The sequence below is a fragment of the Chanodichthys erythropterus genome, chromosome 22 (assembly GCF_024489055.1).
Source record: "Chanodichthys erythropterus isolate Z2021 chromosome 22, ASM2448905v1, whole genome shotgun sequence".
In the NCBI taxonomy this organism is placed as follows: domain Eukaryota; kingdom Metazoa; phylum Chordata; class Actinopteri; order Cypriniformes; family Xenocyprididae; genus Chanodichthys; species Chanodichthys erythropterus.
This window is the reverse complement of record NC_090242.1, coordinates 35,194,204-35,266,292: the sequence shown is the minus strand read 5'-3', so window position 1 is coordinate 35,266,292 and position 72,089 is coordinate 35,194,204. Positions and strand designations below refer to the sequence as shown.

At 35.3% G+C, this 72,089-nt stretch overlaps 4 protein-coding genes across 5 annotated transcripts in view; 2 read left to right on the top strand and 2 right to left on the bottom strand.

Annotated features, from left to right (window-relative positions):
- Positions 1 to 14,371: 14,371 nt before the first annotated feature.
- txnl1 (thioredoxin-like 1) lies at positions 14,372 to 21,502 on the bottom strand. 2 transcript variants are annotated; one of them, XM_067375719.1, is made up of 9 exons: positions 21,277 to 21,415; positions 20,235 to 20,412; positions 20,057 to 20,153; positions 17,615 to 17,788; positions 17,383 to 17,505; positions 17,013 to 17,082; positions 15,748 to 15,920; positions 14,823 to 14,927; positions 14,372 to 14,671 (listed from the first exon to the last, which is right to left on the bottom strand). In XM_067375719.1, exons 3-9 carry the CDS (start codon positions 20,114 to 20,116, stop codon positions 14,642 to 14,644), a joined length of 735 nt encoding a protein of 244 aa, XP_067231820.1. In that variant the 5' UTR covers positions 20,117 to 20,153; positions 20,235 to 20,412; positions 21,277 to 21,415; the 3' UTR covers positions 14,372 to 14,641. The 2 variants fall into 2 exon arrangements, with proteins under 2 accessions (XP_067231820.1, XP_067231819.1); XM_067375718.1 differs by lacking the exon at positions 20,235 to 20,412 and having other exon boundaries at positions 21,277 to 21,502.
- A 4,035-nt stretch (positions 21,503 to 25,537) lies between these two features.
- Positions 25,538 to 36,227, top strand: nars1 (asparaginyl-tRNA synthetase 1). The gene is made up of 15 exons (XM_067375585.1): positions 25,538 to 25,712; positions 27,890 to 27,972; positions 28,063 to 28,128; positions 28,228 to 28,320; positions 28,415 to 28,504; positions 30,795 to 30,873; positions 31,072 to 31,142; positions 31,742 to 31,828; positions 32,029 to 32,250; positions 33,228 to 33,427; positions 33,506 to 33,641; positions 33,818 to 33,931; positions 34,042 to 34,173; positions 34,694 to 34,825; positions 35,884 to 36,227. Exons 1-15 carry the CDS (start codon positions 25,679 to 25,681, stop codon positions 36,013 to 36,015), a joined length of 1,671 nt encoding a protein of 556 aa, XP_067231686.1. The 5' UTR covers positions 25,538 to 25,678; the 3' UTR covers positions 36,016 to 36,227.
- Positions 36,228 to 38,211: 1,984 nt separating this feature from the next.
- On the top strand, positions 38,212 to 55,332 carry fech (ferrochelatase). Its single transcript, XM_067376101.1, has 11 exons — positions 38,212 to 38,419; positions 40,528 to 40,642; positions 40,820 to 40,939; positions 41,020 to 41,168; positions 43,640 to 43,774; positions 44,885 to 44,991; positions 47,220 to 47,318; positions 47,393 to 47,500; positions 48,706 to 48,870; positions 51,925 to 51,984; positions 52,086 to 55,332. The coding sequence occupies exons 1-11, from the start codon at positions 38,383 to 38,385 to the stop codon at positions 52,218 to 52,220; spliced, it is 1,230 nt and encodes a 409-aa protein (XP_067232202.1). The 5' UTR covers positions 38,212 to 38,382; the 3' UTR covers positions 52,221 to 55,332.
- Positions 55,333 to 69,180: 13,848 nt separating this feature from the next.
- Positions 69,181 to 72,089, bottom strand: part of onecut2 (one cut homeobox 2) — a 23,851-nt gene continuing 20,942 nt past the window's right edge. Inside the window, exon 2 of the mRNA XM_067376849.1 lies at positions 69,181 to 69,468. Coding sequence (XP_067232950.1) covers positions 69,182 to 69,468 — 287 coding nt within the window. The 3' untranslated portion in view covers position 69,181. The remainder of the gene's footprint in view (positions 69,469 to 72,089) is intronic.

Sequence of the window (72,089 nt, the reverse complement as noted above, 5' to 3'; positions counted from 1 at the left end):
ATATCTAGCTAGCTATCAGAAGGACAATCAAATACTTTATATTTAGTACAAGTTTTTAAAATATTACATTTTCCATGTTTTATAGCGGTTGCACCGAATGACCTGATGTTTCTGGACGTGCGTATGAGCGAAAGTGAAAACATGAATTTATCAAATAGTTAAGAGAGAGTTAGTTACTTTGCTTCATGACCATGTGGTCCTTTGCAGGTGTCTGAATGATATCACATCCTGTCACATGATATTGATCCAGAATGGTCCCTTTATATCGGTTACTCCGAATGACATCAATGAAATTCTTTCTTAACAAAGCAACGACTTCTACACATAATTTTAATACCATTTTGCATTATGTTGATATATGATGTTATAAAATCATGCCAGAATAAAAAATATATATATTTATTACATTTTAAGACATTTTAATCACAAATGAAATGGCTGTGTTGGATGGTTAAACCAAATGACCAAAGTCTTTAAAATACCTTATATGTAGGAAAACATAATTAAAACCTTTCAGATTCAATAAAAGAGATCTAGTTGTACTACCTTACATACTTTGGATGTCATATCTTTGCTTTTTATTATTATTAAGGCCTTTGGACAAAAAAATGACCCGTTACGTCATTGACCCACCAAAAGAGTAACTTCTGACGTGACGAATTGTAAGCTCTTGTGCTTCAAACAAAAAGGGCTGTGCAACAAACTCAAGCGCTTATATCAAAATCCTCTGACATTTCTCTTTAAAAATTCTTGTTTTAGACTTATAATTCATGATTTTAAATACTTACAATAAACAAGAACAAGACTATTAAGCAAAACAAAGACTACAATCTAAAACAACCCAAGTTAAAAACAAAGTTGGGTTGAAAATGGACAAACCCAACAAATGTTTTAACTCAGCGGCAGGGTTAAATGTTTGCCCAACCTGCTGGGTAGTTTTATTTAACTCCACTATTGTTTAAACCCAAAGTATGTTGGAAATGAACATTTATTAATGTTCAATGAATAATTATTAAACAATAAACATTTATTAAATTGCTTATTAATACATTTATATTAATAAACTATTAAACTATTAAATTTATATGAATAAAATATTAAAGCTTATTAATAAACATTCACCTTTTGTCTATTATTGTTGCCTCTAATTGCATCTGGTTTTTAATTTCCCAACTATTTTGGGTTCATTTTAAGCTAGCCATATAGCAATTTTTAAACAATAGTTGGTTTAAATAAAACTACCCAGCAGGTTGGGCAAACATTTAACCCAACCGCTGGGCTAAAACAACCCAATCGCTGGGTTTGTCCATTTTCAACCCAACTTAGGTTGTTTTTAACCCAGCATTTTTTAGAGTGTAATCAACATAATTCAGTCATAACACAAGATTCCCAAATAATAATCAGTTCAAATTTCTCCAAGTTGAAATAGTGGTAATTAGTCTTTGTTATCACTTTACACCTGTTCAAATACACAAGGTATGCAATTTCAAAGCTCGCAGATAGAAATAAATCAGAAGAATGCCTATAGTCCCACAGTGTGTTAAATTCCCAGCGCCGGTGTTTGATTCTCCGTCGAGTCTGTGCTAAACTCTGTGTTTCCCTGTAATGTGAGCAGCGCTTGGATGTGAAAGTTGGAAGGCTGAATTCCTGCAGGTCTGTGGCACAGTGTTGATGTTACTGTTTATCCTATAAAACTTTGATATGACACATATAAATCATTCACTAAGGAAATGATTGCCTCAAACAGAATGCGCCGCCTCTCGCTGCATGCTGAAACATTAATGCTTTTTAAGTCATAAATTATGACATGGCAATTTCTGTGCCACAGGGGTAGAACTCCTCTTCCTCTACACACACACACACACTACAGCTGGGACGAACGGTCCTGCAAACACAACAAAGATCTTTTTTTATTGTGACCTAAATGTCTCTCCACATGAGAGAATCTCTCACTAAATAACTTTCTAGTTTTACAGAACAGAAACACGGCTCTTGGTCAAACATATCAGAGAACATATTACACTCAGAAATACAGAATGATTCAGATAAAAAAAAACACAGCTATATACTTTGATATAATAAATCTAGATGAGGACCGTGCAGCTCTAGACCATCAAACCTGACATTAAAGGATTAGTTTACTTTCAAATAAAATTTTCCTGGTAATTTACTCACCCCCATGTCATCCAAGATGTTCATGTCTTTCTTTCTTCAGTGGAAAAGAAATGAAGGTTTTTGATGAAATCATTCCAGGATTATTCTCCTTATAGTGGACTTCAATGGACTCCAAACGGTTGAAGGTCAAAATTACAGTTTCAGTGCAGCTTCAAAGAGCTTTAAATGATACCAGACGAGGAATAAGAGTCTTATCTAGAGAAACCATTGGTCATTTCGAAAAAACACAACTGTATATGCTTTATAAACACAAAGCATCGCTTATGGATCGAACTTATGAACATGATTCCACTTACGGAATGAACGCGGCGCCAGTTCCGTTTTTTCCGTAAGTAGAATAGGAAAGTCGTAGGATATACAATGTAAGCGTTTTGAAGAATACAGAAAACGGAAGCATGTGCACGGCGATCATTTGTGTTTATAAAGCATATGCAGTTGCATTTTTTTCAAAAATGACCAATGGTTTCTCTAGATAAGACACATATTCCTGGTTTGGTATCGTTTAAAGCTCTTTGAAGCTGCACTAAAACTGTGATTTTGACCTTCAACCGTTTGGAGTCCATTGAAATCCATTATAAGGAGAAAAATCCTGGAATGTTTTCATCAAAAACCTTAATTTCTTTTCGACTGACGAAAGAAAGACATGAACATCTTGGATGACATGGGGGTAAGTAAATTATCAGGAAAAGTTTATTTGGAAAGTGAACTAATCCTTTCATTACGACTTAAATTTTGTCCGTTTCTTGCACAAAACTATCATATGTAGGGCCCAATGATTTTTGAAATGTGGAAAACGCAGACAGAATCGCAGAATCCAGTCATAAAAATGGAATTTACTACACGGAATGTCACAGAACTTGGCAAATTAATTAATAAATCAAATGTAGGACTTAATCAAATCGCGATTTGGACAAGCGTCAGTGAATATTAAAAGGGATCTAACGGCCCTTATGTGTCTGTGAAGTTTCACCTCAAAACCCCCACAGATCATTTATTATAGCTCGTCAAATTTGCCCATATTTGGGTGTGAGCAAAAACACGCCGTTTTTGTGTGTGTCCCTTTAAATGCAAATGAGCTGCTGCTCCCGCCCCCTTTCCAGAAGAGGGCGGAGCTTTAACAGCTCAGCAACAACAAAGCTGGAGAATCTCACGCAGCCAAAATGAGGAAAGTGTTCAGCCTTACATTGTTCAAACCGGAGTCGACACTGATGGAGAGACTCAGGAAGAAGTTACAACTTTTAGACGTTTCTGAATGGTTAGTGGATAAATTGATGTAGTTGCTGTGGAGTTGATTCAACTCATCCACTAGCATGTGCCGTCATGTTCATCTTTTGTGTTGAATTGACCCTCATTTGTGAAGCAGTCCGGCGTAAAATGACGGCATGACAACAACACTCTACTACAACAACTCTTCCTCTTCTCTAAAGCAGCCCAACATGACCCCGCCGCCTTTGTTGAGTGTTCTCGGGGGCGGGATTTATGTAAATGTTAGGGTTTGTGATGTCACTAACCCAGGAAGAAGCTTGTTGTAGTTCCTACCAGCCGTTTGTTGTAGTCCTTAAACAGAGAATTATTTAAAAGAAAATATCTCCCTGAAAAAGTGAATTGAGTGAAAAAAGTGAAAAAGAGATTTAGTGACTACAGATGTGTGATTATCAGCCAATACCAATCTGCAGCCGACCGATCTGAGATTCCCTAGTAAATTATATATAATTTTGCATTACGTTTATTTATAATTGTAAATCCTTTTATCCATCTTACATATGAGGACAAATTTTTAAAGCAAACAATTGCACTAAAAACATTGTAAAAAATAAATACTTCGAATAAGAATTAGACAAGCGAGAGTCAATTTAAAGAGTTTTAAAGCTCTTAAACATGAGTTAGTCAGAGAGATGCCTTTTGAAAAACTTAATATTTTCTGTAGCACAGATTGTCAAGTTCCACGCTCTTGTCTGTGTGTTTTTTTAGTTCAGGTGTGATGTGTCTTAAGATGCTGTAACATATGTGAAGAGAGCGCACAGAATCCATATGAAAGACACACAAAAGCTCAGCGTCAAAGCGTCTGCCATATGCCAGCGCTGACAGCCTTAATAACACACGCCGCTGATATCCCAGATCTCTGTGTTTCTCTTCATATCCACTAGTTTAAAATGACATGTTCTGTCCTCTTCCACTTCACTAGACATAACTAACGCTCTACGTGAGACTGGGTTCATTGTAGACGTCACAACAACAGATTTAAAAGCAGAACTGACCACACTGAAGAGCAGATGTATTGTAACACACAGCAATGAATCAATGAATGAGCAAATAAATGACAAATTCAGACTGAAAGAGAAACAAAGACAAAGAAAACTGCTTATTAAACATCCCATATGATAGTATAAACCTGAAAAAATACCATTTTATTTCAATGAAACCCTCAGACAAACCTGTTGATGTACTCATGATTCTCACAAGTGTATATATTCTATATTAATATTATATAAAGCGCTATAAAAAATAAAGGTGACTTGATTATATATAGCTATAGCAGTAAAGACACTAATGCATGATCATCCCTCAATATCAACAACCTTATGCATATTATACAAGCTTTTTGGACGTTCTGTAAAATTATTAGTGATTTGTGCTCATCCAATTCTTTAGCCAATCACAAGCTTTCTTCAGATTTAACCTGCTAACTGTCACCCACACTTTTTTTAATAGACATGAAAATGCATTATCCAAACTTAAATGGTTGTATATAGACATAATACTTAGGAATATAGACATAAGGCTGGTTTTAAAGATGCAATTTGGCAGATTATTGTAGAAGTGAAATAACTTACGTAAGTGAAACAGAAAAAAAGTGATAGAAGTTTATGAAAATGTAAAAAGTAAAAATATAAAATATATATTTTACAAAACAAGTTTTACTTTAAAACTGCAAGGAAATCAAAGCCACATGTCTGAAGAAGTTGTGTTCCAAATTTCAGGTTGATATCTCAAAAAAATGAGCTTTCAGTAAGATTTTGTTTGGGAGCAGTACCACACTTTTTCACTAGATGACACCAAAGACTATAGAATAAAGGGGGTCGCACACCAGACGCGTAGCTCGGCGCGGCGCTGACACATTGTTTTCTATGAGAGTACGCACACCGGCGGCGCGTTCGGCGCCTGTCCGCGGCGCCCAGCTACGCCTCAGGAAGTTGTTCAAAATCCTGCCGCGCCACAGAGCGCCATTTCAAGGTTTTATATTAAATTTATATTATATTTCCCTCAAATCGTCAATGTACATACTGATTTCACCCTGTGCTACAAGATACACTTGTTTTACATTCTGAGTTCAACAGCTTGAGTAAGGTCTAAACATATTTGGGGAAAATGTATAATAAACGTAGCCCTTTCTAATATATTATTTTGCTCTTTTGTGCCATTTTCCCATACACTAACCTCAGTGATGCGAAATAACAAAGCACAGGCAAATTCGATTGCCTCTATTTTTCAGTCTTCAACGTAAAAGTAGCAGTGCAGGAGTTTATTTTGTTGTCCGTCAATATTTGATCTTTTTGAGGAGGACATAAAAACAGGGCATTCAAAAACCTTCATAGTCTACATTGGATAAATATATAATATAATGTAATTATGTCTGTTGAATACTGCATAATTTAGAAGTTAATATTCTTTAGTACTGTGAAATCCCCACAAAATACGAAATATTAAATATATTATATATTATTATACATTAGTTATCATAATAATGAACTGCACTTATACATCCTTTATCAATCTTTGTTTAAGTTAATTACAACATTTACTAATACATTATTAAAATCAAAGTTGTATTTAACATTAGTTACACTGAACTAACATGAACAAAGAAGAACTGTTTTTTTAACTAACATTAAGTTAACAAAGCTTAATAAATACTGTAACAAATGCTCATAGTTCATGTTAGTTAATCTAATACATTAACTATGATAACAAATGAAACTTTATTGTAAAGTGTTACCGAAATAACTTGTTTTGCTAACGTTTTTACTCGGACTAGCTAGTTAACGTTAGTTAAATAATATTGCTACAATGTAACATAGTTGCCTAGACAACCGATACAACAAAACAATAACAGACATAATGTGATCTTCATTAATGAACCTTCAAAAGTCAGCTATTATTCAATACAAATAAAAAAATAAAAAATAAATAAAGTAAGCTTTCATCGTGCAGCTCTTCTGTCAGAAGCCTATTCAAAATTGAGCTCGCGCGTATAGAATGTGCGCGTCCGGTGTGAGATACCTGAGACGCGGCGTGGCGCATTTAGGTCTGCGCATGCACATTAGCTTGATCCAGCCTGGAAAAAAGAGTTTTTTTGTCATGATTTGAGCGTTTACAAACTAAATTTATGAGTCGGTTGTTGTTAGATTTCATTGGTGATTTCAAATATCAAATTTAATCGTAAGGTTGACGAACAGTTTTGGAGAATTTGATGTTTTTCCATTCAAAAAGGTAGGAGCTGCATGATGCCCAGGATGCCCGAGAGGCGTTTCAAAGATGGCCGCCGAGTGAAATGACTTGTCTTAAAGGGACTTTGATGACACCCAAGCTCCATTACTGACCATATAAGGGCGTATTCATTTCCATATATGGTTTGATTGATCTGAACCATTATTTTCATACAATTCATGAAGTAGACATCCAATAAAGAAGTAGTATGGTAAGTTTGGCAGAATTTGATATGAATTCAGCCCTTAATAAACATAAAAACAACATGTATGTGGGTTAAAGATCGCCTCCACAATCATAAATGTATCTTTTTGTCTATTAAAAACATTTTCAGACCTTTTTCTCTCAAAAAATTTTATCTTTTGTACTCTTGGCATGAAAACAAACATGTTTCAACCAATCTTTAATGATTTTTCATGTTCATCGCCATTTCAAAATAAAGGTCTGAACATGCCTTACTGAGTATGAAAATATTCTTGTTGCAAATTGATAAATTACTTCTCCTCTGTAATTTATTGTGAAAATCAGTCACCAAATATGAAAACTAGAGATTGTATGATATATAGTTTGTCAAGATTAGTTTAGGTTTAGTATAGGATATTACCATTTTAAATATATGTAATGGCTGACAGTTAACAGGTTAAACATCCCACAAATTAAGAGTGGACATTGAGCGAGCAGATCATCTGGTCAAAACAAAGTACATACTTACTTTACATATGCTGCGTCCCAATTCGCCTACTTATACTACGTCCTAAAAGTATGTACTGTTTTTGTAAAGAAAGAGTACATACTTTTGAGTGTGTAGTAGAAGAGTATGCAAGTTTTGGGACATACTACCTCGTCATAACTGCGTCTTTAACGGACGTTCTGTTGCTTAGTTACTCAACCTGTAACTGTTTAAACTACCCTGTCAATCATCTTGTCACAGTTAAAATCCTCCACATTGAATTAAATTTATTTTCTTCCGTTTCGGAGAGAAATGTAGTCGCACGTTGATCTGCCAGTCATGGGTCTTTCATGCAGAGAACTCTCCTCATCTTTGCATAATGATGCATTTAAAAGTTAATGACCAAACACATCGTTATAAAAGTTCACAATGCTGTTGCAGATGAAATATAATATGGATAACATTTAATAAATATCTTTTTGTCAGGTTAGAAACTGCTTATTAATCATTCAAGCCCCTTTATCTTAACCGTCATACCTCGCACGTCCGTCATGTTTGTAGTTTTTAAACACTTTTTATTCGTATTTGTAGTTCTAATCGAATCCTCGTCCACAGCGCGATGTGTTATGGGCAATATTAGCCGTTAGAAGTGTGCACGGATCTGCACTTCGAATTCTAACCGGAAAAAGTACACCATCCGGGTATCTTTGGAATACTCATTTCAACATACTACGATTTGGGACATACTAATTATTTTTTCGAATACTATTTAGGACGCATAGTATGCGAATTGGGACGCAGCAACACTGTAAAACTCAATATTCATTAGGGATCCGCTGATAGACGCCATGCTCCCGCTTAGTGAAGAGCATCAAAGATGTTTATTTACAACATGTTTTTGCATACATACATCATTGCAGCCAATCACAGACACAGCCTATCTTTTGAGGGTCTGAACTCAGTAGCCAATCAGAAACTTGGTACCGAAGTCAGTACTTTTGACAATGCTAATATATTGTCACATGATCAAAACACTTTTTTTTTCCTTTTAAATGTGTGTGTGTGTGAATATAAACACAAACAGAATTTACGTTGCATTAACACCCCCGTCACACACACGCACAAACAAAGAAATGAGAGAGAATGTGCAAACATACATGATTAAAAACATGCCGTAAGACATCTGGCTTTCTGTAAAACTTCTGCTACGCATGATGACAACGTGTTTGCGAGGTCAGGCTGAGACGCAGGACATGAGACCCTGTTAGAATGATCACATGAGGCTGAACTGAGATCAGCGTATGCGGTTGAAATGAGCAGTCACCTGCTGCGAGCGGTAATGAGCACCTGAGACTCGTTCACGATCTGCAGCGCCGTCCTTCCAGATGACCTGACTGACTGACAGCTGAATCTCAACGGCCTGTAAAGATGCACGACGGCTAGAATAACATCAGATCTAATCGACAGAGACGCTATGGACTGTTCTGAAGTCCTAAATGACGAACTTATACACTATGTACTTATGCACTATGTACTCAGCCGCGTAGTGTATTATTTTACCAGTCTGGTAGCCCCTCCCCCTCCGCTACGTGATTAAAGTGCGACAGTCGAGTGCATGAAGTGTCCATGAAGTGTTTACGGTCAATTAAGTGCATTTTTTCTTTTTGAAATTTTCAGTGAACACACTACTCACACTATTTACTGTATAACACAAAACGTCATAGAATAGTGCATAAGTATGTGAAATGGGACGCACCTAATGTGTATTTAACATACAATACAATACAAATGTGTGCACCTGAATTTAAACGCATCTGTGCAACACATTTAAAGTCCAATGCAATCCATATTGTGATGTACATCCAAGACAGTGAGTGATGTCCAGGGTTATTATCATTAACCAAAACTATATTAAAAAAAAAATCTGTCAACTGAAATAAAACTGAAAATAAAATAAAATAAAATATAAATATTAGTTGAAAAACTTGTTGCATTGGCAATACACTAAAATAAGTTCAAGTTGAAAAACTAAAATTAGTAAATGTAAATAAATAACTAAACAACAACACAACTAAAATTACGTATATAAAATAAAAGCTAATTCAAAATATGAATAAAACTATAATAAAATAATCATGATCAAAGCGTAATGAATAATACATTTATAAAAAGTGGTGAATTTCCATTTAATGCTGATTTTAAATTAATTTATGTGTATATTGTAATGTTTATATATAACAGATATGATATAGAACATATCTATTTCTAAACAAAAAAATACACGCTTTGTACGTTGCTTTGTTAAAAAAAAGTTTGTAAAGAATATACAGTAAATTGCACATTTAAATAAAAACATTACAGGATTTATCATCTTTCTGAACAGGTGCATACAAAGACATTATTATTAAACTGACGGTTTGATGGTTGATGAGCTGCTGTTGTTTTTCTTAATAATTTATATAAATTAATGGACATTAGGAAATTTAAGTTGCATGAACATCCAAACATGCATGCATGCACAAAAGAGACAAAGAAATGCTGTGCATTGTACGCATGCAATATGCAGATGATATATTATGTTTGACCAAATATGCAACCAGAGAACACACTGCAAATAAATAAATATACTGCATTTAACTTTTCCATTTACAGACAAATTAAGTAATATCAATCCATTTTTTTAATCTCCTTCTTGATTTAATTTTTATCAGAAACTACCAAAAGTTGAGACATTTTAGAAAAATCTCAAAATGCAATGCATTCAGCTTCTCAATCTTGCAGACAAATTAATATCAATTCGAATATTTACCATCTACTTTGGCTGGGATTAAGGCTGAGATATTTTTACAAAGAAAAAAAAAAAACGATGAAACATGCAAAATAAGACAAAACTGGACATCACAGTATTATACTAAACTGTTTAAAATGACTACCATTATCATGGGCATTATATATATTTATCAGAGCACACTGAAAATACTGGATCCCGCAATGCAATGCATTTGGCTTTTCCATTTACAGACAAAATAATATCAATCCAAATCTTAATATCTCCTTCTTGACTCATTATTTGACCAGACTGCCAAAGTTTGAGACATTTTTACAAAAAATAATGGATGAAAACTGCAAAATAACTCAGTGAGGTCATGATGCGACAACAGCTACCCTTTAAAATGATTATCATTATATTAGATTATCAGTGTATTTAAATAAAATGCAGTGCAGTAGTAGCAGAACACACAGGCCTAACTGGCACAATCCGCTCCAGTATTCCAGCTCATGCGGGGGCATGCGGGTGCTGGCGGGCGGTCTGATGTCTGGTGGAATGATGCCAGTTGACTCCAGGGCATCGGGGGGAGGAGGGTTGTGAAAGGAGAGCAACTCTGTGCCAGGATCAGCCTGTTCTCTGGGCAACAAAAGGCGGCACACATTCAGCTAGTGCCGTGCCAACCGTAGGCCAGCGTCAGTGCCATCGAGGAGGAACTCAAGGGGAGGTGGTGTTTCTGAACAATGTGCCAGGCAGAGAGACGACAGCCAACCAGAGATCAGTGCCTGACAGAAACATGGACAGACGACAGGAGAGAGAGAGAGAGATGGAGGCTCATGTCTGCGATGTATTTTTAAGTGAGGAATGAATGAAAGACATGAAGAGACTCTCTCCTGACACGAGGAGATGGCGTGTTGAAAGATGAGGTCAGTGACCAGGGAAAGAGAGAAAGTAAAATGACAAAATAAATACAAATTTTGCTCTTTTTTTGACTTGGTCCAATGAGCAGCCACCTAGCAACGCTTTGGCAACCATGCAGAAAACCTTAGCAACGCAGTAAAACAGTTCAGAACGACACAGTAACTGCATAGCAATGCCCTGGCAACCACCCAAAACACAACAATAGTGACTGTAGCAATGCGCTGAAAACCAAACAGAACACCATAGCAACAAAATCCACTCAGGAGGACACCATAGCAACGGGTTAGAAACGTGCTAAAACCACTGAGAACACCATATCAACGCTTTAGAAACACGCTAAAAACACCATAGTTTAAATCCAGCTAAACACAACAGAAACAGTCTGCTAAAACCCACTCATAAGTCCATGTTTAGCAACTCCGAACACCTTAGCAACGGCACTTCAAGTATTTGGTGCAGGTACAAACATAATTTATTCAGAACAAGAATCCAGTTCTCCATACAATTTTACTTGTTTTTAACATGAATACTACTTATATTTATGTATAATATGCTAAATATAAATTATATGTTATGTACCGCGTTGCCAACTGCTTTGAATTGAAAGTAGCTAAAAAAAAATGAATTTAAAGTAGCTAAATCTGATTGCTAAATGTTGCCAAATGACGTCAAAATGGCTTTTTCACTTATTTATATAAACATACTGATCAAAGTATGAGATAAGAATCTAGATAAGGTTTGTGCAAGATGTTGCTAGATTTAAAAAAAAAAAAAAAAAAGTCTCAAAAGGGGCAAGGGAGTCGCTAAATCTAGTGACAAAATAGTTAAAGGGTTAGTTCACCCAAAAATGAAAATAATGTCATTAATTACTCACGCTCATGTCATTCCACATCCTTCGTTCATCTTCAGAACACAAATTAAGATCTTTTTTGTTGAAATCCGATGGCTCAGTGAGGCCTTCATAGCCAGCAATGACATTTTCTCTCTCAAGATCCATAAAGGTACTAAAAACATATTTAAATCAGTTCATGTGAGTACAGTGGTTCAATATTAATATTATAAAGCGAAAAGAATATTTTTGGAGCGCCAAAAAAAACAAAATAACGACGTGTTTAGTGATGGTCGATTTCAAAACACTGCTTCAGGAAGCTTCTGAGCGTTATGAATCAGTATCGAATCATGATTCGGATCGCGTGTCAAACGGCCAAACTGCTGACATCACGTGACTTTGGCGCTCCGAACCGCTGATTCAATATATAACATTATTATTATACCACTGTGCTCACATGAACTGATTTAAATACGTTTTTAGTACATTAATGGATCTTGAGAGAGGAAATGTCATTGCTGGCTATGCAGGCCTCAATATTTTCATTTGTGGGTGAACTAACCCTTTAAAATATGTATGTAACTTTAAACTTAGAAAACATTGCTGACCTGTAGGTGCTGTTCTGGGGACCGCCACCATTTTGTTGTTTAAATTCAAACAGAAACTCCCGCCTGTTCCAACGTCACTTCATCAATCGCGAGCGCGCAAAATGATTGATGCTTTTGATTGGTTTAAAATTGGCGGGTCGCTCCCGTGACTTCTTTTCTTTTTTTTAGGGTGTGTCAGTTTTTTTTAAACAGATTGTGAGATTTCACACGACGACACCTGCTTGACGGATATCTGTCAGCTATAGTAGTGACTTTTCATCCGAATTCCTAAAAACCTCTTCAAATGAAAAACATGAGGAACATCGCGTCTGATGTCGACTCCAGGGTAATGTGGTTTGAAAGCCGTTCGTTCATTTTGTTGACTCAGTGTTCCCATTTTTACTGAACTACCGTCCGGATCCAGAGAGCAGCTCTCCGCTGACCGCTAACGCAGTACTGAACCCTCTTTCATGCACTTATTACATTACTGAACATGTTTCATTGCCGTCCAACATCCTGTTTAACCACATCTGACCCGAAATCGAGTCTGTTAAAGCGCTCAACATCTTCAACACAATCTCAGTTCTGCTTCAAATCATCAGGCCTGTGAGTTCAGTCTCTTTTACAGAACATTATAGAGCAAAATGGCAGCATAACACCTCAGAGTTTATTATACTGAGAAATGAACCTCAGATGGACCGGCGAGTCTCGAAGGTTTCACTGTGAATATGCTGAACTGGCCGTATTTAATACATTTAGCCTATATTAAAATATATGACTGCTTTAATTATAGAACTACAATTGTAAAAATGTGTGAAACACATCTTGAATAAAAAGACATACTTTTTTTTTTTTAACATTTAACAAAAATAATGTCCGTTATTAAATTATTTATTTTTATGAAACGTATCATCGATTTCATTTAGCATATAATTCGTTTTTTTAAGTGTCTCATTTATGCTCAATCATAATCTGATAATCTTCCAAAGAAAACATCGCGTATTATGAAAACAAATATTCACAAATTAACCCAAAAACAATACCCGACAGAATTAAATTAGAATTAAAAAATATTTTACTTGTGACTTGTGCATGGTATAAGGAGCATTATTACATTGATCATTTAATAATAACCAAATGTGAAATAAAGCGTAATTTAAATACAGCGAGTTTACACGCGACTTTTTCAATTATTCATCTCGATCGATTTAAGATTTACAATCGGAGATTAAACAAATTTATCAATAATGGTTTTATTCTTTTGTTTTTTAATTAATAGCTTATGTATATGGACGTTTCTTGTTAATAAGCTAATTGAACAATGACGAATAGTAAATAAGTCACATGCGTTAGATATTTAATTTTTCTATAAATGGCTAATTATCAATATGTCCTCAAATATATATTTAGCAGAAATACTGATTTAAAACACGTTTGCCTTTGTAGTTCAAAAACCACATCTATATTTCCTCCAAAAATAGTTTATTATATTTAAAACGCAATGTTTACAAATGTGTTTTATACAAGGAAATGTTATTCTTTAATGAAATACGTTATTCAAATTATTTTATTAACCTATATGAATAATCATTTTAATTTTAATGATTGTAAATGGTCCCCATTTCGTGTTTCTTTCAAATTATAGGATTTAAACAAATGTAAGGATAATATTCCAAACAAACGCTAATGTTTTTATGTATAAACCTGTTATACATTTTCATTTCGTTTTTAAATAGCGGAGCTCCTCACAGGAACGCGCTCCCGCGGACACGCGCTGATTACATGGCGTCTGCTGCCACCCAGCGGCTAGATCACGAACACCACCACATAATTTTTTCAAGAAAAAAGCATTTTGATGCATTAATTTTATATTAAAGGTGTTTAAAATGATGAAAAGGCAACAGTTTCAGCTCTGAAGTGTTAGGACAGACAGACAGTAGCCACATGCCTTTGAAAAAGGATCGACTTTATTTACAGGAACATTTTCAGGAGGTTTTCAGATAAAAATGATGCGTGATACACGGCCTCATTGAGACAAAGCTGTGTCTTCTCTCGCTCTCTCCCCCTCTGATGGCGAGCTGAGGGACGTATGCAGCGCTCCGCTGTGTGTGAGTGTGTGTGTGTGTTGATTTTGCCCAGTCATGTTGGCGGAGAGAGACGCCCGTGGAGAGATTGCAGCAATATGTCGTGTCTTCTTTTCCTCTTCAGTGACTTTCTCCCTTCTTACCCACAACCTGCATTTGACACGCAAAAACATCGAGCGCACCACATTTTACTTCCATGATGCTAAGTAATAAAATTTTCACCTGAAAATAATGTCTGACAGACTGGATTCATCAGGATTTGATTGAAAGGTGATACTATAGGTTAACAATATTGACTAACCCGTTTGAAGTCGTTCATGTTTGTCGCCTGGACCGGAGTTCCGATAAACGTCAAGTAGTTCACTTTTGTCGTCTCCTCATCTCCTTGGTTTGACTTAATAAATAACTGAAAACAAAAACAGGTGGAGAATGAGAAACCTTTGATTAGAAGATTAGAAATCAAGTACTACGGAAAATGGTTCAGATTCCCAAAATGTTTTTAAAACACAAGGGGGCCAAAATACCGTAATATTCACTCAAATATAAAAATTCATCAACTTTTTCATACTATGGAACTCAATGGGGACCAACCACTACAATTTTTCATACTAGGAAGTCAATGGGGACCAGCAATTTTTTAAAAAAAATTCATACTATGGAAGTCAATGGGGACAAACCACTATTTTTTATTTATTTTATATTTTTCATACTATGGAAGTCAATGGGGACCAGCAACTGTTTTTTACTCATTTTTATTTATTTATTTTTTTCATACTACTGACGTCAATGGGAACCATCAACTATATTTTTTTCATACTATGGAAGTCAATGGGGACCAACTCTTTGGTTACCAACATTCTTCAAATTATATAATCTTAACTCATACAAGTTTAGAAAAACTAGAGGGTGTGTAAATGATGACACATTTTGTTTTTGGGTGATCTTTCCCTTTAAATAAGGTGGACATTTAAAGATTGACTATTTTTACAAAAGTAAAAAAAAAAAAGACATTTGGATTTTATTGATGGGTAATTTTTACACTAAGGAATGCCAAGTGCATTTTAATATGCTGAAGTGAGATCTTGTGGTTTCTGTTTTTTATTATTTGTTTATATTTTATTCTTTTTGTTTATTTTTATGTTTTTTTTTAATGTAGTTTAAGAAAAATATATTGTTAAAAAATACTTTAAATTTTGTATTGTCATTAAGAGTGTAATTTAACGTACAGTCACACTATTGACGTTCTGAAACTTGACGTATCTGAGCGGGATGAGTCCGTCGTCTTTGTAGTCTTCCTCTGACAGATCCAGTGCCTGCGTCGCTTCGCTTCTCTCCGCATCATCGAAACCCATGGAACGAGGAAGATTAATGAAGATCTTCACACTCTTTGGGGCTTGAGCTGAAAACACATGAAAGGACAATGGGAACACTGTCAACATCAGAGATCAATAGCACTTTTGTACCAGGGCTGAAGGGCTAAATTTAACAGACATAAGCACGTCTTGGTCAAAATGCCGGTTTTGCCAACTTATTAATGTTTAAACAGTCAGTTTGTCTCTATGTAAACAGACATGTATTATAATATCAGATCATTTTGCACAGTGAATGCAGCTGTTGTTGCCTATCTTTGTTCTTTTAAATCAAACAACATTCCTGATTCTTCTTGATTTATTTATTTTATATATAGGTAACTCAATCTGCAGCCGCGCACGTCTCACACAAGGAACGTCACGGCAGTGATTGACAAGCCAGAGGGATGATGTTTTTAAGGCCCTACCTCGTGCACAGATGATGTATATTGATATTATTCCTTTCAGTGCACCTAATAAATAGTCTTTTATCAGTTAGTAAAGACAGTTTCAAGTAATATTGCAAAAATATATAAAACAAAACATCCTTTATAGCACCTTTAACTAGCTAAAATAAAATAAGTTTTTTTTTTTTTTTTGCATTTTATTTAGCTGCATGATTCTGAATTTACAAAACAACATGCAATAGTAAATAGAGGTTCTGACAAAATGTTAATTGCTGCAGTCTATTTAAAAAATAATTAATTTGAATACATTTTTAAAAAGTTTGAGGGAATGATCCAATGACTCACTCAAAGACTTCACTTGTTTCATTACTGGATGAATCAGTGTTTCTAAACAAATCTCTTGAATGAATCATTTAATGACAAATACATATTTTAACAGTCACTTGTCGCCACCCACTGGTGTAACAATGTAACTTACAATCATTATTTGAAGCACCATGTTACTTTCAAAAGGTGATTTGCTCTATTTTGATCACTACTGTTAGACATCAGTGTTTATATCTGAATTATAAACTTTTATCCAGTACTTCTGTGATCATCTGAATGATTGTGAGACAGAAATAATAATACTATGTGTTTAAAAAAAGACTCATATCGATACATGACAATGTCTCTCTTTGGATCAGAACACTGATATTCGCTGTGATCGTACTCATCAGAAAAGACGTCTCTTACCGAGTTCAGCAGACAGCAGTTTCAGGGAGAAGAGTTTGACAGGTTGATTGAAGGCGATTGTGATCAGAAGCTGCAAACAAACGCAGATCGTTCAACACTACAGATCATATTTACACACGGTCTGTGTACTTGAGAAACTCACACTGACAGTAACTTGTGATCTGATCTCATATAAGATCAACATTACAGTTTCACTTTCAGATTAGCGGCCATTAGATACAGCTCATGCTGTGCAACAAAATACAGAAAATTACAATACCATCTTTAAATCTAAGACAGACTTCAAGCTTGTGAATCTGTGCGACCAAACACTGTCAGTTCCTTTGCATGTAAACATGACATTTAAAAGGTACAGCATTAAGATTTCCACCTGTTCATCACAGTCTGACTCCAGGTAAGACGAGTCCTTGATTAAACAGTTGTCAAAGCCACAGTCGTCACTCTCATTGAGACATTCACAGCCCGCCTTATTCACGAACGGCATCAGGTCCATCTGAACACAACAAATGACACTCACACTACAGATGTGGCACTTCTCAAAGTTCATGAGTGAAAGGAACCCAGTAAAACCCAGTGTACAGGAGCAGACTGCATGTACTTACGTAGCCTTTGGGAATATCCGAGTCTTCGTTGCTCCCGGGATCGTTTTCCACATGCTGTTTGATTTTCTCCTCCAGCCCGGAAGCATCTGCGCCCTGATACTGGTCCACGCGCACTTTGTTTCGGAAAAACAGGAACGTCGGCGTTGCTGAGATATTATTGGCTGCAGCTGTTGCCTAAGAGAAGGAAAATAAACATTTTGGTCATGCCACACTAAGAATGTATGTACTTTAACCCTTGTGCAGTCTTCATTTGGGAAGTACACTCAGGGTCTTTGAGGTCTCCACAGACCCCAGGCAACAAAATCTAATTTTGTAACAAAAAAATATTTATACAGTACAGTCCAAAAGTTTGGAACCACTAAGATTTTTAATGTTTTTAAAAGAAGTTTTGTCTGCTCACCAAGGCTACATTTATTTAAATAAAAATACAGTAAAAACAGTAATATTGTGAAATATTATTACAATTTAAAATAACTGTTTTCTATTTGAATATATTTGACAAAGTAATTTATATCCAGTGATCAAAGCTGAATTTTCAGCATCATTACTCCAGTCTTCAGTGTCACATGATCCTTCAGAAATCATTCTAATATGCTGATTTGCTGCTCAAGAAACATTTAATGTGTACAATTATACAAAATATTTGTGTACAATATTTTTTTTCAGGATTATTTGATGAATAGAAAGTTCAAAAGAACAGTGTTTATCTGAAATCTAATCTTTTGTAACATTATAAATGTCTTTACTGCCACTTTTGATTGATTTAACGCATCCTTGCTGAATAAAAGTATTCATTTCTTTAATTTCTTTTCAAAAAAATAAAAATAAAAATTACTGACCCCAAACTTTTGAACGGTAGTGTATAATGCTACAGAAGCTTTCTATTCAGATAAATGCTGTTCTTTTGAACTTTCTATTCATCAAAGAATCCTTAAAAAAAAAGTACACAACTGTTTTCAACATTGAAAATAATAAATATTTACTGAGCAGCAAATCAGCATATTAGAATGATTTCTGAAGGATCATGTGACACTGAAGACTGGAGTAACGATGCTGAAAATTCAGCTTTGCATCACAGGAATAAATTACTTTGTCAATTGTAATAATATTTCACAATATTACTGTTTTTTACTGTATTTTTAATTAAATAAATGTAGCCTTGGTGAGCAGATGAAACTTCTTTTAAAAACATTAAAAATCTTACGGATCCCAAACTTTTGGACTGTACTGTAAATTATTTTTATATATATATATATATATATATATATATATAAATAAAACAAATGTAATTTTACTCTGTTTATTAATGTTTTTACTCCACATTTGTGCAGTTTTTGGAGGATTTATCACAATTTATAAATTTATATAAATAAATGAAAAAAAAAATTATACAAAAACAGCTTTTTATGTAAAATTCACTTTATAAAAGACCCACATTTCTAACTTTCATTCATGGGGATAACATGGATAACTTGACATGGTTTTGCCCATCTTTTAGAAAATGCAGTTTTAAAAGTAAAAAAATTATCACTTTTACCAGTAGATGCAGCAGAGCTCCACTATTTGCTATTTGACTTGACTGAAGGACATCTTTTCACAAGTTTTTTTTCAGTTGGATTCATATCTAAATATTATAAAATCACAATTATGACAATAAAAGCTACTTTTTGTATAGGTTTAGTATTTTTTTGTAATGAAAAAAAATTCAGTTTTTTAATACTGTTACACTTAGAAAATGGACAAAATTCATCCTCAAAATCAACATTATTGAAAAACTTATTCTTTTTCAGTACAAAAAATGCTAAACTTTGACAAAAAGTAATTTTTATTGTCCTAATTGTGATTTTATAATATTTAGATATGAATCCAACTTAAAAATACTTGTGAAAAGAGTCAGTCAAATAGCAAATAGAGGAGCTCTGCAGCATCTACTTGTAAATATGATAGTTTTTATTTATATAAATTTATAAAATATGATAAATCCTCCAAAAACTGCACAAATATGAAGCAAAAACATTAATAAACAGAGTAAAATTACATTTTTTTTTTTAAAAAACAATTATTTTGTTATAAAATTACATTTTGTTGCCTGGGCTCTCTGGAGACCCTAAAGACTCTTGAGTGTGACACTAACATAAAAACAAGATATCACTCCAATTTTTTTTTTTTTTTTTTTTTTCGTAGATCAATAAAGTGTTAACAACTGTACAAAGTTTCATGTAATTTTGACAAAGAAACTAAAAAAAAAAAAAAGACCCCAAAGACCTTATAAGGGTTTAAATTTAATTTTTTTTATTCTTTTTGCTTTTTTATATTTTATTTTATAGTTATACAAGATTCAACTTAATTTTTAAAGTCAGTTTAATATAATTTAAGTTGAAATGACTTAAACATGTAAACTTTGTAAACATGTGTTAGTGTCAATCACAAGCGCTCTCTCACCTGACAGACATGGACGTCGACTTCTAGAAACACAACCTGAGGGTATTTGTTGCTCAACATGGTGAACGCTGGAGCTATTCTGACACACGGACGACACCTGGACAAAGAAAAACCATCATCTCAGCCCTAAAATTAGGACACTTCTTCCCTTAAAGTCGGCATGAAATGGAATTCGCACTTGTTTTTTCTTCCCTATTGTGCCGTATATCCAATGAAACGCTTCAGGAACAAGAACAAATGTAGGGCGGGGCTTGATTTTGTCTGTGAGGAATTGATTGGATGGTTGTGGTTTGCTATTGGTGGATCTCATATGAGTGACAGGTTACCCCGCCCTCATCATCAGAGAAGAGATGTCGCTGCAAGAGGGAGGGGAAGATATTTTGATTCAAGATTACGAGAAACATGAATTTAAAACAATAATGATGTGCACTGAATAATCATTTATAATAAATACTGCAATATTTCATGAAAAAAAATAAGAAATGAAAATGACTTTAAATCGGTTTGTTTAAAAACAACAATTCTGACAGGCGATGTTGTTCGAATCATCTGAAAATAGCACTAAATAGCATTAAAAATAAATGTACTAAATAAAAACATACTATAAACGTTCTCCTAAATAGATGCAGCAGTTTTAAACTACATATTCAACCTGACAATTATTAATTTAATAATAATAAATCATAAAAATGCATTATTAAAATGTATAAATACACATATTTATTAATAAATAATTAATTAATTAATAATGATAAAATACTGGCTAAAATATATAAATATGTTATGTTTACCTGCATGTCATGTGACCATTAAACAAAATGTGAATATGTTGTTAAATTATTGTTGTTAAACTTAAAATCTCAGAGGGATTTCAAGTAAATATGTTGTGTCACAAGACTTCGGCTGACAACAACGCAACAAAACACAGTTCTTTTAATTGTGTACCCGAACCCAACGTGTGTGTGTGTGTGTGTGTGTGTGTGTGTGTGTGTGTGTGTGTGTGTGTGTGTGTGTGTGTGTGTGTGTGTGTGTTTTGCCAAGTCATGCCGGTGTTGGTTCTGTTCTTGTCCTCCGTTCAGTCGTGTGTTTGAGTGGCGGGTCTGTTTGTGCTGTTCTGACCCGGTTCGGACTCTCGTTCCCCGGCTAGGTGTGTGTGTGTATGTATGTGTTCTCGGTTCTGTTGGGTTCGGCTGCAGGAGGCCTCACATACTCTCACTCACCCGCTCATGGTGAACTTCACCACGGCCAGCCTGGATCCGGCGCCGCTCAGCTCCGCCTGGAACTCCGAGTCATTCCCGATCACCTTCACCCCGACCATGACTCAAACACACGGGGAACAAATCGCTGATTAGCGCTAATAATCACCTCTGATCGGTCAAAATCACTGAAGCTCGGCGCGGCACGACGCTTGTCCCCGAACACACTTCCTGTGTAGTGATGACGAGGCAGGCGGGCTGACCAATCACAGACGAACGTCATCTCGGAGATGTCGCAAATCTTCAGCAACTGTCGTGAGGTAAAAATAACTTATATTTTATTTTTTTATTTGCATTTACTAAACATAATGTTGCCGCTCACCTTATATGTATCGAACTTATGTGAATATTTTATTTAAAATAATAATTTTTTTGTGTACGTTCGTCCAGCGATCAGTCATCAGTGTTTCCATGGTGACGGGACGATGAGCAAAACATGATCAGGATCAGAACTTTGGTGTTTTTATTTCTAGTTTTGAGCCAGACGACTGCAGAGTACGGTGTGTTTTTAGACTGAGTATAGATTATAGATATTAAAGGAATATATTTATGTTATACACATTAAGAATTAGCTGTTAATTTGGTTGCTGGACTCCAACCATTACAACAAAACCAGTCAGGGTGTTGACTAGCCACGTAAAAAGATGTCAGATGTGTTTCTCTGCTTTGAAACAATATGTTATGTTTATTTTCTACTTATGTACATGATTGTTTTTGTGTTTATTTTACAGATAAGATAGCAGAAGAAAGGAGATTTGGGGTGTCCTCGTTAACTAGGAAAAATAAGGAGCTAACAAAGTTTTCTCCTTTCTTGACGCCTTACAAGGGACGACAAGAGCAGGTTTGATCATAAGCACTGAACTATATACATTTATTACATCAGTGATCATATCTGAGAAGCGCAGATCATTTCACAGTAAGATGCTGTGTCTGTGGAGAATTTAGAGTAAAATAGTCAGTGTGAAATATATAAATAAACACAATTATTAAAATAATTTATTTATTTTTTTAATAATAATTGCATTTAACCTACATAAATTATACCTCTAACAGTACAAGACTATAGTTAGTAAAAAATGTAATTTTATAACATTTTATAGAAATATTTATATTTATATAATGTTTTTTTTAAAAGCTGCATTTATTTGATCAAAAATACATTAAAAATAGTGAAATATTATTAAAATGCAAAATATCTGTTTTCTATGTGAATATATAGTAAAATGTAATTTATTTATGTGATCAAAGCTGAATTTTCAGCATCTTTACTCCAGTCTTCAGTGTGATCCTTCAGAAATCATTCTAATATGATGATTTGATGCTCAAGAAACATTTATGATTATTATCAATGTTGAAAACAATTTTTTTTTCAGGATTCTTTGATGAATAGAAAGTTCAAAAGAACAGTGTTTATGTGAAATGGAAAGCTTTTGTAACATTATACACTCATTCAAAAGTTTGGGGTCAGTAAGAATTTTTTTTATTAAAAGAAAAATAAAGAAATTAATATTTTAATTCAGCAAGGATGCATTAAACTGATCAAAAGTGACAGTAAATACTTTTATATTGTTACAAAAGATTATATTTCAGATAAATGCTGTTCTTTTGAACTCTCTATTCATCAAATAATCCTGAAAAAAAAACTGTGTTCAACATTGATAATAATCATAAATGTTTCTTGAGCATCAAATCATCATATTAGAATGATTTCTGAAGGATCATGTGACACTGAAGACTGGAGTAATGATGCTGAAAATTCAGCTTTGATCACTGGATATAAATTACATTTTACAATATATACACATATAAGAAAATTATTTTAAATTGTAATAATATTTCACATTTTCACTGTATTTCTGATTGAATAAATGCAGCCTTGGTAAAACATTAAATATAATAAAACATTAAAAAAATCTTACTGATCTAAAACTTTTGAACGGTATTGTATTTATAATATTAATTTTTTACAGGACAAATTAGGTCTTTAAACATTTTATGAGGTGCCTTGCACAAGAATGATCGTAATTGGAGGTCTGTGGCATCTGAAAATCCATTGTAAGAGATCAAACTAATTTCTCCTGGCGGACGAGTAAAGAGCTGAAAGAAAATTCAAGTAAATCAGCAAACAGTCCCTCAGAACCAAAACAAATGCATTGTAACAGCCTAATATTACAGCGGAGAAGTTAGCACTTCAGTATAATGTTAAGACTGCCTTTTTTACTGGGATGTTTTGTTGTTAAGCAGTGAAATATGACTTATTGAATGAACTGTTGGTGTTGTTTCAGCTCTTGGATAAGCTGCCTGAGAATTTTGAAGTGCTTTTTAAAAGTGCCATTTCCCTGGAAACGACCATTTTCTGTTTTGCGCTCCTGTATGGACTCTTTCACCTGCGTTGCTGGGATCCTGTAAGACTTCAAAATGCTCTTAATGATTTAAACAAACCCTAACCCTATTAAACTTCAGTGTGTAAAGTGTAGAGTTAAATCACCTCTGCTCAGAGTACATATAGTGTTAAAGTAACACTGAAGCAGAGTTAAAGTTAATGAGATAATTAAGCACTGAAGTCAGTTCTTGTGTTTCTCTTTTCTTCAGTGATTCTGCTTGTTAACAGCAGGTGTTCATCACTAATGCACAATCATTACTTTATTAATCGCTTAATTATCTCATTAACTTTAACTCTGCTTCAGTGTTATTTTAACACTAATTAGAGAGGGACCATATGTAATCTGAGCAGAGTTGATTTAACTCTGGAGATCATTCCTCCTGACAAAAATATGTTCTAAAAAACGTTTTGCTTACGTTCCCATTAAATGTTATTTCGGAATCTTCTCTGAACATTCAAAACGTCTGTTCTTTAAAATGTTTGTCATGGTTAATTTTATCCCATCATATCCTTTTGCAAACATTATGGGAATGTTACTTTTGAATGTTCTCTGAAGTAACATGTAAAAAATGTTAGATGAATGTCCAAACGTTATTGAGAGAACGTTTCCAGAACGTTCTGAGAACATTCTCTGTCAGCTGGGATGAAAATAGTGCTGTGAATGAAGTCATGGCCAATAATACTTGTCTCTTTTTTATTGTTGCTGAATCCCAGCTCTGCCGGAAATGGATCCAGCATAAAGACTGGGCCGAGGACTGGGAGATGGTCGAGACAGCGTGATGCCCACAGTAAAGTGAAAGTTCACTGTTGTGATGAAGAGATGTAGATGAAATACACAAACACACACATTTGTTTCATAAACACCTTGGTGTTTTATGAACTTTGAACTTTTTAAATCATGTATTTGAGGTTTTTATTGTACAGACACAAACTTTGATGAAACCTTAACCTTTTACTGAAGTATTTATATTATTTGTGGACATGTAAAAAATATATTAATAAATAAAATTGCTCAGTGTGTCAAATTGGGGTCGGACTCATTCATATTTAAAAGTGTCACTTTTTTTAAATTTATTTATTTATTTTTTTACAGAAATTATTTTTACAATATTATTTGACAAATAGATCCGTAAAACTGTAATTTTATATTTAATTTTTTTTTTTTTACTTTTTTTTTATTAGTATCGATTTCCAGCATATGATATACAAGTACTGAACAAATATAAACTACAACAAAGAAATATAAAATATGCAGCATAATATAAATAATAATACAGGTAAAAAATAAGTAATAATAATAAAAAAAGAAAATTAAAAAAAAAAATGAGATCATATAAATAACATAAAAGCTTCACAAAGAGACCTAGTGCGTTTTGTTTTACTGTTTTTCGACCCAAGTAGTAACTCCATATAATTTTTCATATCTATCTGAAATAACAGAAAGTTGGGTTTTCCTTTAGCCCATTTCTGTTCATGTATATGGTATTTCCCCGAAATCAAACAAAAATTAACAATAAAGGCCACAAAATAAAAAAATATATATCTTTTTCAGAAAAGTAAATTTTCATGCCTAAACATTTACAAATAAAACATTCCAAATCTATCCAAAACATTTTCCTATAAATGCAGTTAAAAAATAAGTGCGCACCATTTTACCGTATTTTACATTTTTACTTTCTGTTTAGTGACTGACGTCAAAAAACAACCAACCCTAAACCTCTTTATTTAAACTCCCGCCCCCAACGTCAAACCAACCAATCAGCTTTCCCGAATAAGCGTCATCTTGCGAACGGGCCAATCCTCTGCTGAAGCGATAGCGTTGGACGGCTCGCGCGTGCGCGTGAGTGAGTCTTCAGGCCAGCAGCTCGTGTCAGCGTGTGTCGGGACAGGAAGCGAGACGGGCGAACCGATTATCGGAGCGTTTACCTGAAAACAACTCCGAACCGAGCCGGACTCAACTCATCTGAGGCATATAGAGCATAAATGGCGGACGAGGGCATCGGTCAGATGTCGATCAGTGAGTTATGATGATGATAATGATGGTGATGAAGATGATGTTGCATGTTTTCTGCAGTGTTGCGTCAGATCATTCAATACTGATATATGCTGCAATACACAGCTGTGTTCATTTAAATCTTTGTACTACACTAATATTCTTAATAATATTACCATGTAATAATGCTTCTGTACTCATATAGTCAATTATATTCTACTAGTGGTTAAATTTGTAAAATCTCTGCATCAGAACATGCTTTGAGAGCAATCTCTCATTTATACATGTAACGTTAGTCATAAATTGACTAGATCTGTCAAATGCTTCACATTTTCGTAAATATTAAACTCTTGAATGCTGATTAATCAAATTAATCCTTGGGATTTTAAACATTTTAGTCATACCGATACTTTTTGTTATAATTTTAGAGATGCCTATTATTATTTATGATTTTTCAAAATAATGTAAATTAAAAAAAAAAAAAAAAAAAAAAGATCATAAAATTATAAGGAAATGTTGGCCAATAATAAGAAATGTATGACAACGAGCACAATTAAATAAAAATGTACCAATAGGTGTAAAACAATCCAGAAATATTGTGATTTAAATAATAATTTATTATAACATTACCGTGAATAAAATAACCTAAAATACCATCAACATAAAAAGTAAAAGTGAAAGTGGGAAAAAAAGAAAAAAAATGCACATTTGACACCAAAAAATGAAAATTCTGTCATTAATTACTCACCCTCATGCCGTTTCATACCCGTAAGACCTTCGTTCATCTTCGGAACACAAATTAAGATATTTTTGATGAAATCTGATGGCTCAGTGAGGCCTGCATAGCCAGCAGTGACATTTCCTCTCTCAAGATCCATTAATGTACTAAAAACATGTTTAAATCAGTTCATGTGAGTACAGTGGTTCAATATTAATATTATAAAGCAACGAGAATATTTTTGGTGCGCCAAAAAAAACAAAATAACGACTTATTTAGTGATGGCCGATTTCAAAACACTGCTTCAGGAAGCTTCGGAGCGTTATGAATCGTTTGTGTCGAATCAGCGGTTCGGAGCACCAAAGTCACGTGATTTCAGCAGTTTGGCGGTTTGACACACGATCCGAATCATGATTCGACACAAAAGATTCATAACGCTCAGAAGCTTTCTGAAGGGTGAACTAACCCTTTAAAGTGAGAAAAAAAAACATGCACACTTGACTTGTCTTAAAGGTGCATTGTGTAAATTTTAGGAGGATCTATTGACCGAAATGCAATATAATAGACATAACTAAGTTTTCAGTGGTGTATAAAGACCTTACATAATGAACCAGGTCATGTTCAAATCCTTTGCTCACTGAGTCTGAAATTTTCGCATGCGTTTTTTCATATTCGTGTTCCTAAAAATTAGAGTCTGATGTGTAATAATGAATCCATTGCGAAAAAATCCGCAAAACTATACAAAATAGAGTCCTCAAACAGTGATAGTTGTCCTCTCTCTTCTTAAAAAGAGAAAAAGAAAGAGGAAATACTGGATCCATCCAATCCCGAGATTCCGTAAAGGAAGGAGAGTTCCACCTCATTAAATGATTAGTCCACTTTCAAAAAACATTTTCCTGATAATTTACTTGCTTCCATGTCATCCAAGATGTTCATGTCTTTCTTTCTTCAGTCGTTTTTGATGAAAACATTCCAGGATTTTTCTCCATATAGTGGACTTCAATGGAGCCCAAACGGTTGAAGGTCCAAATTACAGTTTCAGTGCAGCTTCAAAGAGCTTTAAACGATACCAGACGAGGAATAAGAGTCTTATCTAGTGAAACCATCGGTCATTTTCAAAAAAAATACACTGGCATTTTTCTACAGTAGCCCTAAATGGACAAACAGCTCTACAGAGTGCGTTCGATTGACTAGCTACTCTGCTGTCTCAGACGACATATTTGTCTTGTGTTGGCCACCGTAGCTTCTCTATATTGCACTTCGCAACATCGCCGCTAAAATTTACACACTGCACCTTTAAACAGGCCACTTTCTACATATTCATCTATTTTGACTTACTGATGTTTTTAAAGGGAATCGATAATTACTGATCGATGTGCTCATCCCTACCTAGTGCCCTTGCCAGCACACTAAAGCCTTTTCCTGCTCTGAATCTGCTTGCAAACTGGTGGAATGTGTAATCTGATGTTGTTTCCTCCTGCAGAAGAACTGTACGTGTCTGATAAACAGGGCAGTGATGCGGATGGAGATGGATCCGAGCAGAAGCCCTTTAAAACGCCTCTCAAGGTGCCTGCAAGCTACGTGATGTTATCTGTGATGGTCATTTTCTTTATTTTGTTTCATACTTTATCATTCATATTTCCTAAATGTTCTCAGGCACTGTTGTTTGCTGGAAAAGAGCCGTTCCCAGTGATCTATGTGGATTCACAGAAGGAAGGAGAGGTGTGTGAACTTGCAGATAACACTAACTTACTGTAACAAGAAGTTACCTGTAGTGTATGTCCTGAGTAGTTTGTCATTACGGTGTGTTTGTGTTGTTAGCGTTGGGCCGTCATCTCTAAGACTCAAATGAAGAACACAAAGAAGCTCTTCAATCGAGAGCAGATGAAGAGTGAGAGCAAAGACAAGAAGGAGGTACCTGGAGCGTTCTGTAATTCACCTGCCCTCTGTAGATCAATAATCCCTGTTGTGCTTATCATCTCTGCCTGTCTGCTGTCATGATCGACAGGCTGAAGATGCTGAACGCAGAGAGAAGAATCTGGAAGAAGCTAAAAAGATCATCATCGAGAACGACCCCAGCCTTCCTGAACCCAAAACCGTGAGTTTGAGATGCATAATATAATATTCATTATATAATAACTAAAGAGTTACAAGATGGGGAGGCAGTAATGGATATAATTAATAAACAAGTTTACATCTGGCAATTTTTACATTTTTCCTCAGAATTCTGAGTTTACATTTCGAAAGTGACTTTTCTCGGAATACATTTAAAAATGGACTTTTTTTCTCTGAATTCTGAGTTTACATTTAAAAATTGACTTTTTTTCTCTGAATTCTGAGTTTACATTTCGAAATTGACTTTTCTCGGAATTCTGAGTTTACATTTCGAAATTGACATTCCTCGGAATTCTGAGTTCAAATTTCGAAATTGACTTTTTTTCTGAATTCTGAGTTTACATTTCGAAATTGAATTTTTCTCGGAATTCTGAGTTTACATTTCGAAAGTGACTTCTCAGAATACATTTCAAAATGGACTTTTTTTCTTGGAATTCTGAGTTTACATTTAAAAATTGACACTTCTCTAAATTCTGAGTTTACATTTCGAAATTGACTTTTTCTCGGAATTCTGAGTTTACATTTCGAAAGTGACTTTTTTTTCTTGGAATTCTGAGTTTACATTTCGAAATTGACTTTTTTTCTCGGAATTCTGAGTTTACATTTCGAAATTGACTGTTTTTCTCGGAATTCTGAGTTTACATTTCGAAAGTGACTTTTTTTTTCTTGGAATTCTGAGTTTACATTTCGAAATTGACTTTTCTCGGAATTCTGAGTTTACATTTCGAAATTGACATTCCTCGGAATTCTGAGTTCAAATTTCGAAATTGACTTTTTTTCTGAATTCTGAGTTTACATTTCGAAATTGAATTTTTCTCGGAATTCTGAGTTTACATTTCGAAAGTGACTTCTCAGAATACATTTCAAAATGGACTTTTTTTCTCGGAATTCTGAGTTTACATTTCGAAATTGACTGTTTTTCTCGGAATTCTGAGTTTACATTTCGAAATTGAATTTTTCTCGGAATTCTGAGTTTACATTTCGAAAGTGACTTCTCAGAATACATTTCAAAATGGACTTTTTTTCTCGGAATTCTGAGTTTACATTTCGAAATTGACTTTTCTCGGAATTCTGAGTTTACATTTCGAAATTGACATTCCTCGGAATTCTGAGTTCAAATTTCGAAATTGACTTTTTTTCTGAATTCTGAGTTTACATTTCGAAATTGAATTTTTCTCGGAATTCTGAGTTTACATTTCGAAAGTGACTTCTCAGAATACATTTCAAAATGGACTTTTTTTCTTGGAATTCTGAGTTTACATTTAAAAATTGACACTTCTCTAAATTCTGAGTTTACATTTCAAAATTGACTTTTTCTCGGAATTCTGAGTTTACATTTCGAAAGTGACTTTTTTTTCTCGGAATTCTGAGTTTACATTTCGAAATTGACTGTTTTTCTCGGAATTCTGAGTTTACATTTCGAAAGTGACTTTTTTTCTCGGAATTCTGAGTTTACATTTCGAAATTGACTTTTTCTCGGAATTCTGAGTTTACATTTAAAAATTGACTTTTTTCTCGGAATTCTAAGTTTACATTTCGAAAGTGACTTTTTTTCTTGGAATTCTGAGTTTACATTTAAAAATTGACACTTCTCTAAATTCTGAGTTTACATTTCGAAATTGACTTTCTCGGAATTCTGAGTTTACATTTCGAAAGTGACTTTTTTTCTTGGAATTCTGAGTTTACATTTCGAAAGTGACTTTTTTTCTCAGAATTCTGAGTTTACATTTCGAAATTTTGACTTTCTTGGAACTCTTTCTTAGAGTTTACATTTTTGAACTTTGGCTTTTTTTCTCATAATTCTGAGTTTATGGTTCAAAATGGACTTTCTTCTCGGAGTTCTGAGTTTACCTTTTACAATTTTGACCTTTTTTTTCCTGGAATTCTGAGATAACATCCCGCAATACGGAATTGAAGTAAAAAGGGTAATATAAATTTTGATATTTCAGATTCTCAAGGAGCATCAGTCATTGCGTTTGTAAGATGTAAATAGATGTGTGCAAGGTATTTTTTTCAATGTGGTTGAGAAAGTAGCCAGATTCAAAGGTTTACACGGCTAATATTTGCCTTTTAAATAGATTATTTATGGTGTTCACCACCACTTTTAATCAGACTGAAATTTCTTTGTGGAGCTCAATCGGATCGATTGATGCATTTACATGAAGACATTTTAAATCCCATTGAGCCAAAAATCCAGTTATTAATGCATTTCTAGGTTAAAAAGTGTTTGTCTGCTTTATCAATTTTGTCTGGTTATTTTCTGCCACACTCAGGTGAAGATTGATAAATTGGAGGCGCTCAGAGAGCAGAGGGTGAAGGTGTTCGGTTGGGTCCATCGGTTACGCAGACAAGGTGAGCAGGTCATGTGTGTTTGTTCATCTAGAATCTGTCTTTCTTCAGTCTTATTGAATGGCTTCAGTCTGAATCTGCTTGGAGAAATCAAAAGTGATGTCCGGCCAAGGAAACCATCCCCTCCGGACGTCACTTTTGGCCACTGCTGCGTTTATAAAGCTCATACATTTTAAAATGTTTTTGCTAATGTTTTCTCAGGAAAGAACCTCTTGTTTATTGTTCTGCGCGACGGAACTGGTTTCCTGCAGTGTGTTCTCACGGACAATCTGGTACTGTGTGTTTGTTGATATTTTACACAATTATAAATGGGTAAATTAGTCCTATCTACCCTATTAGTTATAGTAAAAATATTGAAATATTTTTACAAAGTAAAATAGCTGTTTTCTTTGTGTTATATATAGTAAACTAATTTATTCCTGTGATCAAAGCTGAATTTTCAGCATCATTACTCCAGTCTTTAGTGTCACATTATCCTTCAGAAATCATTCATGTTGAAAACAAGTCATATTTTTTCGGGATTCTTTGATTATTAAAAAGTTAAGCATCTAGTTGAAATATAATCTTTTGTAACATTATAAATGTCTTTACTGTCACTTTTGATCAGTTTGATGTGCCTTTGATGAATAAACATATTATTTTCTTTAACAAAACTCAAACCTTTGAATGGTAGTGTATTATAAATATATTTTTCAGAACTGGAATAATATTTAATGCACATCTCCACATCTTAAATTTGTATTTGCTCCGAAATGGGTTGTTTTTATTCAGTTGTCCAAAGCAGCCGTGTTCATTGATACTGAATGTAAGAAGTGAAATGTAGTAAAAGTGTAGTTCAGTCTGAGATGATGGATGTGTGTGTTGTGTGCAGTGTCAGTGTTACAATGGACTGATGTTGTCTACGGAGAGCACCGTCGCTCTGTATGGAACCGTCAAACCTGTTCCTGAAGGCAAACAGGTAATATGATTAATATTAATTACCTATGTTTAAAGAGAGAGTTCATCAAAATAAGTTTACTCTCCCTTAAAGGGTCATGAAACCCTATAGTTAATTTTCAGAGTCATGTGTTGAACATCATAGGAGACTATATTACCATCTTTTTCGTTTTAATTGTAGGATAGAATGAGTTAATTTAAAAATTTGTTTTGTTTTGCCAGGCTCCGGGCGGTCATGAGCTGCACTGTGATTTCTGGGAGCTGATTGGTCTGGCTCCGGCGGGCGGCGCTGATAACCTGCTGAACGAGGAGTCTGACGTGGACGTGCAGCTGAACAACAGGCACATGATGATCCGCGGGGAGAACGTCTCCAAGATCCTGAAAGTCCGATCCACGGTCACGCAGTGTTTCAGGGATCATTTCTTCAGCCGGGGTTACTGCGAGGTCATTCCTGAATCCATGCACAAGCACACATTAATAAGCACATGGTCCTTAAAAAGAAGTCTTAGGGCTCCGATATACTTTTTTTCCGCTCTTCGCTTAGGGGTAAAAAAAAAGTTTGTAATATACATGACCAGTTAGCGGAAATCCTGACGTCATCTACGCTGCTGAGAGGCGTTTAGATTAATATGTAAATATGTACTGCGCGCTTTCCTCTCAATAACAAAATAAACACAACAAAAATGAAATAGGCCAGTTTGATCTGTGAATTTTACGTTGAGATTTTTTTTTTTAGAATTGTTTTACTTCATCGTAATGGTACGAAACTTTTGGCACTTGCTATGTGAACACAAAAAATCATGAACGATTCGACAATGGCAAAAACACTTGTACTGTTCACTGTCAAAAATGGGCATATTTCATGGGAAGCGAATCTCATCTAGTGGAAACGTTTGGTATTGCGCCCAAAAAAATCTTACTGAAAGCTCATTTTTTGACATATGCACCTCAAACTTTTTTAGATTAATGGCTTTGATTTCCTCAGTTTAGAATAAAACATGTTTTGGAAAATATGAATTTCTTATAAAGTTTTAAAATAGTATTTTTATGCATTTTTTTTCATAATAATAAACTAAAATGTATACAACTTTCAAATTTTCACTTCAGCAATAATCTGCCTTTAAAAAAGAGACCAAACTTCAGTCTGTCCTCCAAAACATTCAAGATTTATTATTTATATTGGATATTTAATTTTCAGGTCTGTGCAGGTAATAAATGGATCATAACTATTCTGTAAATATAATTTAGTACCATAAAATCCCTTAAAAAATACAAAATATGAAACAAAAAACATTATCGAACTAAAATATACTACATTCATTTCATTGAAATAAAAATAAAAAATAATTTTGGTCATTTTTGAGCGCCATGCGAGCAGCAGCAGAGGTAACCGTGGAGGTTTGTTTTCTTGTCGTCCTTAGATAACTCCGCCCACTCTGGTGCAGACCCAGGTGGAGGGCGGCTCCACCCTCTTCGGCCTCAACTACTTCGGCGAGAACGCGTACCTGACACAGTCCTCTCAGCTCTACCTGGAGACCTGCATCCCTGCGCTGGGCGACACCTTCTGCATCGCCCAGTCGTACCGCGCCGAGCAGTCCCGCACCCGCAGACACCTGTCCGAGTGAGTCTGGAGACATTCGACATTCAGCCATTCACATAAAACATCGAAACCAACATGTGTGTGTGTGTGTGTCCTCAGGTACACCCACATTGAGGCTGAGTGTCCCTTCATGAGTTATGAAGACCTTCTGAACAGGTTGGAGGATCTGGTGTGTGACGTGGTCGACAGGGTCCTGAAGTCTCCTGCTGCGCAGCTGCTCTACGACCTCAACCCTGTATGACCCCTGACCTTTTATCAGTTAACTATTATACCGATGTTCTCGCAGTCATGGAAACATCCTGTAAAAGCCTGTGAAATTCACAAAATTGACTGCATTTTAAATGCCAACATTGTGAATATTCTTTTGAATAATCTGTATATTACATCTATTTTTTTATTTTCCTCTTGCAGGACTTCAAGCCCCCTAAACGTCCATTCAAGAGGATGAACTACACCGAGGCCATCGAGTGGCTGAGAGAGCACAACGTCAAGAAGGATGATGGGACGTTTTATGAGTTTGGAGAGGTTTGTTATGTCGAGTCTCATATGTTCTTAACAAGAGTATTGAAGATACGAAGAAAAGAAGGCTGAAACTAGAGTTATGATGTTGGACCATTTTTGTGTCATTTCTACAGGATATCCCAGAAGCCCCTGAGCGCCTGATGACTGACGCCATCAACGAGACCATCCTGTTGTGTCGTTTCCCGGCTGAGATCAAATCCTTCTACATGCAGCGCTGCCCTGAGGACCGTCGCCTCACTGAATCGGTCAGGATCAGATAACAAAATCATCCAGTAACAAATAATTTTTTTCCTGACTACACCAAAGCCATCGCATTGACAACCAATCAAAATATTTGGTGCAGTTATGTGGACCAATGGGGTTTCACTGTGGGCGGAGTTACCAGCCTGGCTCAAAATGAGGCGGAGGATGGGCTGACCAATCAGAGCAGAGCAGGCTTTTAGAAGGGCGGGGTTTAGAGAGGCCGAATCCTTGATCGAACCGTTTCAGACACTGAGAGAAAAGAGCTGATGCTGCAGTGGATATTATCAGATGTGTTTTTTGTCATTGGATGCATGTAAATCTATTGAAGGAGACTGAAAACAAAATTAGAAGCCTTTAAAATAGCATAATTGGGGCAGTTTAATATGCAAAAAGGCAAAATCACTGTAACAGTGTAATAAAAAGTACATGATTTAGTCGGAAACATTATTGTGTTCACACTCTGTGATTATAAATGAGTCAGCAGAAGTGTGTTATAATGGCTGGTGTGTTTGTGTTTGTCAGGTGGATGTTCTGATGCCCAACGTCGGAGAGATTGTGGGAGGCTCCATGCGTATCTGGGACGCTGAGGAGCTCCTGGAAGGGTATAAGAGAGAGGGAATCGACCCCACACCCTACTACTGGTACACTGACCAGGTAACAGCCTTCTGGCAATATTTCATATAGACCTGTGGTTCACAACCAGGGGATCATCGGGGCCCTCAACAAACTTCCAAGAGGGCCCTTAAGATGAATTATTTAAAATAAGACCAAACAAGCATTAATATAGGCTAAATAACTAAAAATAGTTCTTATTTGGTTATTTTTGTAACAAATATACATCTTTCTAGTTATGACAAGAGTGAGGACAGGCCTTCAAATATTGTTGATTAATGACTTTATTCATCAAGGACGCATTAAATTGATGAAAAGCGACATTTATAATGTTACAAAAGATTCTATTTCAAATAAATGATGTTCTTTTGAACGTTCTATTTATCAAAGGATCCTAAAAAATAAAATGTATCAGTTTCCACAAAAATATGAACTGTTTTCAACATTGATAATGATTTGCTGCTCAAGAAACATCGTATTAGAATGATTTCTGAAGGATCATGTGACACTGAAGACTGGAGTAATGATGCTGAAAATTCAGCTTTGATCACTGGATATAAATTATATTTTACTATATATTCACATAGAAAACAGATATTTTAAATTGTAATATTTTTAAATATTTTTTTACTGTATTTTGATCAAATAAATGCAGCCTTGGTGAACAGAAGAGACTCTTAAAAACATAAAAAAAAAAAATCTTACCAACCCCAAACTTTTGAATGATGGTTTACATCTTGATATTTTTGTATTTTCCCTGAAATCGTGTAAATAGTGGATTTTTTTTTTTTTTTTTTGTTTCCAAATAGCCATTGTTGACAAGTAGTTTAACAGTGTTTAATGTAAAACCAAAATTAATCGTAATTATGTATTAATCAAGCCTTGTTTGCTGGAAGAATATCATTTTAATTTACATTTTACATGCACCAGAATACCAATACATAATTATAAACAGCAAAATTTACCTACAATACGAGATATTTTAATATATGCAAAATGTCACCAAAGTCATCATGAATATTGAATATTTTGTCCAGCTCTCACTGATTGAAATATTGACACATTCAGCATCTAAGCGTGTAACTCTTTGTGTGTTGCAGAGGAAGTTCGGCACGTGTCCTCACGGTGGATATGGTCTGGGACTGGAGCGCTTCCTCACCTGGCTGCTGAACCGTCACCACATCCGTGACGTCTGCCTGTATCCGCGCTTCATTCAGCGCTGCCGACCCTAATCGCATGCACAAACTCTCCGTCCGCACCGCAAGAGACCAACTAGGAAAATCACATCACTCACTCTCAACGCTGGAGACCATAATATATATACATGTCATGTTTAAAGATCTGACCAGAAGACGGTTTGATAGATGATTCAGTTGCATTATATTACTGTCTGTAATGCTCATATTAATAAATCAGTGAGATGATGCACTTGTGTTTGATTCCATTAGAGGGCACCAGAGAGAAGCTCAACTGTGGGCTTTGTACCTGTTATGCCCTTGTTCAAAGTCTTGAACAGGTTTTCCTGCTGAAATGTTGATTATTTTCCTCATATTCTCCATTTTTGCAGCTGCTCTCTTCCCAGTCTGTCAGTAACTATGGAGTCAAAATCTTTACTTATAGTTTTGCAAATAAAAGTAAAGAATTGCAAGAATTAAGATTTAATTAATAGCAAAAATCAAAGACTGCTGTAAAAGAAGCTTATGGTCCTATTTTATCTCTGCAGATATTTTCCATGCTCACACCTACTAACTCATTTTCAAGGCTCCGTTTATTCTGCGTTTCAGTCAAGTGTGAGCTTGCAATACCGCTGCACTTTTCTGTGAGTTTCATTTTATGGAACTGTTTTGACATGGGGGTGGAGTCAAGAAACTGGGGTGTGTTTAGCTGACCTGGCCACGCCTCCCTCAACGTGACATCATCACCACAGATGAAGGCAACATTGCTGAAGCATGAGGGTGGATTGCTTCGTTGTACTCACACTTTTACTAATATTAAAATGTTTATGGTTTCGTTTTGTTATAGTGTGTATTAAAATCGTTTGCTTAAGTTAGAGATCATGTTAAGTGTTTTCAATTTCCAAAGCTTCGACAGTCCTCAGAGAAGCTGTCAATCACAACTCTCAATCATGAAGACACGCCCTGTTTCTAAAGCATCAAAATGCTAGCAAAAATCAAACTTATCACAAAAACGAACAATTGAATATATATCAGCGTGATAACAACTACCTCAAATGACCAAAACCATCTTTCAGAAAATTTTATTTGAAGCGTAATTTATTTTTTTTGTATTGACTCATTCCCGTTCGTTTGAATGGAGAGGGCGAGGTTGCATCCAGCCACCAGGGGGCGATCAAAGAGCCCGTAGCTTCACTTTTCAGGACACAGAAAAGCGAAAACGGTATCGCGAGCTCACACTTATATTTGTTTGCTTAACTTATTTTCTTCTCTCAATACTTTATTTTTGTTTTCTTTTTCAATACTTTATTCTTTTGCAAAACTGTATAGCATGATTTTGACTCCACAAGTAACGTTCTGTTTAGTTCCTGTCTCTATGAAGCCCCTCCTTCTGAAAAACACAATGCGCTCTGATTGGTCGGCTGGAGCAGTGTGTTCTGATTGGTGTTTGGGAAATGTCCCGCCCCTTACCATAACAGCCAGTTTCAACACACTACTATTTTTTTTTTTAACACACTACTAACTCAGCCGTTAATTAAAAACCGATAAAAAAAAAAAAAAAAAAACGTATAAGAACAAATTGTGATGATTTGGTGGTTTGGTAAAGTAATTGAGAAATGGCTTGTTGTAGCAGAACCAGTTACAACAGGAAATACCTGTTAAAACAGTTGTAATATATTAGCTTTTCACTTCCTTATAACTAAAAAAGCAGCCAAAACCATACATTTTTAACATGCTAAAAGATCTTTCTTCAGTACTCTCCTTTTATTGTTATTTAAAAAAAAATATATATATATATATATATATATATATATTAGTAAAATGAATAATTGACATGATAAACATTAAATATGAAGGCCATAACCTGCATAAATAAATAAAAAAATCTAAAAGTAGCAAATAAAATAAAGGAATAAATTCAGGCCTAAATTTAATTAAACATTCATTGTATTTGTTTTAAAAAATGTCATGTATTTAAGTATTATTTATTTATTTATGCACGTTTGCGCTTCCATAATTAAAATATATGACATTTCACGCTAAAAAAAAAAAACAAAAAACATGCTGGACTCTGTAATCATGATGTACTTTTGATATCATACAGATGTCTAACATGACTTGTAAAGTTTGTTTTTGTGCTGTTTGATTAGTGCTAATGAAGCTAAAAGCTAATTTTACACAAACACACACGTGACTCCTGCTCTGGCGTGCGTGCTGACGTACGGGAGGGTGTGTACGCGGGGGCGGGGCGAGCATGCGTCATCACGCCGTGATAACAGTGACACCGATCAGCAGCTCTATATCGGAATTTCAGCGCTTTAGAGAGACAGAAGAGACAAGTTAGCGCTCAAAATCTGGAGTTTAAACATTTATCTGTTTTCTGCCGTCGGAATACGAGGAGACTTTACATCAGAGCGGTAAATAATGGCGGTTTTGGGAGGCGCGTGCCGGCTCATGCAGTGTAAGTGTGTTTATGAATCTAAATACACACATGACATTCATTCACTGAGATGATTTTATAATCATGTATGTAATTAATAATGCGGAATTAACAGTATGAGGGCTGAAATGAGCTGTGTTTATGTCAGCTCTGTTAATGAAGGTTAAAGTGTCTCAATGACTTTCTACCAGCAGTTTTTCCCCTCTTCACTGAATATTCGCACAGATAAAGCCTGTATTTTCACATCTGCATTAAAGAGTGGAAAGCGAAATGAGTGCATGAGGTTTACACGCGCGAATCGTCAACAAAAAAGCTGGAATTAAAGTTTCCGTGGCGTTAAACATCATGTTACACAACACGCGCTTTCACAACTTGCGTAACTGCGCCAACAGCGACAACAATCGGCCGCGCGGTGCTACTGCAGCGCTTTGAAACTAGGCACATGTAAATATTATATGATTTTATTCACTTATTTATTACATCATACATGCCACTGGTATTATGTTTAGTCCTAAGGAATATAGACTAAATTAGATGTAATATTATATGATAGTACTAATCGTGGTATGCTGTTAAAATAACATAATGAATGTAGTAATTAAATTTAAATAATGGTAAAATGAACATAATAAAATAATATAATGACTTAACTAGCATTGAAAATATTATCAAAAATGCAAAATATATTTTAATGTTTTCCATAATTTTGATCTTCAAAACCTTGTTTAATGTGCATTTATTGTAATAAATAAGTACATAAATAAATAAAATAAAATAATGCAAAAAAGATCAAGCCTAAATATAGTTAAAAATTCACTGTGTTTGTTGTATTAAGTCATTTATTTAATTATTTATGCATGCATGCAGTTTTGAGCCTCCATAATTAAAAATATGACATTTCACACTAAAAAAAGACTTAATGCTGCCTCTATTGTAAATGAATAAAACTGCTGCTTTAATTCTGCACTGGGCATCAAATACATAAATATATAAATAAATAAAATAATGCAAAAAAGAAAAAAAATAATTAGGCCTAAATATAATCAAAAAAATCACTGTGTTTGTTGTATCAAGTCATTTATTTATGTATGCATGCAGTTTTGAGCCTCCATAATTAAAAATATGACATTTCACTTAATGCTGCGTCTATTTTAAATGAATAAAACTGCTGCTTTAATTCTGCACTGGGCATCAAATGAAATACAGACTCATAATCAATCATTATATTGTTTTGATATCATACAGATTTTTAACACTGCTCGGGAGGATTTGTAAAGTGTGCACAATGCAAAAATTAATTCATTTACTATATGCAAAATATATATATTTTTATTTTCCACCATAATTTTGATCTGCAAAACCATGTTTAATGTGCATTTGTTGTAATAAATAAGTACATAAATATTTAAATAAATAAAATAATGCAAAAAAAAAAAAAAGAAAAAATTAGGCCTAAATGTAATTTAAAAAAAACTGTTTGTTGTATCAAGTCATTTATTTATTTATTTATTTATTTATTTAGATTTTTAACAAGGCTTTGGATGATTTGTAAAGTGTGCACAATGCAAAAATTAATTATTTTTAATTTTAATAATTAAATTTTAATTATTTGTATAATTATTTTTTTAATTTTCTCCCCATAAATTTGGTCTGCAAAACCAGATTTAATGTGCATTTGTTGGGGAAACAATTCAGGCCTAAGTACAAAAAAAATCATTGTATTTGTTTATGAAGTCATATAGTCCTTTATTTATTTTCATATTATTTATGTATGTATTTTTGCAGTTTTGAGCCTTCATAATTTAAAAAAAGTATGACATTTCACACTTAAACAGACTATTAATACTGCATCTATTTTAAATGAACTATAAAAGCTTTAATTTTGCACTGGACATCAAATAAAATACAGTTTCATAATCATTATGTAGTTTTGATATCATACAGATTTTTAAACAAGGCTTGTGTGGATTGTTAAAGTTTGTTTTTGTGCACATTGTGCAAAAAATTAATTAATTTACTTATTATTTCCCACAGAAATTTGATCTGCAAAACCATGTTTAATGTGCATCTGTTTCCTGCACCGTTTGTGACTGACAGGATAATGTTTCGTCATGTTGTGTGTTTGTCAGTGGTCAGACGCAGTCCCTCCGTGAGTCTGTGCACGAGTGCGTTCCTCAGACGACAGTCGACGGCCGCGGCAGCTGCGTTTGCCAGTTCGCCCACTCCAGAGACTCAAGAGAACAGGTACAATTAAACACTCACTTCCTCAAGGCCTGCTGGGAAATCACTTGATCACACATGCTCAAAAACAAAACTTACACACACAACATGTGGTTAAACCATCTATTACTGACGCTTTGGAGCAGCAGAGCCTTGTTTAGTTCTCCTTCCAGTAGTCAAAACCATTCATTTCATCTGCAGAAAACCCAAAACAGGGATTCTGATGTTGAATATGGGCGGCCCGGAGAAACTGGAAGACGTGCATGATTTTCTCTTGCGGCTCTTCATGGACACAGACCTCATGCAACTTCCCGTGCAAAAGTAAGAATCAAGAAATTGTTAAAGAGGACAGTCGTATCTTTTAGACCTTCTCAAATGTGTCTGTTTTGTGTCTGTTGCAGTAAACTCGGCCCTTTCATTGCCAAAAGACGCACACCAAAGATCCAAGAGCAGTACAGCAAGATCGGAGGAGGGTCTCCCATCAAAGCCTGGACCACCATGCAGGGGGAAGGAATGGTCAAACTGCTGGACGAAATGTGTCCAGAGACGGGTGAGAGCGCAGGGTTGACCTTTAGATGCATTTGTAATTACATAAAGGTTCCAAGATGGAGTTTCCACAGAGATTCCATAGTGAACAATTCTTAAAAGAACCTTTTTTTCTTAGTTCTAAGAACATTTTGATAATTAATAACCTTTTCTAAGGATGTTAAAAGTTCTTCATAAACACCAATAAAGAAACTTTATTTTTAAGAGTTTAATAGAAATTATATATTATAATTGTCTTTATAAATGAAAACATATAGCTTCCATTTGTGAGGTCTGTGCCATATAAAATATTGAAAATATCAAAGCAAGGTTCAAATGCTAATGCTCATACCGACAGACAGACTGTCTGATGGTGTCTTTTTGTAACGGATCATAAAATAATCAGAGCCAAACAGACAAACTGTCATCTTTGATGAAAAGATAGGCAGTCAGTGTTGAGTGCTGATAAAGACGAGTGTGTGAGAATGATAGATGAACCTCACAGGAGTGTCTCTCACACACACACACACACACCTCTGATAAACTCATGAATGACTTCAGTTTGTGCTGAACAGATAAGATTTAGTTGTGATCCATGAAATATTATTACAACAATCTGCTGTAATGTCATCCCAAAACATCCTGTGTTCAAGTAAACTACAGTAAAATAGCTGTATAAAATAAAATAGTCTGGTCATATCAACAATAAAAATAAGAAATAACTATAAAATAATCATTTAGAAAAATTAAAGGTGCAATATGTAAGAATTTTGCAGTAAAATATCCAAAAACCACTAGGTCAGTTTTATATATTTTGTTCATTTGAGTACTTACAACATCCCAAATGTTTGCAACTATTTGTAAATCGTGAGAAAATTGTAATTTTACCCAAGGCTCCGGGACGTGTGAGGAGTCGCCTGTCAATGGCGTCATACCCGCGTTACCCTCGGTTTCTGGTTTAATTTTGTAGAAACCATGGAAACACCAAAGACGCTTGAATATTTACACGTTTTAATAGTCAAGGGAACAACTGTTTTGATATATTTATAGACAGAAAACTAATTATTGTTATATAGCTCAACACGTTTACACGCCTTTGTTTTGAATAGGCCTCTAGCGACCTCTAGCGGACAAAATTATTACATACTGCACCTTAAAGTAATTCATATTGAATAAAAACAAACCAAGAGAGTAGCTATCAACAAATGTAATAAAAATGAATATATATTAAATAAAAAATAAAAAAACGCTTCAATGCTTGAATTTCACTCCAAAACATTGTGTTCAAATAAACAAATAAGTGAATGAACAAATAATAAGAACTTTCAGTTCATAGTAAAATATTGGAATAGTATAATAATAATAAATAGTATGATAATAAAAAATCTGATAAGATCAGCAAAAGAGATTAAAAAATTAATTGCAAAACAGGATTAACTAAAACTATTGAAAATTTATATTAATTGAAATAAAGCTGAAATAAAATAATATATGAATATTAGTTGAAAAATGTAAATAAACGAAAAGCCTTAGCAATAACAGGGTTCCCACATGCCTTGAAAGGACTTGGATTTCAGACACATAATTCAAGGCCTGGAAAGTACTTGCAAAACAATTATTGGTCCTTGAAAGTGCTGGAATTAAATTTGAAATACATTTTGAGGAAATTATAACATGCCCCTCTTAGTCCTAGTATATTTGTTTTGGAACCAAACGGATATCGCCCCCAATTGACTACCATAGTAGGAAAAATAATTACTATGGTAGTCAATAGGGGGTATCTTTCTTTGTGTTCAGCAGAACAATGAAATTGAGTTTGGAACAACTTGAGGGTGAATAAATTATGACAGAATTTTCATTTTTGGGTGAACTTTCCCTTTAAAAAGTCAGAATTGCGTGATTATAAAGCCACAATTGTCTTATAAACTGATATATAAATTGCAATTTTGATTTTTTTTCTCAGAAGTGCTCATTTAAATCTCTCAATTCTGACTTTTTCTCAGAATCGCAAGCTTATATCTATAATATATTGTATATATTCTGACTTTAAGCCACAATTATGATCCTTTTTTTTTCACTCATTGCAAAATGTATTTTTATAATATTCTCTCTATATTATAATGTTTTTACTCAAGTAATGATTCATTAAAAATGAAAACCAGATTAAAGATTAAGTTGAAGAAATAAATAAAAACTAAATTAACTAAAACTAAATAGCAACATTTGAAAAAATAAATAAATAAAATGACAAAAGCACAAATTAAAAGTTAAAACTAAAATGAATATGAAACTAAACATATAAATTAAAAATATTAATAAAACTAGTAACACTGGTGCAATGTATAAGGAATAACTAGCAATCAAGTTTAACAAAAAGCAACAAAGTACAAAAAAAACGACAAACCCATGAAGATGAAATGTGCCAGTGATAATTAATGTGTGATAAAATGTGACGGATCATTAATGTTAATTGTCTGTCTCTGTGTGTTTGTGTAGCTCCTCATAAGTTTTATATCGGTTTCCGGTACGTTCATCCTCTGACTGAGGAAGCCATCGAGCAGATGGAGAAGGATGGAGTGGAGAGAGCCGTGGCCTTTACGCAGTACCCACAATACAGCTGCTCCACCACAGGTGACGCTCGCATACAGCACTGTTTATCTTAATGAGGTGAAGCATTGAAAAGAGTAAATTAGCATATTAGCAATCCCATAAAAGCCCATAAAAGTGGAAAGTTCTACAACTGATCTAATGACAACGTGTGAATTTAAGGCGCTGTAAGCGATTTCTGAGAAATGCTGTCAGCCAATCAGCAGTAGGGGGTGTGTCTTTTCATCATGGGGAAGAGTGTGAGCCAATCAGCAGTAGGGGGCGTGATCACTCATGATGGCGGATTAGAGAGAGCAGAGGGGGGCGTTTCCATTCTTGATGGGGGAGGAGATAGAATGAGCCAGTCAGCAGTAGGGGGCGTGTCCACTCATGATGGAGGAGATAGAGTGAGCCAATCAGCATGAGGGGGTGTGTCCACTCATGATGGGGGAAGAGAGAGAGCAAGCCAATCAGCAATAGGGGCGTGTCCACTCATGATAGGGGAGAAGAGAGAGTGAGCCAATCAGCAGGGGGCGTGTCCATTTAGAGAGAGAGCAAGCCAGTTAGCAGTAGGGGCGTGTCCACCAGTAATTTGGTCTGCAAAGCTCGATATCAGTATCACAGTGTCTGAACTCCCTGAAACGCCTCCATTGTAGCCTTGAGTTTTTTTCCAGGAACGAACATGTCACAATATTCCTCATTTAAATAATTTATGCACAGAATAAAGGGGCGGGGCCTGGTTGAGTTAGTTAGTAGTGTGTTGAAACTGGCGGTTATGGTAAGGGGCGGGGCATTTCCTAAACACCAATCACAACACACTGCTCCAGCCGACCAATCAGAGCACATTGTGCTTTTCAGAAGGCGGAGCTTCATAGAGACAGGAACTAAACAGAGCGTTACTGACAGACTGGGAAGAGAGGAGCTGCAAAAATGAGGAAAATAATCCACATTCAATCTAGTAGAGCACAAAAGACAACATCAAGACTTTGAACAAGAGCCTAATGGTCTTTTTAAATGCTCTCCTCCTATATATTTTGCATTTTAAGAGTGAAAGCTGATGGTAAATTTGACCCTTAGGGTTTGTAATTGCTACATGTTTCATAAAATCATCTTTCTGATGCATCTGAAGTGTAATCTGTGAATGTGTGTGATCAGGCAGCAGTCTGAACGCTATATACAGATACTACAGTAACCGCGCTGACAGGCCGAAGATGCGCTGGAGTGTGATTGACAGGTGGCCGACACACCCTCTACTGGTTGAGGTAACATATGCACACTCTGTAAAAAATCTTTTTTAATGGACTATATGCACGGTTACTTCCTGGTTGTGGTTAAGCCAGCTCGGTCATTTCCGCTGAACTGTTAGCTGTTCATTCTGTACTCGCTGTACATCAACACAAAACCATCAGTGGTTGACTTTTTAATGTTGTATTCATATTTTAATGCTGTTATCACATTTGCATAATATGTCAAAAATTGCAATAAAGACGAAGCTAATGGGACGTTTTTAATGTGATGACCACAAACATTATTTGTTCATCCTTCTGAGATTGTCCTCATTGTAAAACCGAACGTTTCAAAATGTAGGAAATCCAACATTTGATAGAAAACACTTATTTAAAAATAAAAAAGTCAATAATTACCACTTTAACCAGCAGGTGGCGGCAGAGTAGCATTTATTTGCGCATATATCAGCCATTTCCTACTATCGTTTTTCACTTTGTTTTTGACCAAATATTAAACATTATAAAATAACTAGGTTTAAAAAACATTTTGTCAATGTGAAGTAGGAAATACTCAAAAACATCTCATGAAAAACAATAACTTTTCTTGTGAATGAATGACACAGAAAGCGAGCGCCGCTCTCTCTTTATAATCACAGCAGCTGTCAGTCAGTGCAGCGCAAGATCAATGATTTCAGCACACTTGAACTCACATTTTAGTCAATTACAGTTGCTGACAAGCATTGTTCAATACCGAAACCACATTTTCAAAACTCTTCACACAGTCAGTGAAACAGAAGTCAATGCAGAACAAACTGTGAACCATTTTTCATTGCTTTCAGACAAAATGCATTCAGTGACCACACTTTTCAAATTTCAGGAACTATTTTCCCAGTCGTACTCCACAACATGCAAAATACTGTGTATTTTTAGCACATTTTTCTAATGCTGACACACTGCATTCAAAATGATTAAAAACACATTCAAAACAGAATGATGGCAAATTTCAAGCATTTATGCAGTAATTATTTTAAAATATTCTCAATTTTATAGCCAAAAATTAAAAAATAATCATTACAAACATTGAATTGAAACTCAATGTATTACTTTCTATCTATCTATCTATCTATCTATCTATCTATCTATCTATCTATCTATCTATCTATCTATCTATCTATCTATCTATCTATCTATCTATCTATCTATCTATCTATCTATCTATCTATCTATCTATCTATCTATCTATTTATCTATCTATCAAATAAATCTAGCAACACCCTATCAACCACCCAAGTACCCTAGCAACCACATAGCAACACCCTAGTGACCACCCCGAGTACCTTAGCAACCGCATAGCAACACCCTAGCAACCGCGTAGCAACAATATAGCAACCTTATATAACCTTAATATAACACCTTAGCAACCACACAGAGCACCCTAGTACTCTATCAAAATTACTAAACTAAAACTGAAACTTTCAAACTGAAAACTTTTAAAACTGCTTCAAACTTTCTGGACCGGCTTTTTCAAGCCAACTTAAAGTTTGTCTTGACAAACTTTTTTATGTAGTTATCATTGCAGCCCTGGAGTTTCTTCCCTCTTTTTTCACCTTTTGGTTGTAATTTTCAAGTACTATATTCATATAAAATAATGAAATTTTGATTAATCTCTGATTCATTTGTGTTACAAATGCATTCAATAAAGTGAAATTGTGTTACAGTATTCTATATGAAGAACTGATTTATGTGGAAAATCATTGAAACCTTTAAAAGAGAAAAGTTCATCAATTATGTAATGCTTCCTGTTGATAGTGTTTGTGAATGAAATGTGTGTTTTCTGAATGAGAATGTGGTTTCGGTATTGAACAATGCTTGTTAGCAACTGAAAAAAACTGTAATCTAACTAAAGTGCAAAATAAATATTACATTTTTTAAGTTTATTTTTACATAAAAGTGTGAAAACTGAATTTAGCCGAGGAGGAACACTGAGGTACGTCTTTATTTATTTATTTGTTATGCCGTCTTTTGTTTGAATAACTAAATTAATGCTATGCTTGACTATTTAAGTGACTATATTCTGATTATAAACTAAATATTACACTACTGATGCTCAACAGCAAATGACATCTCACCGGAAATGTTCCTGCTGGCTTATATTAATGCGGAAGTGCATATAGTCCATTGCAGTAAACTCTTCCTGTTGAAGATGTCATGGTTCTGTCACGTCTCCAGCTGCGATTAAAGATGGTGTTTGCGGTTTCTTTCAGTGTTTTGCCGAACACGTTCGTAACGAGCTGGAGAAGTTTCCTGTGGAGAAGAGAGATGATGTGGTGATTCTGTTCTCGGCTCACTCGCTGCCGCTCTCTGTGAGTCACACTGAAGGTCTGATGCGTTCCTTTGTCGTTTGGAATAAAAACTAATGAACTCTGTGTGTGTTTAGGTGGTGAACAGGGGCGATCCGTACCCGCAGGAGGTTGGCGCTACAGTTCAGAGGGTGATGGACCGATTAGGCCACTGTAACCCCTACAGACTCGTCTGGCAGTCAAAGGTCACGATCGCTTCATGAAGCCACATGTCAAGAGCTATGTTTCCGTCCAAAGTTGTGAATTTAACTTGGAATATCGTAAAAAAAACAATAAAGCAGCGTTTCCATCCCATGTGTTCATGAGAACAAAATCGTTAAAGTTAGATTTTATGCACATTTTTGCGTTTCCATCCAGCATTTATATTGCAAAATGTGCTTAAAGATATTTGCAGCTGATTGAATTGACTTTTGCATTTCATTTCAGAAACGGAAAAAAAAATTAAAAATGCAAACTTTTTAACTGTAACATGACCGGTTGAGACACACATCCAGATATTATTAAACCTCATGTAACGATTGTTTTTCAGGGGTAATATTATTTTGGGCGATATCTACTTCACTCTAGTACTCTACTTGTACTTTTACTTGGTTACGTTTTTCAACTGCCTACAATTTTATTTTTCGCCTTGAAAAGGTCTCGTTACATTTTTGCATTTTTACTTTATTTTACAGTGCCGTAGTTACACGTTACTACATGTACTTACTATAGTAATAACAGTAAATTATTCATAATTACAAGTATCTAACCCTAAACCAAACCCTAACAACTCTAATAATGAATTAACATCACACCGTACTTATTTGAGAAATTACTGTAAAATAAAGTGCAACCTTATTTTTTTCATCATTTTTCGTTTTCCCTCTTCAACCCAAACCTCTAAACGTCTGTCTGACAAAATATGATTTGCAGTTTAATTCACTTTGCGTTAAGAAGATGATACAGAGTCATAAATTCATTTTTTATTTTCACTCAAGTATGTTTTTGGTACTTAAGTGAAAATAACAAGTATGTTTCAGATAAAGTCAGAAAATTGAGTAAAATTTTCACTCTGGTGTTTTTTCTTGTAATGATTTCGATGCTGTAGTTTTAGGGCAGCTGATAAACAGAGGCATCTAGTGGTCATTTGCTGTAACTGCACTAACATTCTTAATAGTATTGAAGCCCATTTCTGCCACCTCAGGAATAAAATCATGCTTTGGTAAATCTTAATTATGACATAAGTTGAAACTGAGATAAAGTCATTGTCTATTTAAATCATAATTTCGATTTACTATGTTATAATCTTGTGTTAGAACACATTTTTTTCTCATGTGGTGGAGATGGGCTTCCATAGCTGAGCTCTGCATGTGAAGGTGATGTGAATCGTGTCCCTTCTGGGCTCCTGTAGGTGGGGCCGATGGCGTGGCTGGGGCCGCAGACTGATGAGGTCATCAAGGGCCTGTGTCAGCGCGGGAAAAAGAATCTCCTGCTGGTGCCCATCGCTTTCACCAGTGACCACATCGAAACTCTGCACGAACTCGACATCGAGTACTCACAGATCCTCGGAGAAGAGGTGAGTGTGTGTGGGTGTGAGAGAGAGAGTGTGTGAAGTCAGTGAAGCTGAGTGAAGCTCCTTATAATTTAAAGTAGTCAGCAGCCAAGCTACATACACATATATATATATATATATATATATATAATATATATATATCTATATATATAACAACTTTGATAAAGTTTTGATCCACTTCAGATGTTGACTACTGTGTGTGTGTGTGTATGTGTGTGTGTATATAATATAATATAATATATAATATAATATAATATAATATAATATAATATAATATAATATAATATATAATATAATATAATATAATATAATATAATATAGTATAGTATAATATAGTATAGTATAGTATAGTATAGTATAATATAATATAATATAGTATAATATAATTAATATAGAATATGTAATATATTAATATAATATTAATATATTTTCATATTGCATTATATATTTTAAATATTACTTATTTGCATAATAGCAATACTTGCATAAAATTTATATAATGATATATCTATAATATATTATGTTTCATCATTGTTATATACATTTTAGAGTATTATGATTTGTTCATTTATTTGTTTATTTATTATTAATGGAAATGTATGTATAAAAGCGTCTCATATATATAATACTAATATATATATATATATATATATATATATATATATATATATATATATATATATATATATTAAGAAAAAATATTGTATTTTAAGTATAATAAGTATAAGTATAATATAACATTAATTTAAAGGTCTATATATATATATATATATATATATATATATATATATATATATATATATATATATATATATATATATATAATACTATTTATATTATTATTAATAGTAATTATGCTTAATATCAATAATTTTCTTCTTATTAATAATTATATTTATATATGTATAATATAATATTATTATTATTATTATAATATATTACTGGTATTATATAATGCTATTTATATTATTATTAGTAGTAATACAATAATACAAATATATTTGATATATTTGAATTATATATTTGTGTCATTCTATTGTAAATATTTTTCATATTGTATAATAAGCATGAACAGATATGTTTGCTCTAAATACAACTAGAAAACCTAGAATACACAACTTAAACACCTCATTTATATGACGATAGTGTTTATACTTTATATATATGATGACAAGCAGTATTTAAAGGGATAGTTCACCGTAAAATGAAAATTACCCCAAGCTTTACTCACCCTCAAGCCATCCTAGATGAATATGACTATCTTCTGTCAGACAAACACAATCAGAGTTATATTAAAAAATATTCAGGCTCTTCCAAGCTTTATAATGGGATTGAATGGTAATGTTATATTTGGAAGCCCAAAAAAATACATCCATCCATCATAAAAGTAATCCATACGGCTCCAGAGGGTTAATAAAGGCCTTCTGAAGTGAAGCTATGGCTTTTTGTAAGAAAAATATCCATATTTACATCTATATAAACTATAATGACCAGCGTATAATAACCACTAGAAAACAAAACATGCTTTGTCACGGTACAGTTGAACCTTTTACAGTAGCTTGTGACTTCAAAATCTCCTCAATCATGAGAACCGTCACTCTCCACAAACTCTAGTACTGAACTACTGAAGGTTAGTTCGTCACTGTTGTGCGTGTGAGTGTCTGTTATTAACCGTGAGCTGAGCTGATCTTTGACCTTTCACCTCTGCACTCATATCTGAGACTCATCGACCACCGCTGCAGTTCTGAAGAGTCCGAGGGTGAAGATGAGTGTGTTTCCCAGACTCATGCGGTGCAGTCGGTGCGTTTGCCCTCCGGCTGTAGCATTAGTGTGTGATCGATCTGTCGCCCTCATCCGTCCGTCTGCAGCAGGAGACTGATCCCATCCGATCAGGAGATTCCTTCCTCTCTGATCTTCTGGATCTGTGCCACTTCCCGCCGACTCTCCGTGCAGATGTGGGATTTACTGTGTGGCCATCAGGACTTGATTTATTTTACAGTGTCCTTGTTACACGAGTTACATGCACTTACTGTAGTTATGAAAGTAAATTATGCATAACAACATGCAACTAAACTAAACCAAACCCTAACCGTATAGCAAGTACACTTACTAATTAAATTAATACCGTTCAAAAGTTTGGGGTCGGTAAGATTTACATTTTTAATACTTTTATTCATCAAGGATGCAATACATTGATCAAAAGTGACAGTAAAAACATTTATTATATTACAAACTTTTTTTTTTTTTTTGTCTTCAGATAAATGCTGTTGTTTTGAACTTTTTATTCATCAAAGAATCCTGAAAAATAAAATATACATTGATTTCAACGCTGATAATAATCATAAATGTTTCTTGAGCAGCAAATCATTATATTAGAATGATTTCTGAAGGATCATGTGACACTGACGATGAGTAATGATGCTGAAAATTCAGCATTGATCACAGGATATAAATTACACTTTAGTATATATTCACATAGAAAACATCTGCTTTAAATTGTAATAATATTTCACTATTTTTACTGTATTTTTGATCAAATAAATGCAGAATTGGTGAGCAGAAGAGACTTTCAAAACATTAAAAAACCCAAACTTTTGAAAAGTGGTGTAAATTACACTGTAACAAGGATACTTTAAAATAATATGCAACTTTGAAATGTGATATTATTGGTTAATATGGCATAAAATGTAAAATGTGGGTTTGAGTGCACATTTAGAGCAATAATGTCACCAGGGTGATTATGGTTAACCTAAACAAAAACCATCATTTTCATTACTTGAAATTAAATAAACATTAACTGAAAACAAATCAAATAAACTTAAACGTACTTAAACTTATTATTTCTATTAAAAAATTAAAACTGTATAGACATTTTTATGTATTAAACTTGAAAATTAAAATGAAGACAAATTCAAAGCATTAACAACCTATTATAGTATATCAATGATACAGATCATTTCTGTATGCATTGTCATCAGACAATAACATTTTCATTCAAAAGTCTCTCTGTACATGCAAATGTTGACTGAGTCATGTGACTGAGTCATGTGTTTTCAGTGTGGAGTGGAGAACATCAGACGGGCAGAATCTCTGAATGGAAATCCAGTGTTCTTCAGGGTAAGAGCGTCTCCACGGCAGCACACATGTGATCATTTCATATAAAATCAATACACTGTTTAGTTCTGAAGTATTGAAGTCCCTCTCTGCCTCTCTCTCAGGCGTTGGCTGATCTGGTTCAGTCCCATCTGAAGTCCAACGAGCCGTGTTCCCGCCAGCTCACCCTCCGCTGTCCGCTGTGCGTCAACCCCACCTGCGGTCAGACCAAAGCCTTCTTCGCCAGCCAGAAACCCTGACCTCTGACCTCTCGGCAGCCATGTCATCATTCCCCTCTCACCGATCGGAAGGACTGGACCGAGGCGGCGGCGGCGGCTCTAGGTTAGCTTGAACCCGTGCGGGTCGGAGAGGAGGTTGTCGGGGAAGCCGGACCGTGACAATTGAAGATAAATGCACTAATCCCGGCATTCATTCCAGCTGAAACCTCTTCGCATTTTTGTTTTTCTTACTTGGTCTTTCTGTCCATTTTTTTTTTTTCCTACCATGTGATCATGTCTTCCCTCAAACACCTAAATGCAGTCCGAAAAATGCAAAAACAGTCAGCGTGGAACAAATTAACCAATTTTTCAGTGTAAACGCAAAACATGGTGCTAAACTGTGTGTGTGCATCAGACCGGCTTCAGAGGGATCGTTCAAACCTGTGTGATTTCATTTCTTCTGTGGAGGTACTGAGCTCCATTAAAGCATCAGATGACTGATCAGAGTTGAATATAGTGCACAAATGACATCCTCATTCAGCAGCATGAAATAAGTCAGAAAAATCAAAGTTTTCTAAATTAAACAAGTGTGTATATATGTTTTTTGTTCATATAGTGAGAATAAACAGCTCGGTTATATTCAGAGCAAAAACATGTCATTTGGTGCAGATGCTGATATTAAATCCACAATTTGTTGCGTATGCCGCTGGAATAGCCGGGGGTGCCCATGCTGACCGCTGTCCGCCGTACAATTACTGTACACTAAAAGGCCTAAAAAAGCAGGCAGCAGGTTTTGTTATTAAATATGATACAGCAGGTTTTATGAGATTAAACGTCCCCACAGAAGAATGAAAGTCACCCGGGTTCGAAAGGTGATGACAGAAGTTCATTCCTTTGATAAACTCCCGCGTCTCCCATCTGAAACCGCAGCGAAGGCGTCTCTGACCTTCGACCCCTGCGGTTCTCCTCTCATTGCAGGGTCGCTCGTGCCTACGCTTCATAACGCTCCGCTCAGAGCCTTCGATATCTCGTGCCTTTACCGATCCGAAGAAAAAACGCAATTTTATGGTTAGAGTAGAAACCGCTTCTGTTGGTGTGTTTAAACGTCATCTTTTGCCATGGAGTCACATGATCTAGAAGTGTAAGAATGTCTTCCATTTCCTGTAACAGGTCCCTTGTTCATGGTCACTTCCTGTTCTCTCTCTCTCTCTCTGTCATGACACACAGGTGAATCTCAAGAAAACAGCCATTTTTCACCTCAAAATGAAAAGTAAATTATACAAATTGATATTGATATATATATTTAAATTAATAGAAATGTGTGTATATTTATCATAAAAAATTATATATACTTAATTTATATCTATAAATAGATTAATATAAATGTGTGTGTGTGTTTGTGTTGATCTGAGGGCTACAGGATCCTCCTGGTAATTGAAAAGTGTAACGCTGCAGCAGCGGCTCTGTGACCTCTAATTGAGAGGAGCATTGATTTCTGCAGAGAGAGAGAGAGAGAGGGAGAGATGGAGAAACAGGGGGATGATGGAGCAGAGAGGAGAAATGAAGCAGTGAGTGATTCTGTAGGGAGAGAGACTGATCAGATGGAGGATTGGAAAGGACATATGTGGTGAAAGACAGACACATGGAGAGAGAGAGAGAGAGAGAGAGAGAGGGAGAGAGAAGGCAGTGGTGAACAAAAAATTCATTTCTTCTCCATGCACTTTTCTTACCCCACAAATCTTTGTTTATGGTCATTGTGCACAGATGTACAGTTGAGTCCAAAAGCTTTTTAATTTAATGTGTTTTCCTTTTTTTTTTCATCACAATTTGAGTAAAAATGTGCTTTGAAACATGAAAATGTACTATAATTATTATTGAGAGCATCTTGAGCTTCAGTGAAAGCAAAAAAAAGATGTTGAAGCTCAGTGTTTTGGACTCTGCTGTACACTTGGATTTGTTTCTCTTTCTGTTTTTGTGGCCTGCCTCACAGATGTGTTTCTAACTTTGCCTTACTACATGAGCAGATATGCATATTTTGAGAACTAAATCTGTGGATAAAGCCAGCGCTGTCTTTGTTCTCTCTATACTCTTGGATTTTAGTCGATAATGTAGTAAAATGATGACTTCGTCATCTGTTCAAGAAGTGGTTATTAACTTGTTACCAGTGTTTGTATTTTATTTTTATTTTTTTAGAATAAAATTAAAGTTACATTAAATTATTTGTAAGAAGCACCTGCCCCACGTCAACCCTGATGACTCTCTGAGGCATGATTGTTTCCAATATATGGTGTTTATTAATTAAGATTTAGATGGTAAAATGCTGTTTATTAACACTTAGGATAGGTTTAATCTTTAATGATCATTTCATCACACTGGATAAGGCTACAACACATATATATATACTGATTTTGATCATAACTTCAACTAGATTTTCCTTTGGATTCAGCTGCAGAAACGCACACAAATATGTTTCTGTGTTGTTTGTTGTCTGATCGCTTCATTTCGTCCAAAAAAAAAAATCAGAAGTAAAAAAAAAAGCTTGTGAGCTTTATTAGGTTTAGGTTCATTCAAATATTTCCCCCCCAAAAAACACCTGTATTATTATTCAGATTGTCAGGATGCATCATATTAGTATTTGTTGCACTCAAAATGTGTTTGATCATCATGAAAGCAATGTCACAATGCAAAATATGCTTCATTTCTTATTTTTGGGGTGAAATGTAACCCAGACATGTTCTTTGTGAAATTCTGAAATTGCTTGTTTTCATACTCATCTGCCTTACGAATCGTTCTGGTCTAATTTTACACTGAACCCACTGAATCTGTAGAATCTTTATAATGGACTGAAATCAGGAAAGCGCTTCATCATCTGCTCTATTCAGAGAGAAAACTGATATAAATGCTTCCAAACAAGATTTACCCACAAGCCTCTGTCTCTGTCGAAGTTCATTTTAACAGGTTTTCTCTGCACACTTCATGTAGTTATTGTGTAATAATTGTATCATCATATTCAAGAGTCGGCGGTCTTTCTGATTTATGTGATCTGTAGTTTTATTAAACATGTAGTTACACTGAAGGCAGAGATGAATGAATCGTGTACATATCTCAGAGGGTCAGAGATGTGAATCTGTTTATTGGAAATAAATTTATTTGTTGCAAATTCATCAAGTGTCTTGTTTTTGGAAACCAGGGTTGTTATTCTTAAGCTTAAACTAAAAACATTATATATATAAAAAATATATATTTTATTTCAGCTAGTTGCCAACATGATGCTTAACTTGATGTATTAAGAGGAATATCTAAAACTAAATCTGAAATAAAAATTATTTTAAAAATAATGTAGACAAAAATCAACAAAATTACTAAAAATTTAAAGGTGCCTAAGAATGCTTTTTCACAAGATGTAATATAAGTCTAAGGTGTCTCCTGAATGTGTCTTTGAAGTTTCAGCTCAAAATACCCCATAGATTTTTTTTTAATAAATTTTTTTAACTGCCAATTTTGGGTCATCATTAACTATACACTGATTTTGGCAGCGCGCCGCCCCTTTAATTCGCCTGCTCCCTGCCACACGAGCTCTCGACTATATTACAGCACATTTACAAAGTTCACACAGCTAATATAACCCTCAAATGGATCTTTACAAGATGTTCGTCATGCATGCTGCATGCATGCTTCGAATTATGTGAGAAAAGTATTTATTTTGATGTTTACGTTTGATTCTGAATGAGTTTGAGGCTATGCTCTGTGGCTAACGGCTAATGCTACACTGTTGGAGAGATTTATAAAGAATGAAGTTGTGTTTATGAATTATACAGACTGCAAGTGTTTAATAATGAAAATAGCGACGGCTCTTGTCTCCGTGAATACAGTAATAAACGATGGTAACTTTAATCACATTTAACAGTAAATTAGCAACATGCTAACGAAACATTTAGAAAGACAATTTACAAATATCACTAAAAATATCATGATATCATGGATCATGTCAGTTATTATTGCTCCATCTGCCATTTTTCGCTATTGTTCTTGCTGGCTTACCTTGTCTGTGCACAGATCCAGACCTTAATTCTGCCTTTCCTTGTCTAATGCGTCGAACATGGGCTGGCATATATGCAAATATTGGGGTCATACATATTAATGATCCCGACTGTTATGTAACAGTCTGTGTTATGTTGAGATCCGCGTGTTTTCCGGAAGTCTTTTAAACAAATGAGATTTACATAAGAAGGAGGAAGCAATGGGGTTTGAAACTCAATGTATGTCTTTTCCATGTATTGAACTCTTGTTATTCAACTATGCCGAGGTAAATTCAATTTTTAATTCTAGGGCACCTTTAACAAAAATGAAAATACAAAAACTAATTCAAAATATTTTTAAGCTGTAATAATAGTGTCTCAATGATGTTAAAATAACACCGAACTCTTATTTACTCTGTTAAAGTTGCTCTAATGCTGCATTAAGATTGTGTCAGATTTAACATGATTACAAGAACTGGAGGTTTTTAAAATGTCACATTCACGTGCGAAATCATTATTGTTGACTGCAGAATACTTAATATTGCTTATTAATTCACCTGCAAAATACTGAAAAGAAAGTGCATCATGCAATATTGTTTTTGCTTTTTAATGATCAAGTGGGAGAAATTGGTTTTCCAATCAGTAATTATTAGTTTGCATAAAATGAATGTTTTTATCTAGTCAGAAACTCATAATCATGGTAATTCTGATTGAAGAATGCAACAGAAAAAAATTGTTTTGCTGGTTTTTATTCATTCTTCTGAGCATTTGAAAGTGTGAATCCACTGAAATGCAAGATATATAACCACTATTTTTAAAAAGGAGAAAAATTATTACTATTAATAAATTACTAATAATAAATTAACGTTTAAATACTTTTCATTTTTAGGCAGAAAACTTTGTTACTTGGTACTTTCAACAAAACTCTGTTTCACTGCGTAAACTTCAGTTTGAGTTTGAAGGTGAATCTTCTCGGTCTGTTCTCTGTGCTCATGTTTGGATGGATTTATGTGGTGAATGTGCCCTTTTCAGCTCTGTTTTAAGCATGAAGCTCATCGATGGCAGCTGTCAGCGTGTTCTTTGATTGTCGTCTGTCTCTCCACAAAATGTGAGTACGAACAATCTCTTAATGTCACACCTTATCTCTCGGCTCTTATCCTCCTCACAAGTAATGAAAAGCCAAATGTCACCCGATAAGACGGGAACACAAACGCCTGTTACCCCAGCAGCCATGACGGAAAAAAGGAATAGATTGAGAGAAAGATGTTTGACAAAAATCACACCATCATAAGCAACTTACCAGAGGAAAGCTGAGAGTCTCAAGTGCTTGGTGATTCAATGCAAATAAAAAGTATTAAACTTTAAGGAAAGTTTATGTTTTGGTCTTTGCTTCTGTTTAATGAAATGCTAAAATACATTGTTTATATTGACATGACAAACATTCAGTGTGCATTCAGAAGTTTGGGTTCGGTACGATTTTTCAGTGTTTTAGAAAGAAGTCTCTTCTGCTCATTTGTGATCAAAAATACAGTAATAATAGTGAAATATTATTACCATTTTTAGCTGTTTTCTATGTGAACTCTAATCCTGTGATCAAAGTTGAATTTTAAGCATCATTACTCCAGTCTTCAGTGTCACATGATCCTTCAGAAATCATTCTAATATGCTGATTTCAAGCCACGGCCTTAGATGAAATCAACTGAAAATAAAAGATATTCAATCTCTCAAGATCTCAGCAGAGGAGGATTAAACAACTTATCAGCTTCACTTATTATTAACCATTTTTATTTATTTGTGGGTAACACTTTATTTTGATGGTCCCCTTTATATTGGTCTTGGAGATCTGGTCTTGACTACACCTCTGGTCTTGATTGGTCTTGCTCTTGTTTTTGGTCTTGGTCTTGGAGATCTGGTCTTGACTACACCTCTGGTCTCGATTGGTCTTGGTCTTGGTCTTGTTTTTGGTCTTGGTCTTGGAGGTCTGTTCTTAACCACATCTCTGCTCTTTATTGGTCTTGGTCTTGGAGATCTGGTCTTGACTACACCTCTGGTCTTGATTGGTCTTGCTCTTCTTCTTTTTTTTTGGTCTTGGAGATCTGGTCTTGACTACACCTCTGTTCTTGATTGGTCTTGCTCTTGTTTTGGCCTTGGTCTTGGAGATCTGGTCTTGACTACACCTCTGTTCTTGATTGGTCTTGCTCTTCTTCTTTTTTTTTTGGTCTTGGAGATCTGGTCTTGACTACACCTCTGGTCTTGATTGGTCTTGCTCTTCTTCTTTTTTTTTTTGGTCTTGGAGATCTGGTCTTGACTACACCTCTGTTCTTGATTTGTCTTGCTCTTGTTTGGTCTTGGTTTTGGAGATCTGGTCTTGACTACACCACTGGTCTTGATTGGTCTTGCTTTTGTTTTGGTCTTGGTCTTGGAGATCTGGTCTTGACTACACCTCTGTTCTTGATTTGTCTTGCTCTTGTTTGGTCTTGGTTTTGGAGATCTGGTCTTGACTACACCTCTGGTCTCCATTGGTCTTGGTCTTGTTTTTGGTCTTGGAGATCTGGTCTTGACTACACCACTGGTCTCCATTGGTCTTGGTCTTGTTTTTGGTCTTGGAGATCTGGTCTTGACTACACCTCTGGTCTCCATTGGTCTTGGTCTTGTTTTTGGTCTTGGAGATCTGGTCTTGACTACACCTCTGGTCTCCATTGGTCTTGGTCTTGTTTTTGGTCTTGGAGATCTGGTCTTGACTACACCACTGGTCTTGATTGGTCTTGCTTTTGTTTTGGTCTTGGTCTTGGAGATCTGGTCTTGACTACACCACTGGTCTTGATTGGTCTTGCTTTTGTTTTGGTCTTGGTCTTGGAGATCTGGTCTTGACTACACCTCTGGTCTTGATTGGTCTTGCTCTTCTTCTTTTTTTTTTGGTCTTGGAGATCTGGTCTTGACTACACCTCTGTTCTTGATTTGTCTTGCTCTTGTTTGGTCTTGGTTTTGGAGATCTGGTCTTGACTACACCTCTGGTCTCCATTGGTCTTGGTCTTGTTTTTGGTCTTGGAGATCTGGTCTTGACTACACCACTGGTCTTGATTGGTCTTGCTTTTGTTTTGGTCTTGGTCTTGGAGATCTGGTCTTGACTACACCACTGGTCTTGATTGGTCTTGCTTTTGTTTTGGTCTTGGTCTTGGAGATCTGGTCTTGACTACACCTCTGGTCTTGATTGGTCTTGCTCTTGTTTTGGTCTTGGTCTTGGAGATCTGGTCTTGACTACACCTCTGGTCTTGATTGGTCTTGCTCTTGTTTTGGTCTTGGTCTTGGAGATCTGGTCTTGACTACACCTCTGGTCTTGATTGGTCTTGCTCTTGTTTTGGTCTTGGTCTTGGAGATCTGGTCTTGACTACACCTCTGGTCTTGATTGGTCTTAGTCTCAGAGGTATGGTCTTGACTACACCTCTGATCTTGGTAGGTCTTGCTCTTGTTTTTAGTCTTGGTCTTGGATGTCTGGTCTTGATTGGTCTTGGTCTTGCTTTTGTTTTTGGTCTTGGAGATCTGGTCTTGACTAAACCCCTGGTCTTGCTCTTGGTTTTTGACTTGACTGCACCTCTGGTCTTGATTGGTCTTGCTCTTTGTTTTGTTCTTGGTCTTGGAGGTCTGGTCTTAATTGGTCTTGCTCTTGGTCTTGCTCTTGTTTTTGGTCTTGGAAGTCTGGTATTGACTACACCTCTGGTCATGATTGGTCTTGTTCTTGGTTTTGGTCTTGGAGGTCTGGTCTTGACCAAATCTCTGGTCTTGATTGGTCTTGAAGGTCTGTTCTTGACTACACCTCTGGTCTTGAATGGTCTTGGTTTTGGTCTTGGATGTTTGGTCTTGACCACACCTCATCTTGATTGGCTTTGTTTTGGTCTTGGTTTCGGTCTTGGTCTTGGAGGTCTGGTCTTGACCACACCCCTGGTCTTGATTGGCTTGGATTTACTCTTGGTCTTAGAGGTTTGGTCTTGACTACACCTTTGGTTTTGCTGTGTGGCTCTTGAATTGTCTTGGTTTTGGTCTGGGTCTGGGTCTGGGTCTTGGTCCTGAGGTGAGTTCACTCCTTGTCGTATAACCAAAAAAAGTGTTCAGATCCTCTTAGAACTCATAATTACAAATTGTAAATTCTGAATTTTCTGAACGCTACAAGTTTATTTCACTCAAGTATTACTGAAAGTTCATTATACTTTATAGAAGAAAGTTACGTCAACTCAATAACTACACTAAGCTGAACTTAATCAGGATGAGTGCAGCACAGTTCTAGTTCCCAGCATGCTTTGCATTAGGAGAATAAATGTTGAAGTGTTATTTTATGTGTTTTTGCACAAAACTAATATATAGAGAGATGTGTAAGTGTTTAATATTATGTATATTCAGTAGACTATATTCCAGGTTATTTAGTGTTACCAAATATATTTTAACTCCTGGAATTTTTTGTTTCTACAGACACTTACTGTAACAATGGGAAATCTGGATTATTCTTTAGTAAAGACAAATGGCACAGTTTTTAAGATGAATGAATCAAGGTCATTTATTGAAGAACAAAGAGCACAACACTACCATCTGATGATAGTGACCAAAAAACAAGAAACTCAAACCAAAATAAACTTCTGAGAATGACGCGGACAGAAACACTAATGCCTTGAGCAGTGGTCAAATGTAATGCAGTAAAAGACAGAAAAATCTGTGCACAAACACACAAACAGAATGTGCTGGAAGAAAAAAACGATGTTCCACTTTGCTGAGCAACAACTTTCAACACTGCCAGAAAAAATCATGTGATGCAGAAACAGTCGACAATGACAACACTGAGTTTGTAGTTTAAGTAGCATTGTTTCTTTTTTAATTTTTTTTTTTTCTTTTTTTTATTCAAACACAGATATTAATATTGCACAGATGAGAGGCTCAAACACTATTTGGTAAATCCCACCTGATTGTAGGAAAGTTTATACACTGAGTTGATGGAAGCATTCGGACAATCCACCGCCTGCTCAAATCCAGACGTGAGAACGACTCAAACACATGCAAATCAGAGGAAGAAGCTTCTTCTCAGGTGTTTTTAATGAATTGCTCTTGATTTCCTGACATCTATTCGACATGTTCTGTGAGATGTGTGCTGGTGTTTGCAATGTGAAAGTATAGCTTTGAATATGTACACATTAATGGTTTCAAATATTCTGACAATATCATTTCTTCTTGATGTTTGAAAAATTATTCTTTAATTTGTTGAATGAAAATGAGAAAAATTGTATGTACATTTTTTTCGAAACCCAATTAAGTTCTTGTTCTGTGTACCTGTGTTTGTTGTGCGTGTGTATGGGAATTAACTGAAAACTCAAATACTTCCTAAAACTGTTGTGTAAACAATACTTGGGTTCCAGAGGTAAAAACTCCATTTTCTCCATAGGGAAACTGATTTTAAATGGAAATTTATACATTGTTAAAGACAGCCCTACTGTGAGCTACGAGGCTGTTAATTGATAGTGATTGCTTCTGTTGAAGCTGCCAAACCTGCATAGCTTATTTTTAAAATAATCGTGTTTAACAGTGGAATTCGTGATGAAACACTACATTACCCATGATGCTATACTAAAAAAATTCCACCAATCAGGAAAACGCACCAAGATCTCAGTAGCTCCACCCACTCCAAAGCGCTGCGAACTCTCAAAATCACACTTAAAATACTCGAATATATATGCATATTTTGCAATCACCTTAAAATATATTGTTATAATCAAACAAATGAGCAGTTTTAATTTCTCCATTGTTTTAAATTCGATTGTGCTGTTCGCAATGCTTCATGGGATTGTAGTTCTTTCCCTCACTAAAGCCCAAGTCTTGTATTTTTGTCGATTTTCAAGTACCTTTTTGCTTGAAATCAAAGTTTGTAATGTTGTGATTCACCTCATAGCTGGTTGGCTTGGTTTATGATTTATGACAACAAAGACGTTTTAAAAATCCCTAAGGGAGAAATAAATGGAAAAAATACTTCCGGAACCAATGCAACTAAAAAAAGTGGGCGGTTGATTTGTCAATGTTCATTTGAGTAGAAATCTTTGGACAAGTTGTGAAACAATGCAACACATTTACATTTACATCATGAGACAGGTTTTATTGTTGTGATTGACCAAACAAATGTTTTCGGAATAAAATCACTTGTTCTCTTTATTTATGGGTCAAACATTTTGTGGAAGAACATGTACTTTGAATGTTTCAAAGACGTTGATCATGAATGCAAAACTAAAATTTGATCAATTTTCTCTTGTGATTCCAACAACAAAAATCCATTTTTACATGAATATAATGATTTAACAAACCAACAAATGAACAAAATGTCAAATGATGAAACTGAAAAAGAAAAGAATCTGTTTCCAATCCATTTTCAAAGCAGATCTTTGGAATACAGTCCATAATATCCCTCAGTCGGTTGGAGCGTTACATGCAATCTTTGGAATTTCCTTCATTTGAAAATCATTTTAACTCCTGCAACGTCAGTGTGGACTTTTGTTCTCAAAAGAGTGAAGTGTCTTACTTTATTAGATTGTCTGGTACATTTCATCCTGTATTTGAGGATGTTTAGCTGTTGTATTTTTGGACAGGATTGGTAGACACTTCTAGAGCAGAATGACTGTTTAAACAAGTTCTTATCTGACAATTTGCGAGTCAAAATTTAGTCCAAACACACATGGGATACAGCTGATGGGTTTCTGTTTCTGCGATAATGGAAGATTAACAGTCACGCTACACTTGATCAGAAAGATTCGTTCAAATGGAAAGTGATCAGTTTGTTTATCTGATTCACTTATTTTCACGGTGCGATCGCAAACCGAACTGATCAAGTGCACGATGTTTCTATACACATCTGAGATGAACTCTTCAAGAATTAGATCAGGCCAACATGCAAAAAATGAGGTTCAGTTTAAAAAAAAAATGAAAATGAGACGGATCCAGAACTTAAAAGCTATTTAGCGACAATGCATTACAGGCTAGCTAGAACCATAAAGATACTCATGCATAAATCAAGGCTACGGCATTGAATGACGGCTGTAATGCTACATTTCCACACAGAACGAGAAAAGAATTGAAAGAGAAATGGATGTTGTAAATGAAATCGAAGCGAACTGTACAACAGAAGCGTATGAAAACTGTAAACTTGAGGCTCATTCTAGCAACCAACCTTTCCAAATCCAAAAATAATATCCTTTTGTTGAATATGAGCCACCCTTCACAAAAAAAAAAATAAAAAAAGGAAAATCAGAATTTCGTAAAACTTGCACCACAAAGAAATTGTGAAAGTTGTCACATTAACAAGAGAGAAAAGGACAAGCATTGTGTTTTTGGTAAGCGAACCTCAGCTATTACAAAAATCACAACTTAAGATGTATAAAGCTTTTTTTTCTTGGTTTGTCTTAAGTCACAGTTACTAAAAAATAAGAGTAAGTGAATAATTTAATACATACGCTATAATAACAATACCCTAACACTATCTTCTATGAGGTATATCCGAGAAAAATTTGGTAAGAAAAGCACGGTCTGCGCCCTCGACATGCTCTGGGTTTTTTTTTTTTTTTTTTTTTTTTTTAAAGCTTTGCAACCATTCAAAGGAGAGGAAAGAGGAGATAGAACAGAAGTATAGAAAGCCTTTGGTATATTTAGTCTTTGTTCTTTGCAGGATTGCATTGCAAAGCACCATAACACCCGCGTTTGCCGGGTTTGTCCTGTCGTTGAGGTACTAACAGAAGAAGAAACAGAGAGGTCGAAACGTCGCTTTGGTTCAAGCAAGGCACTCATCCAACAATATCTCATACTTTACAACAAAAGCGCTCTCTTTGTCTAAATATGACTTTGGAGAGAATCTGTTTTGGTTTAATCAATGCACGCTGCAAAACAAACAAACAAAAAAGATTTTCGACCTTTTACCATTGAAATAAATTGTAACCAAATTATGTTCTTCTTCAGTACTTTTTTTGGTCTTGTTTTTCAGTACAAATATCTAAACATTCTTAAATCAAGATAACCTACATTTACTGGAGAAGCAAAATGACAAATATCTGCCAATGGAGTCAGAAATATAAACTTAATTTAAAGGGAAAACTAGACGCATTCTCTCGCAAAGGTTTTGCGTACTCCCAAAAGATTTTCGAGTGAACGCAAAGTTTCTCGGGGGGAACGCTAAACATTTGTGAGAGAATGCAAAAGCTTTGAAATTTAATTTTTCCTCCCACCTCATTTTTTTCCATAACCATGTCGATTAATTAAAAAAAAAATAAATAAATAATGAATGAATGTATCTTGATTTACGATTGTTTAGATATTCACAGGAAAACAAGACCAAACTGAAGAAGGATCAGATTTCTTCCACATCATAAATACAGAATCACTGCTAAGAATATTGACCTAATGACCGGCCGATCAATAGGTGACGCTCGTGTCCCTGTTAACAGATTCTATTTTTTCACAAGTAGCCTAAATGTGTTACTTTTCCAGCAGGAAGGAATGATGTACGACCTGCAGCAGAACGGATCAATACGATCCCATCTGTGTCTTTAGCTGCCGACGACAGCCGTGTTTCCCCTAAAAGTCGTCCCTATCAGTCCATTCGGTCTGGTACGAGATGATTCGATTTGGTCTTTGGTTTTGGAGTTTGTCATGCACAGAAACACCAACGTTGTTTTTAACAGAGTGGATTAAGATCTTTGAGAAACTCTATTTTAACCGGCTTAAACAGTGGGATAATAAGGTTTGCCAAACTGGTTTCATCAAAATGATTTTTTTCTTGATATCCAATACAAATATCTAAACAAGAACAAATATCTGCCAGTGGAGTCAGAAAAATAGTCTTTGCATTCAGTTTATTTTTCTGACGCCATTAGCAGATATTTGAAGTCATTTGCTTCTCAAGTAAATGCATTTTGATTTATGAATTCGATATTTGTATTAGAAAACAAGACAAAAATGCTGATGAAGAAAATAATTTTTGCAGTGCAGTTGTGCAAGTTTCTAAGTATGAAGTGGCATTTTATTGCACTTTTCCAAGTAGGTACACTGTAAAAAAAAAAAAAAATGTTTTCAAAGATTATTGTTGTATGTTTTACAAGAAAATACTATTTCAGTCTTTCGACTGCAAATATTCATGTTTAATTCAATGTGTTGCCATAATTATTATAATTATTTGCAAAAGTGGCATTTTATTGCAGTTGTAAAAGATTATTGTACTATGTTTTAAAAGAAAATACTAGCTAGTATTTCGACTTAAAAAATTCATGTTTAATTTAATGTGCTGCCACAATTATTATAATTATTTGCAAAATTTGCTAAGAGTTTCCTAGGGAAATTTTTTGGAAATCGTACTTTTCAGTGTTTTTCGCAAAATAAATGGAATGCAGCATATGATTGAAAATACAAACCATCAAAATTTTGAGTATCTGAACATTGCAATGCTATCTCACGACCAATTCGTACTTATTTTAGAGGTGGCTAATTCTTACAAATTCGTACCACCTGACTTGTACGAATTCATACAACTTGTCTAAACCCCAGTGACGGGTAGGTTTAGGGGCGGGGTTCGCGGTAGGTAATTTGTAATACAAACGATACAAAGTTAATACAAACTTCGCAACTCGTAAATATGTATGTTAATGTTTCTGTGCCAAACAGATCTTAGTTTTTGGAGTATTTGGTTTTTGCATCGAGGTCTTTTACATTCTGACCGGTAACGGACGATCAGAACTGCACAGCGCTAAAAACTACAGCTCGACTTCGAGTCCCATCCGCTCCATTGCACTTATTTTTCCGAGGAGAAGGAGGAACTCGTGTCTGAAAGAGGAAGAAGAGAAAAAAGAGTGGAACCAGAGAGAGTGGCGTTATCAAAATATCCCAAGCATGGCGTCAAGCGCAGACCGTCCTCGAGAAAAAGAAATCTTTGGTATCTTTGGTTTCATCAACACGATTAAAATTACAAATGGAAAATTCAGTGAGGTAGCCTCTGTGGTTCTCACTATAGAGATAGAAAGACTTTTATACACACACACAAGTCAGTCTTGGAAGCAGCTTTTTCTAGTTTTCAAGGGATTTTTCCTCTATGTCCTTCTACGAGTGAAGCAATGAATAAACGGCCTCTCAGCGTCTGTGGGTTTTATCTTTGGTGAGTCCTGCGTTGATCTCCGTTAACGTGTGGCCCCGTATACGATCTCGAAAACATCAGGCTTGAAATTCGGCGCTCGTCCGTCGACAGAACGCTAACATCGAGATTGTTTTCATTCGAAAGAAAATCAACAAAAGGACCTTAAACGATTTACATAAAATCTTGACATACATACAAACATACAAACATGTGAATTGCAACTAAAACCTGATCGCTAAGATGTTTCCAGAATTATTCTTTCTAAGAAAAATTAAATACACCCTTCATCTTGCTTTTTAAAGTAAAGCTAACTAATAAATTAACAGAGAAGCACTGCATCTTTGATGCACTAATAGTCATCCAAACAATTACGTCTAATTAAATAACATTAAATAATTAAGCTTAAAAGAAAAAAAAAATAATAACAACCTTCTAGCACATTTAGTCATAAATAAATAAGTCTGATGGTGTCCAACATGCAAAAGAAATAAATGTAAACTTTGGCAAGCTAATCAGGATAAAGGGGGGAGGGGTTTTGGCAACTTAAATTAAGTTCAATCATAGCAAATATAAATTACATAAATAAATCACATATTGCAAAACCTGGGTAAGACATTGTACAGAGGCATTGGCAAAATTTAAGTACTAAGACAAGCAAAGAAAAGCTCTTTGGCCCATGTTCCTAAAGACCTGACTGTCGCGAAGAGCAGATGAAGCTCCAACCAAGTGGCGTTGGAGAATCTTTGGACTAGAAGCTTTTAAAGAGAGAAACCTAAAGGATAAAGCTATTCGACCTACAGTCTGCAGTTTCCTCTCTACAGAATTAAGTGAGCGTTTTTGGCAGATTATTGGCTTTTCAGTTGGAATATAATGGATTCTGTACCAGCTGCATTGGTGCCTTGCAATAACGCCAACGGCTCTCTCAAACATGGGAAACGTGGGATTCGGCGCTGGGAAACAACGTGCATATGTGTTCAACGATGGCTGGAAGATTTGCAACTCTTTGGTATACTGATCCGTTGGGATGTGAAAACAAAACTACTTGGGATTGCATGTGCTTAAAGGTGTTTATCTTTGGTATGCCCATCAGGCTGAGTTACACCTTTAGTTTTAGCTGTGAGACGGATGCGGCTACGGGGGAAATCAACCAAAGCAGAGCCGAATCCTAGACGTCCCATGTTTGGAGAGAGGCAACACCGCACCGATGCATTGTGGGAATGGGATTGCGGTGGGAGTAACTCTGAATCTTTGGTATTGTAGCTGATGAGGTTCTTGTTGTTCTTTCCATTTGGGTTGAAAAAACTGCATAGGCACACATTAAAGACAATCTTCAACTTCGTTTGAGAGACGCATCATTCTGCCTGCGGGAGCCGCCGATGCCGTGGGAAGAGCTCCGTCGCATCAAAACCCTTCCAATCCCATTCTGCTTCCTGTTTTCCAATGTCTCCACCGATCTGAACACAACAAAGACGCCGGCTCGGCGTTCCTCGCTTTGTTGCAGTTTTTTTTTTTTTTGGTTGTTTTTTTTCCTTTGTTGTCCTTTGTTTGCAGAACAGTTAGGTGCAGAAAAAGTTTCTTTGGTGTCGATTTGTCAATAAATAGAAAAAGTCTTTAGTGTCCGTTTTGAGCGATCCGAAGAGGCCCTCAAGCGTAACCCAGGAGAGAACTGCTTACCGGCTCTCGGTTCAATAATAAATGAGCACGAGTGATGGAATTTGAGATGAGTATATGAAAGAGCTCAGTAAAGTGAAGAGGCTTTGAGAGAGAAAGAAAGAGAGAAGAGAAACGGACAGAACCTTTGGAAAGCTAAACTGGTCGGCGTTGGTGTGGAGATTGTCCTCTTAAACTCTTGTAAAGGCCCTGATCACCAATGCCAGTTTGGTTTCTAAGCATAATACGGTTACAGTCGTGATAACATGAAGCGGATGTGTGTGTGTGTGTGTTTGTCATTTCATTAAGTGTGTTTGAGAGACAGAAGCTCATTCTTCGGCTGTATCATCCTGAGTTATTTTTAAACCAAAGAAGAACAATCGGTGTGGTCCAGCCCCTGTTCTATTGCAAATTTAATGTGCTTCAGGATTGTGCTCACAAACCCGGCCGGCCAATAACGGTGTGAGAGATCTGTGTGTCCTTCATGTTTGTTGTGCTTTGTGCTTCTGACAGGTGTTTTTCTAGGTGAAACCAGGTTCAGCGTGTTAGAAAAACCCAATACCAACTTAAACCTGTGCTGTTAAGGGTGAATCTCACAAAAAAAATCGATCTTTTATCATTGTAATATTATATTCTTCAAATTACATTTATTTTTCTGACTGCATTGGCAGATATTTTGTCTTGTTTTATCTTGATTTATGTGTATGTTTAGATATCTGTACTGGTAAATAAGACAAAAAAATTTGCATTTAATTACATAAAACTTTGACTTGTGTTTATGAGATTCACCCTTATAGTTTAAAACATCCCGACACACACACACACACTTCGGGAAATGAAAATCAAAGCTAATTTAGAGTGAATGCAGATGGGAAATGATGCTTTGTCTTCTCTTCAGTTCAAAGCCAAATGGAAAGTTAACAATGTTTTGGATTTGCTTTAATTTTTCATTCCTGATGGATGATTCTCGCTTCGGACCAGAGAAGAGAAAGCAAGCAGTGTTTTTTCCTGACGTTTCGCTCTTTGGATTTGTGTGTTTCTCTGACTGTAAGCAGTGAGCCGGTAAGCAGTCTCTCTCCCTTCATTGCCCCTCGGAACGATTTTCTCCTCTTAAAAAGTTTGCACCCTCCCCGGTGCAGGAACCCTCATCCATCGTCCCGCGTTCCCACCCCCCTCCCTCCCTCCCTCCGGGATCACGCTTTGGTACAAGTGCTGGAGGTGGACGACGTGTTGCCCGGACTTCCCTCGTCCAGCCATTTGTCCAGGCTGCGTCTCCGGGCGTTCATGAAGAAGTTGCTTACAGTGTTCAGTTCCAGTCCCAGCTGCTGCGAGATGGTCAGCTGCATTTCTTTGGATGGACGCTTGTTCTCTTTAAAGATGGCCAGAAGTGTTCTTCGCTGCAGGTCCGTGAAAACCAGCCGCGATTTCTTTGGTGTATTGCTCCTGTCTTTGCTCGGGTCCTGCTCTTTTCTTTTGCACGCTTCGGGGGTTTCGTTTGTTAGAAAGGAGACACAAGAGAAAGAGAATAAACACGTTAGAATCGATCACACATATGTGACATTTTATATTTATGCATTTGGAAAACACTTGCATCCTATTACTTTGAAATGAGGATCAGCCCAGAAGTTTATTGCACCACCTACAATTAGATCACAAATACATAAAAAAGAATATAGCTGCAAGCAGCAATTAAAGGGGCCAAACATGATGAGGCAGAATGAGGAGATAAAGATCAAGGCAGCGAGCAGCAATGAGTAAAGACATTTTAAGCAAAATGGTTGATAAATACAATCACTTGTAATGTCACATAATTGCTTTTGACCAATAGGTGGCGCTGACACCAAATTGATCTTGTGTGGTCAGTTTTGGGTGACGATTACACACATAAAGTTTAATGTTACTATGTAAAATCTTAGCAGAGATACAGCCGCAGATGCAGTTTGGCATTGTGCCAACAAATTAATTAATTCGGTATACGAAAATTTTGTATATTTACACGAAATTCGTAACTTTTTTCTAGCATGGTCTGAAAATGATCTTACGGAGCCCCGCACATGACATGCAAGAAAAAAAATGAAATCGTGTTTACAATTTACACGATTTACTAAATTGTGCACGATCTATAAATCGAGGGAACAAAATAGTAAATCGTAAGTATGTTTTAGTAAATTGAGGGAACAAATGCGCACAATTTAGAATACTATTTTTTCCTGCATGTCATGTCCAGGGCTCCGTATGATCTGACACGAGTTTGGTGTAAATCGGAAAAACAGTGTAGGAGTTCAAAAAAAGTAGGTTTTTAAAGAAAATAAAAATGGTGGACAGTAAGTTCAGCCAACCATGGTAAAATGTGTGTCTATGTTTCATTACAATAGGTAAAATTAATTAAAAGCTATTAGTATTTTTGTTTAAATTTCATTATCATTTTTGACCACAAGGTGGCACTGTCTCAAAACTTTTTGAGTACCTTCAGGGCATGGTGCCAATGACACATACCGAGTTTTGTAACGATACACTAATGCATTTGTAAAACAGCTTTTTGCAACCAAATTCAAAATGGCCGACATCCAAAATGGCCGGTATGGGAAAATTGGCAATCGGCATGTTGCACCAAATCTAAAGAGACCAGTCTTGTGGAAAAAAAAATCAATTTTTCATATCTCGTGACCACTAGGTGGCACTGTGCCGAAACTGTGCAGGTAAATCCAACACTAAAAAATGATGTAGAAACAATTTTCACTCAGAAATTGCACAAATAATTACAAAGAAACAGCAAGTAACATGTTAAATTAAACGTGAAATTTTAAAGTAGAAAAACTGAGATGTAGTTGAAATGGCAACATTTCAAAAAATCTTTCCGTAAGTTTTTTTTAAGTTTACATTTTTCATGTAAAATGTATATTTTATTTAATTTTTAATCTTTATTTAAATTAACAAAATATATCATTTAATATAAATTTTTAATAGTTTTACTTAACAATAATAGCACTGCAATTAAAACAAACCTCCTCAGTGTTTTAATACATTCTTATTCCGAATCAGAACTCGAACGCACAACGTAACCTCTAAACTGCTCTCTGATCAGTGACGTCTCACAGGAAAGCTTTAGATTATTTGAGCTGAGGTGAGATTCCCTCCTGGTAATTGCTTCTGCGACCGTCAAGATTCCCAGAGAGATTCACTCGTGCAGAGTTTATTTTCAGGGTCTTTTATCATGATTGAGTCCAGAGACCAAAAACACACGATCACCTGAAAACTACCAGAGTGAGAACGAGAGTGATCTACACTGACAACATCAACGAATCACAATAAATACCAAATAAATATACATACATAGAGGTTAGGGATTACATACTAGCACTATTCCTGCAGTGTGCTTGAAATATGTGCACTAAAATACTGCAACCCACAATGTAATGCAATTCAACTTGCATTTCTAATGTGATTAATTCCAGATCTGGATCCAGACACTTAACTGAATTAAAATGCAAAACAAATTATCTTAAATATAATTGATTTCTGAGATGAAAACTCTGTGAGGCAATTAGACAACAATTTGCATACTATACTGCGAAAGATGTGTTTTTGCTTAGTAGTTTTGTATTGTTTTCTATTAAAAATAATATTATAAACCCTTTTTATTAGCGACAGCCTGTGCACACGCTGAGTGATGTTTAGATGAGTATGTAAATATGTGCTTCACACTTTCATCTTAATAAAAAAAAAAAAATACACAAAACATGTCAGCGGTGAGAAACAGCAGTTAAGAAAGCATGTGATCATAGCGATGTGAATATGTCTGAGATTTAATGGGCATCATGTCGACAGATGAGGTAATTAAAATGACACGGTTATGATAGTTTGATTATAAAGTATATAGATCTGGCTATGTGAGACTATAGTTTGAATTAATCCTATTTCTTTGCGTGTCACATTGACATTACAGTACAAGAATGGCTCTTTCGTCATTGTCCTGAACATAAGCGTTCACGTAAATGTCACATCCGTCCCGAGTCCTTCACATAAAAATCAATCTGTAGACAACCAAGGAATTTGGAGAAGATCTTATTTTTTTAAGTTTCGTTACAAGCTGATTACGCA

Excerpts from the sequence above, each read along its gene's own strand:
- txnl1 (XM_067375718.1), bottom strand. The coding sequence starts at position 21,374 with ATGGTCGGGGTGAAGGTGATCGGGAATGACTCGGAGTTCCAGGCGGAG. Across the intron at positions 14,928-15,747 it reads AGAACGTCAATAGTGTGACT|TTATTTATTAAGTCAAACCA; the intron begins GTACGTTAAATT and ends TTTTGTTTTCAG. Across the intron at positions 14,672-14,822 it reads ACATGAACGACTTCAAACGG|GTTGTGGGTAAGAAGGGAGA; the intron begins GTTAGTCAATAT and ends TGTCAAATGCAG.
- nars1 (XM_067375585.1), top strand. The coding sequence starts at position 25,679 with ATGGCGGACGAGGGCATCGGTCAGATGTCGATCA. Across the intron at positions 30,874-31,071 it reads CCATCGGTTACGCAGACAAG|GAAAGAACCTCTTGTTTATT; the intron begins GTGAGCAGGTCA and ends ATGTTTTCTCAG. Across the intron at positions 33,642-33,817 it reads TGCTCTACGACCTCAACCCT|GACTTCAAGCCCCCTAAACG; the intron begins GTATGACCCCTG and ends TTCCTCTTGCAG.
- fech (XM_067376101.1), top strand. The coding sequence starts at position 38,383 with ATGGCGGTTTTGGGAGGCGCGTGCCGGCTCATGCAGT. Across the intron at positions 40,940-41,019 it reads ATGCAACTTCCCGTGCAAAA|TAAACTCGGCCCTTTCATTG; the intron begins GTAAGAATCAAG and ends TGTCTGTTGCAG. Across the intron at positions 44,992-47,219 it reads CACACCCTCTACTGGTTGAG|TGTTTTGCCGAACACGTTCG; the intron begins GTAACATATGCA and ends GGTTTCTTTCAG.